Below are 72,089 nucleotides of genomic sequence, written 5' to 3'. Positions count from 1 at the left end.
AAAGAATTAAGCAAGGACCACATAGCAAGACAAAATGTTATGCTAGTGCCAAGCCAGGTTATGTCAAGGAGAGTAGCGGGAGACAGATCTATATATCTAAATGCTGCCAACATAGCGGTTATATTCTGTTTACCAATGCTAAGTTGGTCTTTCAACTTAACAGTAGCTAACTTACGTTCGATAACGTTAGCTAATTTAGCTGTGTAATGAAGACTCAGGTTGATTTGGATCCATATGCGGCTTTATTAGAACAGTAAACTCAGGTCGTACAGGCAATGGTCTGGGACAGGCAAACAGAGTTAGGCAGAGAGGCAGAGGCGTAAACAGGGACAGGCTAATGATCAGGGCGGGCAGCAAACAGACGTGGTACAAGGCAGGCTAGAGTAACTGGGCAGGTGGCTAACAAACTGGAACGGGGAATAGCTAGGTCGGTACACGGATAAACTAGAGAGGTAACTAATGATGCTTGGAAATGTCGCCGGGGCTAAACAAGACTTCGCAAGGAGGGAACAAACAGACGTGATTAAATAGAGTGAGGTAATAAGCAACAGCTGGGGTGAGTAATCAGTATTCGGGTGAATGCGATCTCCGGAGGCTCGAGGAGGAGGCGCCTTCACCCGTGTTCATGACAGAGCCCTCCTCCTGTGAACGGCTCCTGACGCGAAAATGCGACCCGCGCCGAGGTCTCCCCCGAGGTCGAGGGGCCGGTCTCTCCGGGTTGGTCCGATGGTACTCTGTAATGAGGTTAGGGTCGAGGATGTCGTTGGTGCTGACCCAGGACCTTTCTTCGGGCCGTACCCTCCCAGTCAACCAGGTACTGCATCTGACCTCGGTGGCGCCTGGAGTCGAGCAGCCTTCGCACCAGGAAGGCCTCCTCGCCGCCCACGATCAGGGGAGGGGGTCTGAGAGTGGCCTCCTCTTCGGCCCCCGGGTCGTCGGCCGGTTTCAGTAGGGAGACATGAAAAGAGGGAGAGATTCAGTAATTAGTGGGGAGCTTGAGACGGAAAGTAACAGGGTTAATCTTTCTAAGGATTTTAAAGGGGCCAACATACCTAGGGCCGAGCTTTCTGCAAGGCTGGCGGAGGCGGAGGTCTCGGGTGGAGAGCCAAACCCATTGGCCTGGGGCGTAGTCGGGTCCGGGATGGCGGTGACGGTCTGCTTGTGACTTAGTGCGGTCCACGGCCCGCTGTAAGTGGATGTGGGCCTGGTCCCATACTGCCTCGCTGCGCTGCAGCCAGTCGTTAATGGCGGGGACTTCCGAGGGTTCTCCGGACCAAGGGAAGAGAGGGGGCTGGTACCCCAGGATGCATTGGAAGGGGGTCAGTTTGGTGGATGGTTTGAGTAAGGAGTTCTGGGCGTACTCGGCCCATGGAAGGAATCTACTCCAGTCCGACTGGTTGTGGTGACAGTACATGCGCAAGAACCTGACAATTTCTTGGTTTAGTCTCTCCGTTTGTCCATTGGACTGGGGGTGGTAACCGAAGGTGAGGCAGAGGTTGATGTTCAGGAGACGACAGAAAGCCTTCCAGACCCTGGAGGTGAACTGGGTCCCCCGGTCCGAGACAATCTCTTCGGGCAGACCGTAGAAGCGGAACACGTACTGGAACAGGTGTTCGGCGGTTTCGAGGGCAGTGGGTAGCTTGGGTAGAGGTATCAAGTGGCAAGCCTTGGAGGACCGATCTACGACCGTGAGGATGGTGGTGTGCCCCTGGGAGTTGGGTAGGTCGGTTACGAAGTCCACGGCGATATGTGACCAAGGACGATGTGGAATGGGGAGAGGTTGGAGCAGGCCGGCCGGTGGTTGTTTAGGGGACTTCGCTAGGTTGCAGGCTGAGCACCTCTTGACGAAGTCAGCAGTATCCTCGGGTAGGGTCCCCCACCAGAACCGGTTACTCAGGAGACGGGTGGTAGCTGTGATTCGGGGTGGCGGAACTTGAGGAGTCATGCACCCAGCTGAGTACCCTCTCCCGGAGGCTGGGGAGTACGAAGGTCCGACCACGCAGGGCACTCAGGAGGAGGTGGGACTGAGACTTGAGCCTGGGAGATGTCTGACATGAGGTCCCACTGGGCGGGGGCTAGGAAGAGCGCTGGCGAGGCGATGGGTTCGGCTGTGAGGTTTTGGACTGTGGTCTCGTGTTGACGTGAGAGGGAGTCGGCCTTGGTGTTCTTGGAACCCGGGAGGTAGGAGATGTTGAAGTCAAAGCGGGTGAAGAACAGGGCCCATCGGGCCTGTCTGGGGTTGAGCCTCTTGGCGGAGCGGAGGTACTCAAGATTTCGGTGGTCCATCAAGACCTGGAATGGTTGCCTGGCCCCCTCCAGCCAGTGACGCCATTCCTCCAGGGCTGCTTTTATGGCCAGAAGCTCCCGGTTACCGACATCATAATTTTGCTCGGCGGGAGTGAGTTTGCGGGAATAGTAGGCACAGGGAAACAGCTTAGGTGGGTTTCCTTGGCTGGGAGAGGATGGCCCCAATTCCAGTGTTCGAGGCGTCCACCTCTACCACGAAGGGGAGGTCTGGATTGGGGTGGTGCAGGATGGGCGCAGTGGTGAAGCGTGCTTTGAGTTGGGCTAAGGCCTGGAGTGCTTCAGCCGGCCAGTGGAGTTTGTTTCCACCTTTCTTCAGCATGGCGGTAAGAGGGGAAGCAACTGTGCTGAAGTTACGGATGAACCGGCGGTAGAAATTCGCGAACCCCAGGAAGCGTTGGAGCTCCTTCACCGTGGCGGGCTGAGGCCATTCCAGGATGGCTCGTACCTTGCGGTCATCCATGGCCACTCCGTCTGGGCTGATGACATACCCCAGGAAGGCTTCCGACTTCAGGTGGAACTCACACTTCTCAGCCTTGGCGTACAACTGGTGCTGGATCAGGCATTTGAGGACGGTTCGGACATGTGTGATGTGTTCCTCAAGGGAGTCAGAGTAGATCAGAATGTCGTCGATGTAAACGATTAGATAACGGTTGAGCAGGTCTCTGAACACATCATTGACGAAGGACTGGAACACCGAGGGACTGTTAGACAAACCGAACGGCATCACCAGATATTCATAATGGCCGGAGGTGGTGGAAAAGGCGGTCTTCCACTCGTCTCCCTCCCGAATACGCACCAGGTTATAGGCGGAGCGCAGGTCCAGCTTGGTGTAAATCTTTGCGCTCCTTAATTGCTCCAGAGCAGCGGGCACAAGTGGCAGGGGGTATCTGAATTTTATGGTGACATCATTGAGGCCGCGGTAGTCGATGCACGGGCGAAGGGAGCCGTCCTTCTTGCCCACGAAGAAGAATCCGGCAGCTGCCGGGGACGTGGAGGGCCGGATGAACCCCTTGGCCAGCTCCTCCTCGATGTAAGACTTCATGGCTAAGGATTCGGGTTCTGACAGGGAAAGATTCGGCCTAGGGGTGGTGTGGCTCCGGCTTGAGTTCGATGGCACAATCGCTAGGTCGGTGGGGCGAAGTAGGGAGGCCTTGGCCTTGCTGAAGGCCTCGCTCAGGTCAGCGTACATGGGGGTATCTGAGCCGGAGTCGTCAGGAGCCTTCTGGACATTGGTGGTTCCCATGGTTAAGGGGTGGACTGTTTTCAGACACCTCGCCGAGCAGTCAGTGCCCCACTGTGTGATTTGACTGTGCCGCCAGGAGATTCGGTGGGTCGTGAAGACGGAGCCAGGGGAGGCTGAGGATTACCGGGTGGTGAGGGGAGGTGACGAGGTGCAGACCGGATGGTCTCGGTGTGCAGCACTCCTACCTGCAGGCGGATGTCGGTAGTGGTGTTGCACACTTTACCGGTACCCAGGGGCCGTCCGTCTAGGGCTGCCACTGCCAAGGGAGGTTCACACACAGTCAGGGAATACCATGTTTCTTACAAAAGTTCTCATCAATGAAATTACCAGCCGCACCAGAATCGATCATAGCGTGGACATTTAAGCTATATGATCGGTAGCAGAGTGAAATGGGAACTTTCAGGCTGGAACTGGTTAGGGTGGAAGAAAGGAACAAACTCACCCCTGGTTGTTGTCGCTCAGGCGGACGCCGTCGGGCAGTTGGAGCGGATATGCCCGGCCTGGCCACAGTAGAGGCAGAGGCGGTTGGAGAGGCGGCGTTCTTTCTCCTCCGGAGTGAGGTGGGCGCGGTCTAACTGCATGGGTTCCGGAGCCGCTTGGCGCTGGGGTGCCGGAGCGGGCTGCGGGAGCCACCTAGCTGGTCGTCGGGAGCGGATGAGGTTGTCGACACGGATAGCCAACGAGATGAACTGCTCCAAAGTGGTCCCCTCATCGCGACACGCCAGCTCAGACTGCAGATCCGCGCTCAGCCCCTGACGGAAGAGGAAGCCGCGCTGGTTGGAGTGCTGCCTGCACGGTGCGCATTATCTCCTCGATGGCTGAAGCGAGGCGCCCGAGCTGGAGCTGTTGCGCGGAGAGCTGGTTCGCCTGCGCCGAGAGTTCCTCCGACAGGCGGGTGATCACCGCTGGATCGAGGGGCAGCGAAGTCTTCTGTAATGAAGACTCAGGTTGATTTGGATCCATATGCGGCTTTATTAGAACAGTAAACTCAGGTCGTACAGGCAATGGTCTGGGACAGGCAAACAGAGTTAGGCAGAGAGGCAGAGGCGTAAACAGGGACAGGCTAATGATCAAGGCGGGCAGCAAACAGACGTGGTACAAGGCAGGCTAGAGTAACTGGGCAGGTGGCTAACAAACTGGAACGGGGAATAGCTAGGTCGGTACACGGATAAACTAGAGAGGTAACTAATGATGCTTGGAAATGTCGCCGGGGCTAAACAAGACTTCGCAAGGAGGGAACAAACAGACGTGATTAAATAGAGTGAGGTAATAAGCAACAGCTGGGGTGAGTAATCAGTATTCGGGTGAATGCGATCTCCGGAGGCTCGAGGAGGAGGCGCCTTCACCCGTGTTCGTGACAAGCTGTCTATAGCTAGCTTACAGAACGAAATAATTATAGTGTACTTTTGCTAACTTACCTTCATAGTCATGGATATAGCTGGATATAATAAAGCCCTTTTCACGTTTGTTTGATGAAGTCTTTGAATTTGAATGAATCAGGCGGTGTACATCATCATTTGTGTTGACACGAGGTAGATCCTGCAGGCAGCACGTATAGAACATCTTTAGGAATGACAGTTGACCGGAAATGCCCGAGCTGGCTTATCTAAACCAGGAAGTAACCGTGCATATAGCCCATTGAGGAAACAAAACTGCCGACTACACCAGATTGTGGGTGGAGCAGTCGAAAGGGCAACTTAAATAGGTGTTAGAATATAGCCAACAACACCACCTTGGGAATTCCACACAAGGAATTAAAATGGTAATTAATCTAGAAACATTTGAAGTCATAAGGACTCACAAATTCATCATACCCTGTGAAGATAATGCCTCCAACACACTACACAACTTTCAAAGTCATCAGATTATGGTACCGTTCATATTACACAAATGACAAATTACACGAGGAACTGGTGACAGGGGTGAACACATTACAAAACATTTCACTATTGACGAATCCCCGACGACTCTGTTGTGAAACGTAATTTGGAATCCAGGCAGAGTACACGCGAGAAGTGATACGAGATATGAAAACAAATACATGATCATATTTTATGCATCTCAGAATATGATGTGTATGTTTTTATTCACCTAAAGGCATCATATATTTTATTGGTTACAATATGAAAAAGTACCTCCTACTGAAAAATCTAACTATTTGCTTACCTGATTGTCCAAGAGAATTGGCAATTTCTCTTCAGCACTTCTCTTTCTCCACCCGGTTGTGCTACAGTTCAGAGGAAACATCAAATAGGCACTGGTGCTCCTGCCAATGATCCACTACTTTTTCCTCCATTTCTTCGGTCCAATGAGACTTTCTTGATACCGCAGCCATGCTAGTTCGTGTTCTGTTGCAGGTACATCAGGACTCCTACTGAAACTTCCTGTGGTTTTTTCTTGCTCTCTCATTGGCTGTAGGTCAACACTGCAGTTGTATTCAGTCAAAACACATATCACATTGTGTGATTTGGAATAGCAGACAGGTCCATATATTTAACATCATAGATATCTCACTGACATCGGCGATACGTCGGCGCTTCTCTCAAATCGCATCTTTGATAATTCATACATTGCTATCATCATTGATGGGAGTGAGCTCTGATTTGTCTATGATTTCGGGCTTTTGTCAGCGATCTCCGCAAAACTGTCTGCGAGTGAAACTTGGGCCTAAAATTTTGTAGTGTAAACTCGGTATAAGAGACAATGTCTTCCACAGTAAAGTATATTTTATTCCAAAGTTACCATTAGTTCTAACAGGAGTCACATCAATGGGCATTTTAAAATGCAAACAATTCCTTCTACATAACAACAATGTATGCCTTGAGACAAAAACCCATTAAAACCATTGGAAGGCAAGGGCTAACCACCAGGGAGGCAATTCACACTGGAGGAGGTGTAACAGCCCGGTTGAATCAAGGAAATTCACTCTCTCACTGATGCTGTCAGTTTATTGTCTTTAATACCTTCACAACGCCATCACAACACAATCACAACACCTTCACAACGCCAACACCGTAAGAGCTTGTACTCCTTTCTAACCAGGTGCTACAAAATATACACAAAAAACATACAACAAAATAAAAACAAACAGCGAATAGATGCCTAAATTCACTTAAAGGTGACATTAATACTAGAATTCAGATCCGTGAATCCGTGACCGCATGGTTCCATGTCTCAGTCTGTCAGTAATCTATCTGTCTGCGTGCTCTCTGTGCGCGAGCGACCTGTTCGTTTTTCCGGCAAGCAGCCTTTCAAAATAAAGGTCTCTATAGGTTAAATAACTAAGAGTGCACAGTAAACTTCCAAAATATAATAAACACTATATTAATCTAATATTAAGAAATATAGAATTACAGTAACATCAGAATAATATATTAATGCCCAAAACTCATTTAAATAGCTGAGGGTTATTTACAGGAGGCCCAAAAATGCTACTTATTGAGCCTATAAGAGCACCCACACTACAGAAACTTGACTAATAGTCTAGTCTACACAATTCACAGCGAACCATGATGGAGATCACCATACATTTACATACATCTTTACTGAAAGAAATCTTAGTTTGTGGTGTTTGCGAGAATTCTTTCAGAGATCAAGAATGAAGCCAAACATATTTTTTGAAATGTAAAAAATTTTACCAATTTTCGGTATTTGGTGTAATCTGATTAAAGTAATTAGTTTCTCTAATTACTTTAAGTAAAAAATTAGGGTGTGTTACATTCAGAAGTGATCATCCCTATTCCCTCCGAAGACTTTACCATCCGCTGTAAGGGCTTTGGATGGCTAAAAAGTGTGGGGCTAAATAATAGGGTTCATTCAGCTCTCACTTTTTAAATTTCTGTTTGAAGTGATCCTACAGCATGACTACCATGAAAGTGCCCTTTGGAGGGTGTTTAATCCTGTTTGGGACACAGGTGTAGTGTAATGAATTACATTTGAAATTCTTATAACTTAATTACATTTTTAATTAAGTTAATTTCTTTCAAGTATATTTGGCTTATATGTGGAATACATTTGCGTTTATGTGATAGTAATTAACAATGACAGTTATGGGCCATCGTAAAGGAGAAATGCAAGAGTATGACTTGCATGCAAAAAAAACTGAGGAATATTGTCATTTGAATTTGTTGACAGAAAACCTTTTTTTTTTTCCTCAGTAAAAAGTGTTTTAAACTCCACTTAAAGTAAATGAATTAGTACAGTGTATGTGATTACTCCATGGAAAAGGTAAAGTAATCTGATAAATATAAAATTAATTTTAGATATTTCGTAGAATTTATTTTTGAATTACTTAACCAATAAAAGTTAATTTTATCAAATACAAGGAAAAAAGATTTAAAAAAAATTATAACAAATCTATGAAATAGAAAAAAGAATTACAATTTTTAAAATGTAGTAAAGGCCCTTTCACAACATACACAAAATAAAACTGCAAATTATTCGTTGTTGAAAAGGCCAAATTCTAAGGCCATTCTTGGCAACTGACAAACAATAATTTACGTCAACATTTTTGAGAAGTGATTTGGCTGATTTTCCAAACAATGTAGGAACATGTCACTGTCCTGTATTTCAACTTGTTTGTGAAACAGGTGTCGGTTAGAATTTTTTTTAATCATTTTCAGAAAAAAATGCAGCTACTTACCAACTGTCAAAAGCCGATACAAGAGACAAAATTAATTGCAAAAAGGAAGCTTGCACACTGATAGGTAAAGATAGATATGTTTGTAAACATCCGATAATATAATGGAAAACCTTTACTTAATACACTTCCCTATAATTTGATCTTATTTTCTTGAAGGGAAGTGATTTGCCATTTTCTCCTTGTCACAGTGAATAAAAACCTTGAATCATAAATGTTTTTTGTTCATCCACACAGACAGTGGCTTGATATCCACTCTATGCATCCTTTGAGTGGTGGGCTCAGGCAGAGGATTTCAAGGTCTTAGAGAGACCCTTAGAGGCAGTCTGAGGAAGATAAACCTTTCACATAAAATGTAATGGTATACTTAAGACCTATTAGATACAATGTACAAGAAAACAAATGAAAAAAAAAAAAAGGATATTTCTTATACCTAAGAAGAACTAAATTAAAGCCCAAATGGAACGTGCTAAATCAGGCTTCCATCTGTTGCTTGGTTATATTCGCAAGTGCTGCAGTCATTGCACTAGGGTTCTAGAATGTGAGGTCTCAGGATTGGCAATACATTTTCAGGTTGTTAAACTTAATTTCTGAAGCTCTCAATGTTGAGGTTTATTACATGCTGAAAATTATTACTCTACATAATTTTTATGGAGTTAGAACATCGTGATCTACATATTTTCTGCCTTAAAACTGTGTAACATTCTGCTGAACATTTCATTTTCTGTTCCAAAGAAAGTCAAAAATGCTTGGAACACAGGAGGGGGAGTAAATGTAAAAAAAACATTAGGGTGAACAATTCCTAAGTCAGTCAACAAATGCACACCAATAGTCATCTTATGAAATGTTTCATAGCTTGTTTTACAGAAACTTCAGCGCACACACAGGTTTCTGATACAAACAAGTTATGAACCTTTCAAGTCTGTGCCAAATTACATTTGGCTTGTCCGGTCTCCTTCCTCATCTTACTCAAACTTAACTTCCTGGAAACTTCATTGTGCAATGTTGCATTCAGTAAAGCTTAAGTTACAATTAAAATTCATCACATATCAAGACAAGCTCATATTTCCAAACAGATCAAACTTTGTGTGTGCGTGTGCTGCAATCGTAGCCAAAAATTATAACTTAACCACCATCAATTATTAGTTATCCTTACCACATGTCCCCACATTTGTCCAGTATTTTTACAGAGTTAACATATAATAACAACACACTCTTCTGAGAAAGGACTGGATTAATAACTTCAGCTACAATTGCTTCTCGAAGATCATTGCTGATTTCTTTGAATACTCCAGACCAGTAAACTGCTAAAACTTTGGCTTTTATAGAGGTGGTTTTATAAAGTGTTTGTTGCATTTCACTGTGGTGTTAAAGCAACTAACATGACATCACCACATGACAGTGTAGGCCAACTTTTTCACTGACATCTTTACGGGACTTTCCAATGTGACACAATAATAGAGGAGAAAGTGTTTTTCTTCCATCAAGGAAAGATTGCACTCTAATTCAGAATGTTCAATCGAGAAATATTTTTTTCTGTCTGGTAAAAATTTTTGCCACTCTGTTATTGTGTGCTCATGAAAAATCAACGCAAATGTTGTGTATTCAAAAAGTTTGTCCCAAAGTTTCATTCTAAAAACATGTTTTAAAAAAAAAATCTGTGAATGACCAGTAAATATTGAGCCCATTAGTCTTTTCCTGAAATTGATTTTAGATTTAATATGACTTAAGTGGTATCAAATAAATGGACTTCTAAGTATATTTTTCCTACTCGAAAATCCTCCTAATTTTTCCCAGGCAAGGATTGTTAATAATTTATAATATGCACACACAGAGAAGTTTTCAATTGTGAAATATTAACTATCACTTTATTATCAATATGTTTTAAAAGTTAATGACATTTTATGGACTAACACATTCACATGTCAAAAATGTTTTTGAATGTTGGTGTTTTTATTTAATGGTGCCTCTATTTGTATCTGAGAAGTTTTGTTAGAGTCCACATTCCATGCCCTCATGTATTAAGAGATGAGACTGAGATTTGAGTTAACCATTACTAAAAAATAACACATGGATCACAGCCTGCTTGCTTTTATCTTACTGTCAACACCAGTCAAAGGGAAAACAAGGTTGTACAGTCTTTTCATTTTAATGAAAGACATCCTGAGTGTAAAGGGTTAATGGAAAGGAGGAGGCGAGAACCGGCTTGACGATATAAATAATATTTTAATTATAACCTGAACCAAAAAGACACACAGGTGCCGGACAGCTGCCCGTAAATCTCTCTCTCTGTCGCACTGCCATCTTTGGTCGGCCCTTATCCCTCTCAAGGGCTAATTAGCCTCCCTTTGAGGTTAAAAAAGTATCCTGTATTTTAGACATCTGTAACACATCTTCAAAAACCTGGTATCTACTTCCTCTTCTACAAACTGTAATTATATGTCTAGGCTCTCATTTGACTCTAACTTTATTGGACTAATGTGACTGATTTTAAAACCCATTGCATTGATTTATTAAGAAAATTGCGGAAGTTTCACTTTATAGTGCTGAGACTGAATTCTTGACCTCATTACAACAAGGAAGTGTCCATTGACATTCAACAATAAACTTCAGCATGAATAGGTGGAAATATTTGTTGACTTTAACATCTCACAAACACTGTTGCAACATTGTAACCAGGCACTTGTGAAACTATAATCATCATGAGTTTTCAAATTAGTTGTGAACGGTCACATGTTATGGCATTGGATGATCTCTATAGATTTCATCAAATATCATATAGAGTTGTACTAGAAGGTCCAGCAGTTAAAATCAATCTTTAATGACTGACAATCTGCTGTTTAAAGGCACTTTCTGATTTCTTCTTTAAACCCAGTGCAGTCAGTTCATTGTAGCAGCAGTGTCATATCGAAACTGAAGGCATGCCTGAGTAAATAATGCCAAAAATGTGAGAGAAGGAACTAAAGTTCCGCTCTGGTACCCAGTTGAAACCTGCTGTGTAGTGGGCCTAACTGGCTGAAGATGGAAATGTGAATGGCATGACACCCTCAGCAAATCACAACACAAGTCAGAGTTCAAACATCTACACAAAGGAAAATTGGCTTTATCTTATGAAGGCTGAATTAAACTAAATTCCCTGGTGCATGTTGGATTTACCAACCTTCGACACACAAATATTGCAAAATATTATATTTGTACTACATCAACATCAGTTTAATTAACAAAACATACACAATCATCATATTTTGTGCTGCCTTGGTCTACTCCTTCCTTTACTATTTGTTGTACTTTTGTATACTTTTTATCTCTTTATATATTTCTTATGTCTTTATAGGCTAAATACATCTTTCATTTACAACTTTTCTATTACTAGCTTCATTTAATGCAAGCCTGGTAAAGTAATATAATCTCAAAAATAATACTAATCATTTGTTTTACCTGTACAATTATAAAAAAAAAAAAGTGCTTGGCCTGAATTCATACAGATTGTGGGATTACCCAAAAACATTTAGTAATAAACAACCTCTACATGAGCTTGCGCATGGCATTGTGTGAGAGTGGAATGAATGAAAGAAGCCACACAGTCATATAGAAAAATGTAAAAGATGTATTGCCTCTGCAGGCTGGAAGCAATTAGCAACTCATTTAACAGTACATGAAATTTAGTACAGTAAAAAAGCAAAGTCCCATAGGGAGCACCATACATTTCTTCCATATAAATGAAATTCAGATAACTGAGGAAAACAACCCATACAAGCGTACATGTAAAAAAAAATAAAAAAAAGCCTAAAAGATGTGTGTATAATGCATGATTGTAGTACAATATGAACAATGATGTACAATGACATTTGCAAAGCCTGTTTGAAATTTAGACTTCGGAGTCTCAAATCAGCATTCCATGACATGTTCACTCTCAGAGAGGAATATGGAAGATATAAACTGCACATCAACATCCCCTGCCTGTTACCTGTTCTTAAAGGGATGAATAAAGATTTACAGAAGATAGTTCCTCAAGGGAAAATCCTGTCGATTTACAAAACTATAATGCTAAAAAAAAAAAAAAAAACTGCATTTTCACAGTGTGTGTTATTCCTCCCACTGCACCTAATATCCTCGAGTGGTAATCTAATCAGAGTTAATCGAGTAAAGTCTTAAGATACAAGAAATATGATCAGCAAAAACCACTCTGTAATGCCCAGGCATTGATAAAGTCCATGGCATTGATAAAGTCCAATATAGTCCATGTTGCGGTCACAGTGAAGAACCTTGAATTACACCATGGAAGTTTCTCCATGATACTTTCAAGCAAGTTGTCTTCACACAATCATAGGATCCGATGGTGAAGCTGAGGTGGTGTTCTATGGCAAAAAGAAAAATATCACAGTCAGGCTTTTTGGAAATGTGTCAGATAAGTAAAGCGAAATGTGTAATGTTTTGTCACAGGACCTTGTGCCCTGAAGCTGTGAATGTACGTGACGGAAGTGAGCTAATGGTGTTGTGATACAAACAATAGGGTTACTTTCACCATGAGGGCTAAGGTAGGAAGAAGTTTGGTCACTTTTGGACAGGGCTTCCCTTTAAACGAACAATGAATATTTCATCATCAATGCCAATTTATTTGAAGAGGTCATAAAAGTGTTACCATATGTGCCCATTTTTGTCAAATAAACAGTACAGATCCATGGCCAGATTCAAAAGTGTAACACACACACACACACACACACACACACACACACACACACACACACACACACACACACACACACACACACACACACACACACACACACACACACACACACACACACACACACACACACACACACACACACACACACACACACACACACACACACACACACACACACACACACACACAAAATTGTTTAAAAAAAAAATTCAAAACAATGAAACTTTATATGTTCAGAAGCTTGTTTACCGTGTTGTTTTGATGTCTCCTTCTGATCAGCAGGGTTAGAAGGGCACCAACAGCTAGAATTAGCACTACTATCGGTACAAGAACACCAGAGAAATGTGTGTCACGTTCTGGCACATTGGGGTTACCTTCCAGTTCAGAGCGTTCTGTTTTCTTATTATCAGACACTGGCAGAAGAGAAGAAAAATGGAAAAACATTGTCAATGACCAACCAACTATTACAATGTATATACTACCACACATGTAAAAAAAAAAAAAATATTTACATAAAATGTATACAGTATATTAGACTTGCCACAGTATCAATTTTCACACTGGTGCGGTGTTCACATTCAAACCGACTAACACTGGCATTACCGCTGATTCGACGCTAGGTGATACTATGGGGTAATTTACGTTAAGCAATAGCCCCATACATACAAATAGCCCTCTAAATACAAATAGCATTACAAATTAAATGACAAAGGAATTAAAAACATGGGGAAAAAAAAAAAAAAAAAAAAATGTATAACCACTTTTCATTTACCGTCACGCAAAAATCTGTGACAACTGCGGAAAATTACTAATATAAATTAAGATCTAAATGTAAACATACTGAATGACAGTGGAGAAGCTGGGGGTGGGCAGGGGTGACTCCACTCGCAATTGTGGCTTTAGTAATTTTTTGGCACAATTTAGTTCTTTAGAGGTGAAATCATCTCTGTACAAATGTACAAACTTAACATGTAGGCACACAAAGTTTGCCAAACCTCTCCATCCAGGGTGTCATTGTATCCCCCCCATCATCTGTTATTTATAATATAATAAATTGTTTCTTCAAGCACGTGTCTGTATCTAACAGCATTTCTTGTGTCATTCCGAATCCGATACATCTTACAATTACCCACAATGCACATTATAGTCTAGTCGCTACCTGCAATTAAAGTCTTCTGTCGGTGCAAATACTTTGTGGTCTGTGCAATTTGATCCGTTGGTAAAGAACATCTGGCTTTCGATGCGTTATATAGGTTAATTTATCATGGGTCACAAACTCTTCATTAGGCAAATATTCTTTATTTAAAGCCATTTCAGTCGTTAGGCTATTGTATTGATATTGGAATTTCCATTCATAATGTTTCTACTGATATAACATTTCACACCGGTGTTGTCCTTTGTACAGAGTAAAACCGGTAACACCTAGGCAACCCTAATAAATATATACAAAGACAAAGACCCTCATTTAGCCTTAACAGACTGTAGGGGCAAATGCTGTTAGCGAACACCTATGAAGGCCGGAACGGTACACAAGGGGGTGGGTGGCCAGCATCACGCCTGACCACCTTTGTCTCCCCAGTGGCGATGTTTTACACACCACACCAGGTACTCATTTTAGGCTGAGTCGACCTAGGGGAGGCCCGGGACCGGTTCAGTTAATCGTCACTGGTGTTGGCCATGAGCGGGAATCTAACTCAGATCGCCATGTTCGTAGCGCAGCGCGCTAACCGCTACACTACCGCTCCTCATTAGAATAGTTTAAAGTTCTAGAGAAATTTCTGCATTTGTTTCAGTCACAGCTCAGAGCCAGGCTACACCACTATTTCCATAATAACGCATTTTACAACGCATTCTACAACACATTTCAGTTTTCGTTCCACATTCTTGTGCCATTCAGCAGAGAAGCCTTCTATATCAGCAGGCAATGGGAGCACCTCAAATGACGAAGTATGACACTTCAGTGATCAGCTATTCTCTAAATGTTGGTGGTTATGAATTTCAGTTCTGCTGCAGTGGCATCTAATTAAACTTCCTTTGGTTGTCATGACTGTTCTGCTTTTAGCTGCCATTTCCCAATTCAGTGGCTCTCGTTAGCGTCATCAACAAACCCAATCACTGTCGACTACATCTAAAATCATTATTGCACTTTGTTTAGCAAAGGCCTGCAAAAAAAGGAAGCAGACTGAAATTGTACAACCATAGTAAGTTGGATGAATCACAAATTCACTACTGATCTGCTAGTTACATTTTGGTATTACTGTGTGAAGAGGATGGATGGAACAAAATAAAAAATTGTCAAATTAAAACAACTCACCTGTTAGATTAACACTAATCCAATCATTTTCCCAGATTCCATCACCAACACTGACTAAAGGATAACACGTGTACACCCCTGAATCTGTGACAGTCAAGTTGAGGAATAGCAGGGAGCAGTTTCTTTCCTCCTTATTCTGAAACAGCAAAGTCCTGTCCTTGTAGGACTGGTCTATGGAGTTGATTTCATCTTGGGGATAAATGTTCACTATTCTGTCATCCTTCTGCCACAACAGTTTGCTATGCTCATCAGAACAGGGGCAAGGTAAAAGTAAATCCTGTCCAACAAAGCCCATCACATTAGAGTCCATAGCTGTTTGTCCCACTGCAAGACCCCCTAAAATTGTAAATGAGGAGTAATTACATGCATATATAAAACAGTCCTCATCATAACAAATACTTTTTCATTTGCATAGCCTGGAGCATCATCACTGTATCAAAGTTCAAACACAGACAATACTTTATGTATTCATTTCAATAATTAAAGATTCTGTTATTGTAGGTTTAGACAGTTGCAGTATTTCTACACATTAGGAAAATTATATTATTTAGTTTTACAAATGGCACAATAATTTCAAAACAAATTAGCAAAAAGGTGCATGTAACATGAAATACATTATGTATTATTATATTGTGAAAGGATATTTGTATAGAACATTTGGTTTTAAAAACAAAGTGAACTGAGATTATTATTAGAAGAATAGCTCGGTCAGTCAAAACAAAGAATGCAACAATTACCCTAGTTAACCCAGTAAAAAAAATTATTAAGTAACATATAATATTGACACTTCTTTACAGCAAACTTCCTGTTTGTTGTCAAAGCATCTTACACTGCAATTATTACAGGGACAATCCCCTGTGGTCATATTTCATGGCTTGCTTTTTTGTAGGTCACAAAGAAGGAACATTCTGAACTAAAGCCCTAATCTTTAGCCACTGCCACACCAGATTAATTGAAAATTAACCCTTAGTCTAAATATAATGCATCTGCCTCTTAGTTATATATAGACCAGATCTCATGTGGTATATCAGAAACTCATGTCAATGTTTAAATACAATGAACTAATAAAAAGCTTGACAATAACATATCTGCATGTGACCAGACCATAGTTTTAAGGGTATCCTGCTGCATTTGGTTTCGTTTTTGAAAGTTGTTTGAAACTATCAAAAAGTCAAAAAAGAAAGTCTCAAGAAAGACTCACCTATGATCAGCAGAAGCGTCAACAATGCCAAGGTCATGTTAATTCTGTAAAAAGAGAAAGTAAGTTTTGAAGTATGTACAGCTGGAAACTCCAGATTTCACATGTTCTCAATTAAACTACAAACTAGGCTAAAGGTGCGTAGTTTTTATATGAGATAACATAAACATCTGCACTTTGTCCTTGGCAGGAAGAAAAGAGTTATCATTTGTTAACGCATTGGAACAACTTCCTAGCAGTTCAACGCACTTCAGATCACATGAGAAAAAGTGCCAAACAGCTTTTCCAAAATAGTCGTGTTATCTTGCCTCTGGAACAGCAAAAATGTGCTAAAATTGCATAAAATAAAATCTAAGCATATAAACGTAAGAAACAGCAACGAATGGATTCAAATGAACTGTAATATAGTGCGGTATAAACAAAAAGCACACGTTATTCTACTGACCTTTATGTTTCCGCTTTGCTGAAGAAACGTATGCAACTGGTTGCTGCAAGTGAATGCGCTGAAATTAATTGTCGCGTGTTATTTAAATGCTTTGACTGCCAGATAGACGTTCTCCTCCTACGCAACATCCCCCGCAGCGAAACCAAGTCCGGGCGTGTCTTGTCTTGAGTTTATTTTTACAGATATTTAATACAATATAACACAGCGTAACCAACAGTTTTGTATATAATGCATAAAGGAATCTGACTTGATTTAGATTTATTGCGTAGCGCTGTTTTTGTTTTTGGTGTGTGAAAGCACACCCCTTAATCAACAAAACGCAATTTAAACTGCATTGCTGCATTATTCCATACGATGGCGCTAGAAGGCTGTAACAGTGATTTTACCACAAATAAAGAGTGTTCTTAAACTTTACATTTAGTCATTTAACAAACGCTTTTCTCCAAAGAAGAATATTTGTTAGTTCAGGGAGAGTAATTTGCATCTCACATTGAATGAAATCCCTTCAGTATTATAAACAATGGATGTAAACAATGGATGTATGTTCCATTTCTTTGCAGTAAGGATTTAGAGGAGTCTTTATTTTCACCCTCTCCTTTCTTCTTCTCCTTCTCCTCTCCATTCACCCTCTCCTTTCTTCCCTTTATTTTCACCCTCTCCTTTATTTTCCCCCATAATTTGCAAATTAATTCATTAAAAATCCTATAATGTGATTTTCTGGATTTTGTTTTTCCTCATTTTGTCTCTCATAGTTGAAGTGTACCTATGATGAAAATTACAGGCCTCTCTCATCTTTTTAAGTGGGAGAACTTGCACAATTGGTGGCTGACTAAATACTTTTTTGCCCCACTGTAGGCCTATTCCTATGTTTTGTGCCTCCTTATTGGCTGTCCATCCAAAGCTTGTTGATTTTTTATACTCGTATTCCCAGCAAACATTCAAGACTTTCTTAACTGGATGACTATCCGAATTACCTTTAATATTAGTCCAATATCCATCCATCCATCCATCTTCAACCGCTTATCCGAAGTCGGGTCGCGGGGGCAGCTGCTCCAACAGGGGGCCCCAAACTTCCCTATCCCGAGCCACATTAACCAGCTCTGACTGGGGGACCCCGAGGCGTTCCCAGGCCAGTTTGGAGATGTAATCTCTCCACCTAATCCTGGGCCTTCCCCGAGGCCTCCTCCCAGCTGGACGTGCCTGAAACACCTCCCTAGGGAGGCGGCCAGGGGGCATCCTTACCAGATGCCCAAATCACCTCAACTGACTCCTTTCGATGCAAAGGAGCAGCGGCTCTACTCCGAGCTCCTCAAGGATGACTGAGCTCCTCACCCTATCTCTAAGGGAGAAGCCCGCCACCCTTCTGAGGAAGCCCATTTCGGCCGCTTGTAATCGCGACCTAGTTCTTTCGGTCATGACCCAGCCTTCATGACCATAGGTGAGGGTAGGAACAAAAATTGACCGGTAGATCGAGAGCTTTGCCTTTCGGCTCAGCTCTCTTTTCGTGACAACGGTGCGATAGAGCGAGTGCAATACCGCCCCTGCTGCCCCGATTCTCCGGCCAACCTCCCGCTCCATTGTCCCCTCACTCGTGAACAAGAACCCGAGGTACTTGAACTCCTTCACTTGGGGCAATACCTCCTTCCCTACCTGGAGTTCATCAGAATTAGTCCAATATCTCATCTTTAATTTGAGCTTTCTAATTTCTAGAGGCATTTCATCCATCTTGTACTGTTGTTACTGGAGATGATCTTATTGCTCCACAACATATACTCAGTGCTTGTGATTACAATGCCTCAACTTTTAAAAGCAGCATTTTTAGATGCAGAATGTACACCATACATCCATAATCAATAGCAGCTCTTATTAGTGCAATATATACTTTTAAGAGACTGACGGCATGCTCCCCATTCAATTCCAGCCAAACACCTCATTATATTTATTGCTTTTTTGCATTTGTCTATAATTTTCTGAATATGCACTTTAAAATTCAATTTTGAATCCATCCACATTCCCAGGAATCTAACTACTGATGTTTGCTCCAATTGTTGTCCATACATATTAATATTTATTGTTGGGTTACTTTTCCTTTTTGTAAAACAGATCACCTGAGTTTTTGCCACTGAAAAGCCTTTCACAGCAGTTTGAATACACCCCTCCACATGCCCAACATCGCATCCTCTCTTCCACAGTGCCCCGTCATCTGCATATATAGACCTCCGTATCCCTGAATCTATCTGTGAAAAAACATCATTGATCATTATGTTAACAGAATCAGACTGCTAACACTTCCTTGTAGTGTTCCGTTCTCTACTTGATATACCTGAGAAAAAGCAGACCCCGCTCTCAATTGTATTGATCTTTTAAACAAAAAATTCATAATCCAGTTATACATTCTACCTTTTACTTCCAATCTATCCAGTTTTATTAAAAGTCCCTCTTTCCACATCATATCGTAAGCTTTTTCAACATCAAAACATACTCCTACTAACACTTCCTTGTTTACTTGGGCCTTTCTAATTTCAACTTCCAGGCATGAAACCGAATCCATTTTGTTTCTCCCTTTTCTGAAATCACTTTGGAATGCAGAGAAAAGGTTTTTCTTTTCAAAAACATATATCAATCTGTTCAATCTACGCTCCATTAGTTTGCATAAATTCAACGTTAATGCTATGGGCCTGTAGTTAGTGGGCTGCGAATGATCCTTCCATGGCTTCGCTATTGGCACTATGATCCATGCTTCCAGTCATCTGGTAATTTCCCTGATTCCCACACCTAAAAAGATTCAAAATAATATTTAGAGATGTTTCTGAAAGATGTTTTACCATTTCATAACAGATGTCATCTCGAAGTTTGTTTTACCCCAGCAAGTGCTTTCTTCGGTTCAAACAGGGTAAGTCTAAATCTAATGTACATCCTGATGGTCCTTTTTCCTCCAGATTTTGAGGGTTCTTACTCAAGCTCAGATCCCTATAGCTCCTCATTTCTTCTGTTATATTTGAATAACTATGCACATTAACAAATGTTTCTGCTAACACCTCTGCTTTTTCACTGTCTTATATTATTGATCTATTGTTATATACTAAGACAGGAATGTTACTGTTTCTTTGTTTCCCTCCCATCTTTCTTATCATAGACCATACTTCATTAATTTAAATTTCTTCTCCAATATTATTACAAAATTCCCTCCAATATCTTTTCTTAGATGTCCGTATTACTCTTCTCACTATCGCCTGTTAGAATTAATAAAATCATTATAATTGAATAATCTTCTTATCTGACATGCACTGTTAACTGAGGGACCTTATATAGACAGGTGTGTGCCTTTCCAAATCATGTCCAATCAACTGAATTTACCACAGGTTGACTCCAATCAAGTTGTAGAAACATCTAAAGGATTAGTGGAAACAGGATGCACCTGAGCTCAATTTTGAGTGTCATGGCAAAGGCTGTGAATACTTATGTACATATACATAAAATATTTTTTATTTTTAATACTTTTGCTAATATTTCAAACAAACTTCTATCATGGGTTATTGTTTGTAGGATTTTGAGGAAATCAAAATAATGAATTTAATCTATTTTGGAATAAGGCTGTAACATAACAAAATGTGGAAAAAGTGAAGCGCTGTGAATACTTTCCGGGTGCACTGTATATTTAAGTAAATTTTTGCTAGAAATTCTCCTCTCCTCCTGAAGACATTGATTTAACCACTGGAGTCTTATGGATTACATATGCTGATTTATGTGATTTTGGCACGCACTCACTTGAATTCTATGAACCTACAGAGATTAGATTTTCTTCAAAATCTTAATAAGTGTTCTGAAGCTGAAAGAAAGACATACATATCTAGGATGGCATAAGGGTGAGTAAATGATGAGAGAATTTTATTTTTTTGGGTGAACTATTCCTTTAAGTGCAATGAAAAGTAGACAGCAAGCATATACTATATGACAGAACAAGTGATTGCTAAGAACTGATTGCTAAGAACTATTAGCTGTTAAAGTGCTTTAGTGACAGATGATAAGACAAAAAAAAAAATCACTCTTAATAGTACTTAATGATACTTAATTAAGATGAATACTTAATGGTAATTTATGCCTCAATAAGTAAATCTATATGAGTTGATGGAGTCTACAGCTTGTAGGAAGAAGCTTTTCTTCAGTCTGTTTGTCCGAGTTTTTATTGTTCTGTACCGCTTACCGATGGTAGAGGCTCAAACAGATAGTGTCCTGGATGGGTTGGCTCTTTACTAATACTGCTAGCCTTCTTATGAAGCATGCTGGTGTAGAACTCATCCAGGTTTGGGAGCTCTGATCAAATGACCCGCTGGGCTTTCTTCACTATGCGTTGCAGGTCCTGCCGGTCAGCAGCAGTGCAGCTGGCATGCAACACTGTTATGCAGTAGGAGAGAATAGGACTGCAGTAGAAGTTAATGAGTAGCTTTGATGGCACATGGGGCTTTTTTTTTACTTCTGTAGGAAGAACAGTCTTTGTTGAGCCTTCTTCACAATGTTGGATGATCAGTTGAAAGGATACATAGCCTCACTGATAGATTGTTATGCAACGATTGTACTGAAAACTTGTTTGGGGGGGATTTATTAAATGGTTATCAATGTCAATGTCACACATGTTGTCTTTAGCTAGAATATTGAAGTGTATTGTTTCCAGAAAAGCTGTTGTATTTACTTGGCATTGAATTATCAAAGAGTTCATTGCTTGTACTGCATCTGTTTCATATTAAAATAAATAAAATAAAAAATATTTTTCAGTGTGAAAAAGGGGATTATTAGAATCTGTCTTTGCAATTAGCTGAATCAAAAATAATTTATGTGCGAGAGAACAGATTTGTTTGTTTTTTTCATGTACCGGCTTCTAAGCCTCTTATTCTAAATTTTCTTTTTATATATGTTTCAATCCCTAGATATTTCAACTGTGACTTTTTCTGTATCGTATTCATATTGGAAAATCATGATATGTCTAGGTCCAAATGCTTTAGCTTATTAGGCCACAATCAAAACAGGCAATTTAATACAATATAACTGGGGGTCCCTGCTCCGTTTCTACAACCACCAAAGGGTGCTTGCTTGGTATGAAGACTCTAATGAAACCACATCACTGTAGGCTATTACTTTTCCTACTTCACAAATTTAGCGATTTAAACGAACTCTGGTAAGATTGATCTGTTAGTGCGGTTCATTTGAACAAGTGTGAACATCACCCGAACCATGGTGCGCACCAAACAAGCGGACCGAGACCGCCTGCCCTGAATATTGGTCTCGGTCCGCTTCCAAACAATCTGTGGTGCGGTTCGATTGATATATGAACGCAACGTGGACAAAGATGTCTAAACGGACCAAAAACAGTAAGTAATTTGCCTAATACTGACCTCAAGCATACCTGGTTCTTCTCATCATAGATAGGAGCTATGTTGCCCGTTATAGTTCGGTACAGGCGTAACCGCCGTCGGCCGTCCTTGCAGCATATCTTCGTTTTGTGTGCAACGGAGGAATTCCTGGCGCTGTTTTAACTCCTTTACACATTTTATTAGCTCTTCGTTTGTTCTCAGCTGGTAAAAATACCACCATATAAATATATAAATCCATCAAGCGCATTTCGCCCAGCAACCAGCATTGTTTTGGATGTTCGGCAAGTTCCGTGGCAAAATATAGCTACGGCATAAAAGCTGTCCAATGAGGTTGTGACTTTTTCCTGATGCCTTTTGTTCTGTATCTTTTGGTTCGATGTTAAAAATGCCAGTGTGAACGCTCAGCGAACCAGGACAAAATGTATCATTTTCTTTTTTGGTCCGGACCAAGAGAACCGAACTACAAGTGTGAACACCCTAAAGCACAAATATATTATCACATACACAACAATTCAAATTTTATTTAAACAGTCATGTTTAGACATGTTACGGTTTTTATTCTAAATAGCCTACTGTACACATTCTGCATTTATATTTATATATATAGGTAGGGGTGTTATCAGGGCCAGTGCTACCTATAGGCGAACTAGGCTGTTGCCTAGGGCCTCGGCCTTGGAGGCGGGGCCTCCAAAACATACACATGCTTATCCACCAATCAAGAGCAGCAAAATACTATGCTGTTTGTCCATTGGATATAACAATTGTCATTCACCTGTAGTTAAACCAATTAATATCACCGTTTACATGCGAGTCACTCCCAACCTCTGAATTTATGAATGAAGAGATTGTAGATGAATAAAATCCAACTTTTCTGCAAATTTATCTGATGGCGCCGATACGAACTCATCCTTCAGGGGCTGCTAAGCATAAGGCTAAGCAGGCACGCAAAGAAAGTGCAGCTCGTGTTTCAGGTATCATCTATTTTTGAGTGATTGTAATGTATTGTAAAAAATAAACTGATTCTAACGATCAGCGTCATTTTGAGATAGATCATTTGACGGTTATTTCCAGTTGAAAAGAGCGCGAGCACCGTTGATGGACTGAATTCGCTTCTGACACTTTGAATCCGAGCGTATGTAGCTACAATGCAGACTTTTGTTAGAAAAAAGAAATACGTTCTAAATGAACCGTCCAAAAGAGTCTGATTCGCGGAAATGAATCGGACTTCCAGTCACTGTTGGAGAGATAGAGGCGAATTCATGATTAACTGTTGAACTGAATCTTTCAAAGGAGTCGATTCTCCTCGATGGAATCGATTACAACCTGTGGAATAGAATCTTGATTCCTAACGCCTCTGAATAAAGGAATCGATTCTTTTAGAATCGATTTCAAGCCCTAGTCAGGAGCTGACTCGCAAAATACTACAGAAAAAGTAAAGTTTGTCAGTCAAAGAGCAAACGCACTATACTAAAGCATTGTTTATTATTTTTTAAAACAGTCTGTATATCTTCTAAAACGCAGATGTTTAGCCTACATTAACTGCTCTAGTCTATCATAATAGACTATAGACCATAATAGACTTCATTTTTTTCGTTTTCCAATCATAAATACTGTTGCAATATTTATTGAAAATAAGTATGCAATCTTAAGCATATGAATAAGCACGCAATTACAGTTGACGAAATTAACTTGTCTTTTCACTTCCACTAGCAGCTGATTTGTGTATCATAAGGTATTTCTCTACAATACATACCTAATATGACTATATTTAGTCTATCAAAAACAAAACTGTTCATTATCCCAAATAGTGGGTTAGTGTGTTACCATAAATAGATTACTGAACAAATTACTGCAAAAAACTTCCTGACTGCTAAAAAAAAAAAAAAAAAAGATGACTTTTCAGATGATTTTTTTTTTTTTTTTTTGTTTACCTTAATTAAAGTTACATTAATATGCACATTTAAGTAAAAATATAAAAATACTGATAACAGGTTTTGTATAAATAAAATGATTAGGAATCATATTTGTTTTCAAGTCTTTTTTATTAAATGATGTTTTATTAACAAAGTTCGGGAGGAGCACATTCAGATAATCAACGAGATAAGAGGTATATATACTGCAGACTTACCTCTGTTCATTGACAGTTTATCAGCATCCCTCCACCGCCCCCATCTCCTCACTTTGATTTTTTATAATCTCTTATTGGATGTAAACAACACAATCCAAAATACAATGCAATCCAATGTAATACTGTGTAAATCTGGCCAAAATTCAGAGCCTGGAGCCCTCCCCTGGACAGCATGCCAAATACGCATAATCTTTACTCTATTTAATTTGATGTAAGTGTGAACTCGTGAATTCTGAAAGGTGGAGGGGAGGAGGGCATGGCGGGGGGCCTCCAACATAAATTTTGCCTAGGGCCTCCAAATGTCTAGAACCGGCCCTGGGTGTTATATAAGTAACTCAAATTATATTTATGGATTTGCATTTATCTTCGCTCTGCTTTTCATTACTTCCAATGTTTTGATGTGTTGGTAGAATTCTGCGGTTTTCTCTTTGACCACTTATAATAGCCTATAGAACTCCACTCTGTTCCACACTCTCGCCAGACGTCTGGTCAGCTGACTTTCACTGGAGCAGCTGTGTGCAGTCACTCTCTGTCTATCGCACATTCTCATAAAGCACAACCAACATAGGCGATAGGGAGCAGAAAACCCCTGATCAGCTCAGGACATTATCTATCCATCTGGGCGTGCTGCGTTAGGAAACACGGCATGGCCATGGACCGTACGCCATTGCTGCTGATAATGCTGACGACTTTGTCGTTCGCCATCGAGGTAAGAATAGCGATTCTTTAACGGAGATGAGGCTTCATTCTCCTCCATAGTGTAAAGGACGGCCTGGCTGGCAGCGAGGATGGAAAAACCGCAAACCAAGATGCAGACAGACATTTTTAGCGCTGCCTGATTGTCAGTGGTGTATTCCCGCGAGGTCATAGTTCCCTGTAATGCAGTGTCTATAGCCCAAGGATTTCTCTTGTTCATCGGTCTTATGAAATCAATTAAAAAGAGTTGGGTGGTGGCTTCTAGTGGAGGCAGGATCTGGTTTACACTATGTGCTTAACGGGCGAACTGTAGCTTGTGGAAGTGATTACTACCATGTAGAAAATAATTAAATCATTCTGGTATTCTTGGACTTATGGAGAGAATATGGGGAGTGTCTGCACATGTTTGCTTCGAAGAAGTAAATATTTTAGCCATCACATTCGAAGAAGCGTTTCGTTGATACATTGTATCCTAATAAAGAATTGCACCCTGGAAATGCTGATATGATGATTTTAGGCTGCTGTGCCATGATACGCGTTAAGAGCACTTAATTGCGGGTGAGATGAATACGAGCTCATTATTTGCTTGACATGCACATTCGGATGGTGGAAACCTCATCAAAAATGTAAACATCAATGAGAGCTTTTTAACAGTGTCATGGTGGCAGTGTTTAACAACACAGTCCCTCGTCACATGCTGCAGGAAGGACGTTCTATTCGTTCGAAAGATGGAATAACTAACATTTGACCAGACTGCAATATTGCAGAGCTCCATGTTGGTGAATAAATGCTGTGGCAGCAATCCGACGGCGGCCTGGAGCATTCGAGCGTCAGATGAAAAACTTCATTCCTCCGAGGTGCCTTTTGCGCATCTAATATTCACAGTAGTGTTCTGTAAAGTAATTTGCTTTATGTCGGTCTGTCTGCTAAAATGAATTCATAAAATGGGACTGGTCCATGCTAAGGCGGTTTATTGAGGAATATTACTAAATATGTTAGTCGATAGAAGCAAGATGGCGTCAGTGAACTGCGGCGTTTCATTTTTTTTTTAAAATCCAAATGGCAGCGAAGTAACCCAGGCAAAAAAGGGTTACTAAATAAAAAAAATGTTTTTACATTTTTATTAACGTATTTTCAGTGATATATATATATATATATATATATATATATATATATATATATATATATATATATATATATATATTTAAACTTCACACAGTCATGATGGTATAACGGGGTCCTCTCCGTTTTATGTTATTTTTGTATTTTTAAGGTTGTAACTACATGTTGGTCACACCACCTGACCTTTATTCGGTGGGCAAGAATTATAATTCAGATATTAATATTATTTTTAAAGAAAATTGTTTCAGTGCTTTTTTTTAAAGAAGTTACAATATAAGATTAATCTAAAACTAACTGTCAACAATAATATTTTCAGGAATTTCAGTTTCTTACTTATGGAGAAGACTAATGTTTTATTTATTTATTAGCTTGACAATTACACCACTTACACAATTTTATCATGTAACCTCCAGAAAAAAATATCAAAATGACTGAAATTTAGAATAAAAAAAACACATTATAGTAGAGTTGTATTCAAAGCCTAATTATTTTGTGTTAATTGCATTTCTTTTTTTTTTTTAAACTTAATAGAATATGACACAAATGAGCATCATTTTATTGACTTGGATGCAGACTTCTAAATATAGGATAAGGTATAATATGGTACCCATGTGGTACAAGACACAAGGCCCTTTTTTCATTAAAGGTGTCACTTGTAAATTGAGAGCCAAAACAAGCTTTGAGAGTTTGTGTTGTCACCTCTTTACTACTCACCATAACCATGAACATGCTGTTTCCTCTGAAAGCCTCTTGGTTAGAATAGTTTTAATAGGTAAATCTGTTTTCAATCAACCTCCATCTGAAGAACAAGGCTTCTTTATTTTGATTGTGAAATGTCAGTAGAACATGTGTGTGTGTGTGTGTGTATATATATATATATATATATATATATATATATATATATATATATATTATTTATTTTTTTATTTTGGGGGCATCCGAATATGGTTTGAGTTCCAGGGCTAAGAAAGAACATTGCTATCACTGTTCTACAGTACAGAGAAATACTAAACCGTAATAGTGAGCCTTTAAAATATAAGTTTTACAAGCGCATGCATGAAGCGAGCTGCAGCAACACCAACAAAAGCGGTAATGATTCTGAATGTGTCGGAAAAACCAGCAAGGAGACTGTCTGAACATTGTGTTGATTTATATAGAGAGATGCACATTAAGTTAAACATGCTGTAAGCGAGGTACTGATTTAGCTTCCCCCACTCCCTACGAACACTTGGATAAGCCTAATAGCACATAATTGTCTAGGTTATCTAAAGTTAGAGCGAGCGGCCATGCGAAGTGGCTAATGTGGCTACTTGCATGTTTCATGCCATGTTTGAGTTTGATGAATGATAGGCGAACGTTTGCCTGCAGAGTTTGCATGTCATCTCCTTTTGGGTCATCCTGTACCCTTTCGAAATGATCCCACACTTTGGATTTCCTGCCTGACATAATTAATTACCGTATGGACTAGCCGTGTAAATTATCATGTCTGTACGTAACTGACTGTATGACTTCACCACTTCCTGTGGAGTTTTTTTTTTTTTCTGCGACCAACCGACCAATCTTGTCAAACTTGGTTGACCAAGACTCTTCTCATCGACTAATGTTTGGTTGACTGTTAGAGGCCGGCCCTGTGTATTTTAGACATCAGGCTACAGCAGCACTTCCACTGTTTGTTAAACAGGACAAAAAAGGGAAAAAACAACTATCCCATATTTCCTCACATTCAGTTGAAAGGACTGGGTGGGACTGGTGGTTGTAGGGGGCCTTTTGTGATAGTCAGGGAAGAGTCCAGACCAAGGAAACGAGAGAGCAGCCATTATTCTTTCTCTGCTATATGTGTTTCCCTACAGTCTTCTAGGTTCCTCTTTCATTTTCAAAAAACTCATATTTCTGTCTCTTCATCTATCTCACCTATTCTATCTCTTTAAAAACTGGCATTTCCACCCCACTTTAAGAGATTACCTTGTATTTAAGGCTTTTAATTCTGAACTGAATAGGGCTGTAATGTTTTATATTGTACCTTACATAACTGGCATTGTGGCTCCAAAGCAGATTACCACTTGTGTACAGGCAGAAAAGGACTAGAATCATTTGTTTGCAGATGCCAATTGCTTTGATATTTTTCTTCTAATGCAGTGATGACATTCAGACATTTTTAAATGAGACTTCTGAAGTCTATCTGTGTTCAAAAGTGCCAAGTCTTTTTGGGGCCACTGTCACTGATTTATCTTACATCCAAAATGCTTTTATTTTTTCAACCTGCATTTGCACAGATGTTCTCCTTCTCAGATACATGTACTATATATTGTTTTAGATGTTAGTGCATCATAAAATTAATATTCTCTCATCATTTACGTCGTCTCAAACTTTCTTTCTTCCGCAGAACACAATCAATTATATTTTAATGGAGATATGATGTCTGTTTGTCCATACATTGCAAGTGAATGGTGACCACATTTTCAAGCTCCAAAAAGGACATAAAGGCAGCCATAAGACTCCTTTTGGTTTTGGGTGAGAACAGACCAAAATATAGCTCCTTTTTCACTGTACATTTTGCCATTTCAGCCTCTAGGCACAATCATTATTTCAAGCAGATTGGATCGCTTTTGAAGACATGGACTAAACCACTGGAATCTTATGGATCACCTTTATTCTGCATTATGTCCTTTATATTGTAGCTTGAAAATGTTGGTCACAATTCACTTGCATTGTATGGACAAACAGGCATCATATCTCCATTTGAAATATATATTTTTTGTGTTCTGTGGAAGTTTGTGATGAAATAAAGGTGAGTAAATGATGGGAAAATTATAAGACCATTTCAATGACTATTCGTCGGTTTAAGGAATTTAAGTCTTTGTTCCTTGAACATTTCCTACTTGTCAAACTCATTGAAAACAACAGTGGGAGGTACTTCTCATGGGGATTTTAACACAATTAACATTACTGTGCTAACGTTAACGCGATTGTCATAAAATTTCCTTATTCAAATGTGGACCATGTTGTTCGATGGCTGGATGCGTCCTGAATGCCTGGAACTAATGGAATTTAAAGTGCCGAAAGAGTAACCACAAATGGACACATGAACGGCAGCTGTGAAGTGAGGCTGGATTAGTGCAATACTAATAACTGTAGTGCACATCTTTTCTCTAGTAGTTGTTCAAAATGTATGCCAACTAATAATAAGTTTGATAGTTAGAGCTCTAAAGTGACTATAGATTGCTCCCATTACAATGAATGAAGCTGCGCAAGTAACTTACTATTGCATTAGAAATTTAGCAGATGCTTTTATTCCAAAATGACTTACCAATTAGGAACACACAAAAAAAGAGATCATTACCTTGTCCGCAGGTCATGCATTGAACAGCTTCATTGGTTTTAATAAGAGTGATCTAATATTCCCAGTCTTTCCGCTGAGGAAATAATTATGAATATCTTAATTATGATACAATTTCATTGCCTCTCTCGCATAGACATCCAGTATCAACAACACGTCTGGATAAGTCACTTCAGGTAAACATTTGATGTTCTTTGAGAAAATGTTAACTAGAAAAAGAGCCTTATATAAAGGATCGGGTAATGATACCAGAAGTGCTCCCAGGCCAGTAGCTTTCTAATTCCCTTTGTAATGGTTTACATCCTTGAAATGGTCTAAAACTTGAAGTCTTCATTTGACTCAATTGTCTTTCTGATTTCAACATGTGCTGGCCCATTTAGTTACAATTTCCTCATTGTATTGTTATTCCTTCTCTGTCCTTGAGCCATATTGCAATGTTTTCTTTGTGTTCTGCTGAATCTTGTATTTTGAAGAATGTGTAAAGTGTGATGTCTGACATGAAGTCATCTAAAGATCATAGGTTTGCATGAAATTGGTTCCTCATGTTGCTCGCTGATTGTGCTGTTGGCAGGTGCCATCCGATGACTCATTGGGCTTGTTGGCGGACCCCCAGGTGGCCATGTTCTGTGGGAAGCTCAACATGCATATCAACGTCCAGAGTGGCAAGTGGGAGCCAGATCCAACTGGCACCAAGAGCTGCATCGGCACCAAAGAGGGCATCCTTCAGTACTGCCAAGAGGTAAGGATAGAGAAGAGAGATATAAAAGAACAAAGAATAGAATGGGTTCTGATGCTTTATCAGGGTTAGTTGTCAATTGGTCACACAGATTATAAAACATTATTGTAACATGATTACATTAGCAATTGCAAGTTAATCGCTCAATCAAACAGTGTAATTAATAACCAAGGTGCTTCTGAGTTATACATAAACATGAAAATAGAGTTCTATTTAGTCTATAGAGTTTTCAATGGCTGAGGATGATGCAGTTATTACAGTGTCGGTATAAGATTGCAAATGAGATGTGCACAATATATCTGAAATTATTGTTTATTGTACAGACTATTTATACAAAATGCACTCAAAGATATTTGAAAACAGAAAATGCTCTATCTATTGACTTTTGTTTTCTGCTTTAACGGAGAGCGAATCCCAATTTAGGGTATGGCTAGCGCGCACGGTTATCAGACAGTGGTGAAAAAATCAGCCCATTATTTGCTGATTAATCAGCTTGGCCAAAATATAGAAAATGCTAATTATCCATTAGGGCTGAAATGATTAGTCGATGTTATCGACAACGTCAAATTTTTATTGTTGTATAGTCGTTTGATCTCATTTATCGTAATATGAGATCACGTTAAACTTTAATGATGATGTGCGAGAACAGCACTGCAGCTCGTGCCTTACTGCGGAGAGAAAGAATTACACAGATCATAGTCTAGATGCACTCTAAACTTTCCAAACAGCTTCAGGTGATATAGATCGCAAGGTATGAGGGAAATATAATGTGCAAATACAAAATAAGTAAATGCAGAAGCACTCTCGTTGGCACTCTCATTGGCGGTACATCTTAAATGCAGTTATATTTAATGTGTTATAGCTTTATTAAAGTTCAAATAATACGAAAGCAGATCATGTAAATAACTACAAACTCCGAAACTGGCATTTCACTGTGCAGTCAGCGCCTAATCTATGAGTTGCGCGAATGTCCCGGTCTAAGGTGGAGAGATTGAAACTGCACCCTGCTGATCCACACTCTGTCACAGGGATGCTCATCCTTTGAGCATGCATGCTTAATGCAGCTAGATTATAAAGTGATGTCTCACGACTTATTGAGTCATAATATCAAAAGAAAGTTTTGAAACACTTACTCATTCTTTATTTTATATATATATATATATATATATATATGTTATCACATTTTAGAATAATAGTAAAGTCATCAAAAATATGGAATAACATAAATGGAACTATGGGAATTATGTTGTGACTAAAAATCCAAAATAAATAAAATCTGTTTTATATTTAGCATCTTCAAAGTCACCCTAGAATTTGCATGTACGCGTGACATTTTATCAACCATCTTCTTGAGGTATCACCCTGGGATGCTTTTTAAACAGTATTGAAGGAGTTCCCATCTATGTTGGGCACTTATTGGATACTTTTCTTTATTATTTGGTCCAATTCATCAATTTCAAAAATGTTTTTTGTAATGAAATTTTAGTTTTATAATGAAATAAATTAATATGGTGGCACAATTAGATTTTCGTCTACAAGGCTAATTTCAAACATTTTAGCATACACCTTCACATTTCAGTCAAACTTTTGACCAATAGCGTGTCAATATGCAGTTCTTATCGTGAAAAAAATTGGAAATACGCAGATTTATTAATACGAGAGAGCTTGATTTTTTTTTTGGGGGGTGGATTGAAGTGAACAGAAAGGTGAGAGAGGGCAGTCTTTGCCTGTTATACAATGCAACAAAATATGTTTTTGATTTGTTTTTGTTTTGGTTGTTTTCCAATATAAATATCTTAAACTCCTTTTAAAACAACATGCATTGTCTTTAGCAGCTATACTGCTGAATAATTTTTTATCTGAGAATATATAAAATATAATATTTATATATGCCAGATTATGTAAATATACAAAATACTCTGTATCTTGAATATAATTCTCTTAGGGGGCCTGGGTAGCTCGACGAGTATTGATGCTGACTATGACCCCTGGAGTCACGAGTTCGAATCCAGGGTGTGCCTATTGACTCAGACAGGTCTTCTAAGCAACCAAATTGGCCCAATTGCTGGGGAGGGTAGAGTCACATGGGGTAACCTCCTCGTGGTCACGATTAATGGTTTTCGCTCTCAATGGGGTGCATGGTAAATTGTGTGTTGCGGAGAGTAGCATGAGCCTCCAAATGCGGAGTCTCCGCAGTGTCATGCACGACGAGCAACGTGATAAGATGCGCAGAGTCAACCGAGACTTGCCTCCGCCACCCGAATTGAGGTGAGTAACCGCGCGACACCACAAGGTCCTGCTAAGTAGTGGGAATTGGGCATTACAAATTGGAAGTAAAAGGAGAAACAAAAGATACATTCTCTTAAAGCAAGTCTAAATATCTTATATATTGGTTCTCAAGTAAATGTATCTTGTTTTAAGGATTTTTTATTACAATTTTAAATGGGCAAACAAGACAAAACACTTGATAACAATATGATTATTTGCAGTAAAAAAAAATTACTGAATTAAACTTAATTTATTTTTTCCCTTTAATTCAGTGAATGTCATTTAGAGGTATTTTTACGTTGAATAATCTGTTAAGAGCTAATCATTCATTGTTGCAGAAATAACCAAATACTCGTTCTAATAATCATTAGATTAATCGATAATCAAAATAATTGTTAGTTGAAGCCCTATTATCCATTGACAAAGTAGTTTTTGTTGTTTTGTATATATTTTTACTGCTTTGAGGGAGATTGAACACCAATCTAGGGTTAAGGCTAGGGGTCACGATTATCAGTCGATGGCAAAAAAAAAATCAGCCCAGTTTTGGCTGATTTATCAGCCTGGCCGAAACGTAATCCATGAATACTCCGACTGACTTCTGACACCATTTAATAAATCTGGTGAATGCATGAAATGAGTGGAGCATCTAAAATCAAAACTGATCCAATTTCCTTTTTAAATATATGTACAATTCACCTGTGCACATTATTCGAAAGACAGTTTTTTTTTTTTTTTTGTCTTACTAGTCTTTTATCAAAATTTTATTAGAAAGTAACTTGCTCCGCCTCTAAAATGACTTTGATTTTTGGCTGATGCCACCAATCACTGTTTTTTGTTTTTCCCAATCCCTCCATTCTGGCCACCTGGCTTCATTCTGGTAGTAACACTTAATAACTTCCAGTCATTTTCCAATGGATAAAAATAATTCCTGTCCTTTTTTATTCTGTTTCACCCGAAAATACATGTAGTATGTCAGATTGGAGATAGTAAGTTGTATTGTTACTGACTGGTGACTTGATTTGACTTGATTTCATAGGTCTACCCAGACCTGCAGATTACTAACGTAGTGGAGGCCAACCAGCCTGTCAGCATCCAGAACTGGTGCAAAATGGGTCGCCCCCAATGCCACAGTCACACACACATTGTGGTTCCCTACCGCTGTCTGGGTATGTATGTATGTATGTACTGTACTGTCCAGTATACTGTATGATAATACAAGTATACAGACAGACTATCCTTCAGCATGACTCTTACATCAGAACACTCTGCCACTCTTTGGGTATTAACCTGGATTTCTAGGACATTAAAATAATGCTTCTAGTGTAGCTGTTGTGTGTGTGTGTGTGTTTTTTTTTTTCTTCATCCTTTTCCATCAGATAATAGGAGATTCATCAGGAAACAATATAGGCATCACGATTTGCTCTTGGTGTTTTGCCCTGCAAGTTACAGATGCATTTGAGCACCTGGTGAATGCATGAATATGCATGACATATGTTTGTGTGTCTGTGTTAGTTGGGGAGTTTGTGAGCGATGCCCTGCTCGTCCCAGATAAGTGTAAGTTCCTGCACCAGGAGCGAATGGACATGTGTGAGAGTCATCTGCATTGGCACACAGTGGCCAAAGAGGTCAGAGGTCACACCAAATAAAATTTACACACTCACAAACTTGTATACCTATACAGTACATAATATGTCACTAACAGCATCTCTTCATCTGTAAATTGTCCACTAAGGGAACTTAAAATACAGTATTTGATTTGTTCATGATGAGAAAAAAAATGAAAGGTATTGGAATGCTGGATTGGTTCGAATGCTGCATAGAAACAACACACCAATACATCTGATACACACTAATACAACACATGCAAACCCCACTTCCATGGTTAAAATGATTTGTAATGTAGCCCGATTATGCATAAATAGTATGTATAATTAATATCTATATGCCCAATGAGTGTTCTAGTTATATCTCTATGATGAATTTGCATCTTTTACCTCATTCTCTTATTCCCTGTGGATGCCCCTCTGCAGTCCTGCAGTGACCACTCCATGAATCTCCACGAGTATGGAATGCTGCTGCCTTGTGGCATCGACCGTTTCCGTGGTGTAGAGTTTGTCTGCTGCCCTGTGGAGGAGCAGAAAGAGTTGGACAGCAAGGAGCAGGAGGAGGCCAATTCAGATGTGTGGTGGGGTGGTGCAGAGGCCGAATATACTGACAGCAGGTAAACAAACAAACGTGTACAATAGATATTTTTCTTAGGAGATGTGAACCAAATGAACCAGCTCTGAGGTGGTTCACAATTTAACTTTGATTTAAAGCAACAAATATATACAAATCAGAAAATAAGTTCTGTTTCCATGGTAACAGCGACTCTGGGGATCTCTATTCTGTATTAATGGGTAGTGTAGTTATTCATTAGGAATGTTTTTTTAAAAATATAGTTGAAATCGCACTGACTTGTGGCTTCTTTCTCTGAATGGAGAAAATGGATGGGATATCAGACATTTCTCAGTGACCTTCATTTCTGTACATTTATGTAATGAAATCTTGATTAATTATCTTAATAATTTTTGGATCACAGCATGCTGAGAGAACAGGTTACAACCAAACCTGAGCCTGCCGTGACCGAGGACGATGAGGATATGAATAATGAGGAAGAGGAGGTCTGGGACAATGATGAGGATGGTGATGGTGAAGATGATGAAGATGATGAGGATGATGATGAAGACACCACTGAAGAACAGGATGCCAGTGAGCAGACCTTCAATGTAGCCATGACAACCACCACCACTACCACCACAGAGTCTATAGAGGAGGTTGTGCGAGGTGAGATTTGAGAGAACATATATGCATACAAAGTGGTGTAGCATCATTTTACAAGGTGATCTCATTTGTATTTGTACATGTGTACGCTTTTACATTTTTGTAAATTTGGATAGACACTCATAAATTCAATATCTTAAAGGGCCACTCAGTAATTTTCCCTTGTTAAAAAAGTTTTACTCCTATAAAAATGTATTGTAATTCTAAAAAATATGTATAAAATCATGAGCACTCACATGAGATGAGGACTGTAGTCATGTCAGTAATCTCATAAAAGGTGTTTTATATTCTACATGGAAAGGGTCCTCCTCATGGGGGTTGCTATGTTAGAGTCACATGACCAGCTGAATTCCAAGTAACCACCCTGTTGTTGCATACTTTCACTCTTAGATTAAATTAATCATGGCTGATAGTGAATTTCTACAATGGTATCGGTAACTGAAAACTATTGATTTTGAAATGACGCTGCATCCACACCACTAGATGTTCCTGTAAATCCTAGACGACACTAACAATAACGTTATACCGAGTGCACCTTTAAATATGTAATAACATTTAAAACTTAAATGTACAACTTTAGAGACAGTATCTTTAAAAATCCTCTGAGCATTCTGTAAATGTAGAGAAAAGGCCACTTTAATGGTAAATTTATTTTAAAATAAAAATAGCTAAATGCATCAACGGTGTCAAATATTTTCTAATTAATTATAAATACAATAAAGTTAACCTATATATTAGATGAATTCGATATTCTGTCAAGAGCTTCAAAGGATTCGTAAAACATTTGTTGTCTCTAACGTTGGATGTGTAAGTTCTCCATATGTTGATATTGTACTTATCTGTGTCTTGCCAAATAGACAAAATGTTATTTGAACAAGATGTGTTTGAACAGTTTGTCAGTTCCTTAGAATTCATGGTTCGCTTTTACATGTAACAATTAACATGTTTCGTATGAGAATGTAAATAAATCCACTGAGTGTCTGTCCCTCGTCAGTGGTGTGCTGGGCCCCTGCTCGGACGGGGCCATGCCGTGCTATGCTGCCCCGCTGGTATTTTGTGGCTGAGATGGGCCGATGCGCCCCCTTCATCTTCGGGGGCTGCGGGGGCAACCGTAATAACTTTGAATCAGAGGAGTACTGCATGGCTGTCTGCAGCAGCAGTGTGTGTAAGTCCAGACGTCTCCTGAGAAGAAGTTCATCTGTCCACTAAGCAGCACATCCCTTTCTCGCTTTCTTTGCTTCAGTTATGCCAAACTCACAAGCTTGCCTCACAGATGGTTGGATACTTTAGCCTGCATGGATTACAGGTCCCTGCGAGGTGACTGCATAAACAGAGCGTCAAGTTCTTTTAGTTTAACCTCCTAGAACATTTTCTGAAAATTCTGAAGCCTTTCCTTACCCTTCTATTCTATAAATGCTTTCTGGAGGAATTCACAAAGAATTTATTCATTTGCACACACTGTCTACAGTCAGTATGTTATAATCAAGCTACAGCATTTTTTGTGTAGTCTTTCAACAGTCTTAATCTGCTTGTCCAAGTATACAAAACATAATGCGTATTTGAATATTTTAAGGGACGACGATGTTGAGGAAGTGTTAACAACACGTTGCGTATCAGCTCTGTATTTCGGAGCAAGCACACAATGCCGAGGCCAATTGTGGTCTGTTTATTTTGTTCATGCTGGACTAAGTCGTGCTACGGTCGCATTTGCTAGGTCTGTTAGTCCGACTTCGCAAGATTTCGACTGGTACTATTTAAGTCTGACATTTTAAAAGACAAATTATTATTTTAATCTGACTGATTTTGAACTTTTAAAGGGGTCATGGCAAGAGGAATCAAATTTTCCAAATAAGAGGTAATGTTTCTATAAAAACACACTAAGTTTCAGAACTCGAAATGTCCTCAATGCAAAAAGCAATTGATGAAACCAAGCTGCCAAAACAATGTCCTCCATATTGTGATGTCAGACTGTTGTAGGCATTTGTATCTCTCTGACCTCCTCCACAACAACATCTCAACATCTCCCACTTTACCTTATCACTTCATTAGCCCTATCCAGTAGGTAAAAAACTTTACTAATATTATAGTGAACATCAAGGAACACATGGAAATTGTAAAAAAAAAAAAAAAAAAAGGCATATTATGACCCCTTAAAAGCACATACACTAATTTATTGTTTTTGCACCCAATTTGCTAAAGGATTTATGTAAACCAAGGAATGGTGCTAACATGCCCAAATTTTTGATTACAATTTTCATGCCTCAACTTCCAATCTTGCAGGTTGGTTTTGCTTGTTTGTGGAGGATGCGGCAGACTGTATTGCATCACTCCGCCACTGTGATGCAGGCACCGACTCTGGCTCTTTAAAATGCTGAAAGCACACTCGACTACACCATGCATCTTGATCTATGCCCGATTATAACAGTCTTTGTCATCTTTGTTTGTAATTTTATAAATTGCTGCTTCTACGATCAGTACAAAATGTATGCAAACAACTCCTAAACAAACTCTCTTGCTTTCCAAGGGTGGTAGTAGCACAATATTAATTCAGCCAAGCAAACTTAATTGAGTTTTGTGAATAAGCACCTAATTTGCATAGAAAAGACTATCAATTACTTAATTTAAAGGCGTAGTTCACCCAGAAATGAAAAATCTCTCATCATTTACTCACCCTCATGCCATCTCTGTGTAAGAATTTCTTTTTTCTGCAGAACACAAAAGAAGATTTCTAGAAAAATATCTCTCTCTGTAGGTCAGTATAATGTAAGTGAATGGTGATCAGACATTTTGTAGCTCCAAAAATCACATAAAGGAAACATAAAAGTAATCCATATGACTCTAGTTTTTAAATCCATATAATCAGAAGCAAATAATAGGTGTATGTTACAACCCCAATTCCAATAAAGTTGGGACAGTATGAAAAATTATAATAAAAACAAAAAGGAGTGATTTGTAAATTATATTCACCCTTTGCTATATTGAAAGTACTACAACTGCACATTACATGATGTTAGGAACCCTGAAAATGTACATTCATTTATTATCAGATGATTGCAACACGCTCCAAAAAAGTTGGGACGGACGACTGTTTACCACTGTGAAACATCAGTGTCCAAATAATTAAGTGTTATTAGAAGAAATGGTGAAGACACAAGTTTGTTAACTTTAGAAAGTGGAATTTTCCCCCAATCATCCATTATGTAGGTCTTTAGCTGCACAATTGTACAGGGTCTTCATTGCCGGATGGTGTGCTAAATAACGCGCCACACGTTCTCAATTGGATACAGGTTAGGACTGCAGGCAGGGCAGTCTAGCACCCACACTCACTGCTTACACAGCCATACACTTGAAATCTGGCAGTTTGAAGTTGTCCTGCTGGGCAATGCAGGGACGTCCCTGGAAAAGACTATGATGGATGGAAGTATATGTACAAATTTGTACATATCTGTCTGTGTTCATGTTGTTCTCACAGATGTGCGAGTTGCCCATGCCATGTGCACTGACACAACCCTGACCCATACAGACACTGGCTTTTGGATTTGACGCCAATAAAAGCTTGGATGGGCCTTTTCCTCTTTGGCCCAGATAGCACAACAGCTTTGTTTTTAAAAAAAATGAAATGACTTGAAATGACTTTTCAGACCAAATCACTCCTTTTTGTTTATATTAGCATTTTTCTTAATGTCCCAACTTTTTCTGAATTTGGGTTGTAGAAACAGAACAATGTTTAAGCCCTTTTTTACTCTAAATCTCCACTTTAACTTTCCCTTTCAGATGTGAAAGTGAAACTAAACAGGCACCACATGTGACTTTCAAATGCAAAATTTAAATATTGATCTGTTTCTTACCCACACCTATTACATTGTTTCCGAAGATATGGATTTAAACACTTTTTGTGTTTACTTCTTTTTGATTACTTCTATGTTTCCTTTGTGATTTGTGGAGTTAAAAAGTTCTGATCACCATTCACTTGCATTGTATGGACCCACAGAGCTGAGATATTATTTCTTTGTGTTCTGCTGAAAAAAGAAAGTCATACACATCTGGGATGGCATGAGGGTGAGTAAATGAGAGAACTTTCATTTTTTGGAGAACTATCTCTTTAAATACTCAAGGTACTGTGCTATTTCTGTGCATTTAATGTCTGGTTAAATTAGATTGCAGGTGGTTGTTAAATTGTGCCACAACTGTTTAGTGAATTTGCTCCTCAGATTAGGCAGATATATTGAGTAGATAAAAGACATCAGTGTGAATATGTGTGTTTTGATGTGTGTATTTGTCTGTTTTGACCTTCCTGAGAGCATCTGTATGTGCTGGAGTGCATTCTTTACCTGCTGAACACTGCAGGATTGTATGTACCTCCCCCCACTCTCTCCCTCTCTCTTTGTTTCATCTCTGTATGTGGGTTTGTGAGCTAAGCTGTAGTTAGTCTCTGGTAAGACCGGTCTGTGGCAGTAGTTTAGTGGGCGGTTTCTGCTTGGTTAAGCACAATGCTGGAATCTATGGAAAAGTGACAGCAGAGCAGCCCTCATCCTGAGAGGGCATATTCCCCACAGCCTGCCTGGCTGTTCCCGCATGCTTGCTGTCAGAATCTGTCACACCAGTTGCCACTGAATACACACTAAGAAATCCATCTTTCACACACCCACACACATACAGTGGCACCAAAGGGCATTTGGACACTTAAGCCACACTTCAAAATGCTTGAATGTCATTGCATTAGATAACAAAATGTCAAACCAAGTGCCATTTATTTTAAAGAAAGATAGCATAAGCACACTTTTCAAGCAAAACATTTCACAAAAATGTTTGTTTAGGTTTGAAATTTAATTATACAATAATATATTTTCTGCTCAAAATTAAGACAAACTGTATTTGAACACTTTATAGTTATCTGACATTGTGGAGCATGTCCATTGTTAAAGTCCATGTGAAATAAAAATGTACCCTATTTACTTTCTTACTGCTCATTCCAGCAATTGGTCATTATTGTGCACTTGAGGAGAACTGACTTCACTGAAGTTGATTCTGAAATATGGTTGAGCATCATTTGAGTTTGCAGATGCCACTCATTGGATATTTTGTTATTGTATGCGATGAAATTCATACATCTTTAAGTGCCTTAAGTGGGGCCACTATAATACACAGAAGAAACATACTAGCAATGTTCCTAGACCTTTTTAAGCATGAAAATCTTTAAACTCTCTGTATGCATCTAAAACACACAGTGGAGAAACCTTTGGCAAAAGCAATATCACACAGATGTTTCTGTCTTTACTAACCAAGTTTAACCTGCACCTGAACTAACCGTTCTTTTCTTGAAGGAGCCTTCTCTTTACCTCAAGGAAGATTCTCTGGCTCACATTTATCTGTTTTTGACTATCAGTTACTATGACTTTTCTTTCTCCCCAGTGCCCACCATGGCCCCGAGCCCTGCTGATGCTGTGGATCGTTACCTGGAAGCTCCAGGAGATGTGAATGAGCACACCCGCTTCCAGAAGGCCAAGGAGAGCCTGGAGGCCAAACACCGAGAGAAAATGTCAGAGGTAGGAACCTGTATGGATTGGTACAGTACAACACCGAGGTCCCTTAGACAAACATACTGTGGTGGTATTATGGCTAGGAAATATAGCTAAAAATATACATCTTTATACATCTCAGTATTCACATATTTGCTATGAAATTGATTTTTTTTAAATTTTTTATTTACATTTTTTCAATCAGAGGAACTGTTATTTTGACCAAACGCCCATTGTAGACAATTACATTAAAAATGTTTAATGCAATAAGTAAACTACGGTACAAACTTAGAAATCATTTATGCATGTTTTTCACAAAATGAACAGGAAGAATATATATCATTTTCACTATACATAGTAAAACACAGCAAAATCTACCTACAGATATTTTTTTAAAGCATTTAAAGGAATAGTTCACCCAAAAATACAAATTCGGTCATATTTACTCACCTTGATGTTGCTCCAAACACGTATGACTTTCTGTCATTCTTCCTTGGAAAACAAAATAAAAATGTCCAAAAGTCTTAACAGGGTTTATTCACTATAATGTACATAAATAGTGAATCCGGTCTTTCTAGCTCGAAAAAATAAATAAAATAAAAAACACCAGAAAACCACAGTAAAAGTAAATGATTTGAGTCTACTCTATACTACACTCACCTAAAGGATTATTAGGAACACCTGTTCAATTTCTCATTAATGCAATTATCTAATCAACCAATCACATGGCAGTTGCTTCAATGCATTTAGGGGTGTGGTCCTGGTCAAGACAATCTCCTGAACTCCAAACTGAATGTCAGAATGTGAAAAAAATTTGATTTAAGCAATTTTGAGCGTGGCATGGTTGTTGGTGCCAGACGGGCCGGTCTGAGTATTTCACAATCTGCTCAGTTACTGGGATTTTCACGCACAACCATTTCTAGGGTTTACAAAGAATGGTGTGAAAAGGGAAAAACATCCAGTATGCGGCAGTCCTGTGGGCGAAAATGCCTTGCTTATGCTAGAGGTCAGAGGAGAATGGGCCGACTGATTCAAGCTGATAGAAGAGCAACTTTGCCTGAAATAACCACTCGTTACAACCGAGGTATGTAGCAAAGCATTTGTGAAGCCACAACACGCACAACCTTGAGGCGGACGGGCTACAACAGCAGAAGACCCCATCAGGTACCACTCATCTCCACTACAAATAGGAAAAAGAGGCTAAAATTTGCAAGAGCTCACCAAAATTGGACAGTTGAAGACTTTAAAAATGTTGCCTGGTCTGATGAGTCTCGATTTCTGTTGAGACATTCAGATGGTAGAGTCAGAATTTGGCGTAAACAGAATGAGAACATGGATCCATCATGCCTTGTTACCACTGTGCAGGCTGGTGGTAGTGGTGTAATGGTGTGGGGGATGTTTTCTTGGCACACTTTAGGCCCCTTAGTGCCAATTGGGCATCGTTTAAATGCCACGGCCTACCTGAGTCAAGTCAAGTCAAGTGGTTTTTATTGTCGTTTCAACCATATACAGTTAGTACAGTACACAGCAAAACGAGACAACGTTCCTCCAGGACCATGGTGCTACATAAAAACAACAAAGGACCAACATAGGACCACATGAGACTACACAACGGAATAAAATGCCTATATAAACTACCTATATATACCTATATAAAGTGCACGTGCAAACATGTGCAAAAAGTACAGGACAGTACAACAAATTTCTGACAATGAACAGGACAATAGACAGTGCAGCGCCGACCAGTACTCAGTAGTGCAAAAAGATGACAGTTTCTAAAAATGTAAACATAACATACTATGAGATAATGTTCTATGCACATAGCAGTTATTGAGGTAGCAGACAGTTATAAAGTGACAGTTATTAAAGTGCAACTCAGGACACGTGTGTGTCAAACCAGTCTCTGAGTATTGAGAAGTCTGATGGCTTGGGGGAAGAAGCTGTTACACAGTCTGGCCGTGAGGGTCCGAATGCTTTAGTACCTCTTGCCAGACGGGAGGAGGGTAAAGAGTTTGTGTGAGGGGTGTGTGGGGTCGTCCACAATGCTGGTTGCTTTGCGGATACAGTGTTTTTTGTAAATGTCTTTGATGGAGGGAAGCGAGACCCCAATGATCTTCAATGAGCAATGAGCATTGTTTCTGACCATGTCCATCCCTTTATGGCCACCATGTACCCATCCTCTGATGGCTACTTCCAGCAGGATAATGCACCATGTCACAAAGCTCGAATCATTTCAAATTGGTTTCTTGAACATGACAATGAGTTCACTGTACTAAAATGGCCCCCACAGTCACCAGATCTCAACCCAATAGAGCATCTTTGGGATGTGGTGGAACGGGAGCTTCGTGCCCTGGATGTGCATCCCACAAATCTCTATCAACTGCAAGATGCTATCCTATCAATATGGGCCAACATTTCTAAAGAATGCTTTCAGCACCTTGTTGAATCAATGCCACGTAGAATTAAGGCAGTTCTGAAGGTGAAAGGGGGTCAAACACAGTATTAGTATGGTGTTCCTAATAATCCTTTAGGTGAGTGTATATTCCAAGTCTTCTGAAGCAATGTGTTCACTGTACGATGAACAGAACGAATCAATTGAATCACTTGAATCAAATCATAATAAATCACTTCAAATCAAGAATTTCAGTTACTTTGATGACATCAAACCTCACTGGTTCTCAGCACGTCTTGTGACCAAACGTGTGAAGTGATCTTGGTTTTACCATGGGACAAATCCAAAAAAACATTGTAATACCATGGTACTTTTTTGATTTTGTTGGTAAGTGTAAGTGTTTATAAGAGGTCGACCAATAGTGGATTTTGCTGATACTGATTACTAAGGTGGTGGAAAAGGCTGATAACTGATTCATCAACCAATTCTACAAAATTGATCTATAGATTGTTACAACATTTTTGTCGTAATTATTTGTCTTTCCTTACTATGACGGACACAGACATGGACGTTACAAAAGTGTATAAAATCCCAGATGCAGTTTATTATTCAACTAGAAACCCAATAATAATTTTTCTTTTTTAATTTGGAGTATAACATTGGACTTTTAACTATAAATAAGCCCGAAACACTGCTTTTTTTTTTTTCTTTCTTTATAGCCTATACATTCATAGATTTTGTGTAAATATATTTCACCAGATGAGGTTTAATGAGGAATAAGGTTCATTATTCACAAGATATGAAGTTGGAGACACGATGTATGTGCTGAAGAGGACGTTTCCATATAGTTCCATTTTTCTTTGAATGCCCTCACTTCAATTTTAAACACTTGATTATCTATTCAAAATGGCAAAATATGCATTAAAGTAAGGAAGATGAACTATTTAGGTACAGCATATCCCCAGGTGTCATTGATTGTTTTTATTTCATATCAACTTTTGTTATTTTGCAGATCCAAACTGTTTTACTGTAGAATCCTCCAGCACAGGCCATAGAGGAACATGGAGGAATATATATTACTCGTATACACAGTTGCAATTTAAATTATTCAACCCCCCTGACCAGCAATAAATTCTAGTGATGTGAATTAAAACACATCAATTAAAACAGGCAAAGTAAGTTTTTAATACACATTTGTGTGATTTTGAGAACAACTAGTTCCGTTTACCCAAATTAAAAACATTTTTTATTACTAACTCTCTCCACAAAAATATTCAACCCCCAGTCAATTATTTGTGGGGCATCTTTTATCCTTAATAACAGCAAATAAATATTTCAGGTAAGTGTTCTCAGGCTTCGGACACCTATTCGAATATTTACACATTTCTCATGAGCAAAAGCTTCCTGCTCATTGACATTCTTTGGTGTCTGTGCTGCCACTGCTTCCTTGAAATCCCAACAAAGGTTTGCAATGGGATTTTAATAGTGGACTGAAAGGGCCATTTAAGGACATTCCACAAACTATCGCTGAACAAGATTTTGGACAACTTGGATGTATCCTTGGTGTTGTCTTGCTGGAAAGTCCAGTGATCACCAAGCTTCAATTTACACACTGAAGGCATCACATTTTTCATGCCAAAATGGCCTTATATTTGAAAGAATCCATGGTGTCAGTCACATAGTCAGGATAGCTGTTTCCTGCAGCCGCAAATCACCCCCATAACAGGACTGACCCACCTTTAAGCTTGACTGTGGGGATGGTGACGTTCTTGTCATCACCTTGTCATCTTACTCCAGATGAACTGCTGCCCCATGGGTCCAAAACTCTTTTTCAGTTTAGTGTCATACGTCTATATAACCTTCTTCCAGGACTCCACAGGTCTTTCCTAATTACTTCTTGAATATTCAGTCAACTGGAGTCAACATTTCCCCAAGGTGAAGTTGTGCTTTCTTCCACATCTCAAGAAGGTTGCTGTTGTGCCATATTTAAAAAATGTATGAACTGTGTTGCCAACTTTGTCTATTGGAAATGTAAGTGCCTTGGAAATATACTTTTAGCCATGACCTTTCTTGTGTAATGAAATAATCTCCTCCTATTAGCTTTTGAGACATTGCAGATTGATGACTTAATTTTGTTTTAAAACAATTACTTGTGCAGCCTTACATGTTTAAGAAACCGCTACATGCAATAGGGGTTGAATAATTATGACATGGATGTATTTTTAAAAAATCCTGCTATTTAGAAATATTAGGATATATATTCACTCTATGACTTTGAATGTGTCACTCAACTGATATAGTTCTAGGTCATCAGAAAAGCTTATGTTTGTAAATCCTTACTGTCTTGGGGGGGTTGAATAATTTCGATTGCAACTTTAAATGTATGTATATCATCATCGTCATAGATATTTGCAGATAGCTGATAGTTCCAGAAAGCAACTATTGGTTGTGATCTGTCTGTCTACTTCTAGTTTTCAGAGAATTCAGTTGGTGATTTTGTTGCTCTCTGGTTCCATTTCTTAACTTGTTTCTCTGTAGGTGATGAGAGAATGGGAGGAGGCAGAGAGACAAGCTAAGAATCTTCCTCGTGCTGATAAGAAGACCATCATTCAGGTAACCTCTCAGCACTTGTTATAAATATCAATGTGATATGTGGGCTGCACTGATTCATAAGCAGTGAAGTTAACATTACAATGTACACATGAGTAGTAAAGTCAAATGCATATATTGTTAAAAAATCTAGCATTTTCTGACATGGTTACATTAAAACACTTAGTGGGTTTGAAGTTCAATATAAAATATATATATATATACAGTAAAATATACAGTTCCCATTAACTTGAAGGGAGATTTTCATGGGGACTGAAAGGATCACTGTACTTAATTTTTTAGGATTAATAAAATGCTGCTGGCTTTGTTTACACATGTTTCTATAGCGCTTCCAGGAGAGGGTGGAATCATTGGAGAAGGAGGCGGCTGGTGAGAGACAGCAGCTGGTGGAGACTCACATGGCTCGAGTGGAAGCTCTGCTTAATGACCGTCGCCGCCAGGCCCTGGAAAGCTACCTGAGCGCCCTGCAGTCTGACCAGCCACGAGTATGCACACACTTATGCACACACACACAGGACCTCCCTGTTGAAAATATCAGCATAGCTAACCACCAGCATATGTTGTGTTTTGGATGCTGGATGTCTTACAACAATGGACTCTGTCTAGCTGCTTGTGAACACAAGAATGTATGTCCCAGTGTCATGTATTGAGACCTCTACTCTGTCTCGCACAGCCTCGGCAGGTCCTTAATCTGTTGAAGAAATACATTCGTGCTGAACAGAAAGACAGACAACACACTCTCAAACACTTTGAGCATGTGCGCGAGGTGGATCCCAAGAAGGCATCCCAGATTCGACCATTTGTAAGTTTATGGCATGTCTTATATATCTATAGTGTAAGCTCTTTAAAGAGCCAAGCCAAAATGTGTTAACGACTTCAGTCTGAATCTCTGTGCTCAAAGGTGATGACCCACCTGCGTGTGATTGAAGAACGTATGAACCAATCCTTGGGCTACCTCTACAAGGTTCCACATGTGGCTACTGAAATCCAGGACCAAGTGGGTGAGTCCAAAATGGTTTATGTTGGTTAGGTTATTATTATTTTTTAATCCCTCAGAGTTAGTATGCTTTGTTCGGGATTATTGGAAGCTTATGGTTTTCTGTAACAGATGATCAAATAAACCTATATCTACCTTGCAACCACCTAGCAATGATCTAGCAACCACATAGCAACCACTCATAACCACCCTTGAAACACCCAGAACACTTTAGCAACCTCTTAACAATGCCATAGAAGCTATCCAGAGCATCCTAGCAACAACCTAACAACCAATTAGAAAACCTTATTAATTGCCTAGCAATGCCCTAGTAACCACTCAGAACACATAATTTATGGCATGGGGTTTCAAACTGGTGTGCAACATTTCAGAGAACAAAAAAAAGTGTAAAACAAATACTTTTAATTTTAATAATATCTTGTGCCTTTGGTAAAATCGCAATATAAAAGTTATTTAATGCATTTTATTTAGTCTTTTATAATATCATGCTTACTGTTTTTTTTTTCTCACACTGTATAAATGGGTATTTATACATTAAAATATACAGTATAAATACCTTTTATACTTTAAGTAGGGAGTCCTTAGAATCCTTGGAATCAAAAAGTTTGAAATCCCCTGATTTGGGGGATAGTGAAGTCTCTCATCCTCTGTTTCTCCAGCAATGCTGATGCAGCGTGACCAGGCAGAGGTCACTCAACAGCTGTCCTCTCTCCAGAGTAAGATGAGGGTGAGCTATGGGAATGACGCCCTTATGCCGGACCTGCCTGACAGCACCACTCCCCTGGACACCCTTCCTCCAGAGGAGGACAGTCTGGGCTTCATCCACCCTGAAAGTTTCAACCAGGCTAACACTGACAAACATGGTAAACATTAGCACGTCTGTGCCGTCAACCCCTAACCCAACTGAAATATTTCAAGACCTTTAAAAGGGCCCACCTTTTTGATCACCGCAAACACATACTGAATAGCCAATAATATGTAAGGGATAATTTACAGTTAAATAAATCCTGGCAGTGAGATCAGGACCCCGACGTGAAGAGTTTATTTGGCGATAACTACAACCGACTGACTGGATATTATCCCACTTATTACGCTACTATCCAAATAAATTAATTTACATAAAATATTGATTTGCGTTGAAATTATGTAATTATATGAGAAGAAATAAATTGCTCAACAGCTGAAATCCACCGTTGAGTTCTGTTGGTGTTTATTTTGTAATTAATGACCGTCTGACTACTTATACATCTTAATACAAGACTACTTTCCAAATAAATGCACATGTAGTTGAGTTTAAATTATTTTATTAGCTTACTTGTAGAGATCGCACAGTGATACGAGAAGCAGGAAAGATTGCTCACAATACCCTGATGAGACTTGTGTCTCTGTAGAAGAAACATGGGCATTTTCCAATCAGTGGGTGTTTTCAAACCAGGATGGGCATTTTTCAACCACTTTACATGATTTGATTACTACTATACACTGAGACTTCCTACTTTCATTGGATTGTTCAGAAACGTCCATCAGGGTTTGGAAATGCCCACTGATTACTACATTGAGATTCCCTTCTTTCATTGGATAGTTGAATTATGTCCATCCTGATTTGAAATGCCCACAGATTGGGAAACACTCATTATTGTTCCATAGAGACCTATACTTCTGGCTAATACGTGGATGTGCGGTTGTTACTCAGAAATGTCACGCCGCTAGATGGACCATTGGCCAATCGGGAGTCTAGTTTTCCAGAGAGCCATGTAATAATTTGCGATACTGATTGTATTTTATTCCACTCATGACATTGCTACATACTAAATAAATGGACATGATATACTGACTTGAGTCAACATAAGTTTTTATCAGAAACAAGCATTCCAGTGCCGTGAGTGAGCCGTGTATTAAATAATTGCAAATAATAAATACAACTTGAACTGAATTTGGTGCTGACTGAATAGTTTTTCTTTTTATCTTCAGTTGAACCTGTAGATGCCCGTCCAATTCCAGATAGGGGTCTGCCCACAAGGCCTGGTAAGTTTGTATTTATGATTTTCAACCATGACATGCTTAATGCCATATAACTAATGAACATGTGTGTGTTTTTAAGAAATTCCAAAGGTTCGGCTGGACATTGAGGAAAGGCATAATGCAGGTTATGATGTCCGTGACAAGAGACTGGTAAAAACTGTTTTTTAGTTGTAAACTTTCAATGCAGATTTTACATACAGTTAAAATATCTCTCTGACAGTGACATACTTTCATATATATCTATTCAACACTATTGTACATATTTCACGATGTAAAGAATTAATTGATGTGTTTGTGTTCCATCAGATGTTCCTTGCAGAAGACATGGGCTCCAATAAGGGAGCTATCATTGGGCTAATGGTGGGTGGAGTTGTCATCGCTACTGTCATTGTAATCACACTTGTTATGCTAAGGAAGAAGCAGTATACTTCAATCCACCATGGAGTCATTGAGGTGAGAAGTTATTGTCAAAAATGTGGGAACCCTGAATGGAAAAGTCAATAGAGTTTGGAATCATAGCTTAGGTCTGCATAAGCTTTTAATGACATGTTTTTATATCTCAGGTGGACGCTGCAGTGACCCCAGAGGAACGCCATCTCACTAAGATGCAGCAGAACGGCTACGAGAACCCCACCTACAAGTTCTTTGAGCAAATGCATAACTAAAGAACAACTGCAGAACCCTGCACTCCCCCACCCCACCACCATCAGCCCACTGCATCAGGACAGAGAGCACAGACTGATGCCTCATATACACTATATAGTCAGCTCTGTCACTGTGAAGATGGCTTCCATCACATGACCATTCCATCCAACTGATCGAGAAAAGAGATTCATTATTGTTGCCAATTCAGCCATCTGTCAGTCAGATGGTCCATCTGTGTGCTCCAGTGCCCTTGCACCTGTCCATCACAGTACTGTGCGGTGAATGAAGTGTCCTCTGCTCTGTTCTCTTGGCCTATACTTTCCTTCTAACCTAGCCAGAGTCCTTGTCTTCTCGCCTCCATCCATTTTTTCCCCTCCTCTTTTGGCTCTATTTTTGTTGCCCTTGTGAAACTTCTATAAAGATGACCCAAAAATGTATATTCCATCACCAATTACTCCCCCTTATGTTCTAGTAATTTTGTATGACTTTGCCATCACAAAAGGAAAGGTTAAGCAGCATCACCATTTACTACCTTTGCATGGAAAAAATAATGCAATGAAAGTGAATGGTGACTGAGGTTGTCCTTAACTGTATCCCTATTGTGTTCCTTGGAAGAAAGTCATACAGGTTTGGAACAACATGAGTAAATGATTTTAAGCACTTATATTTCCTATACTTTTTGAGTTAATATTCATTTAAAATTTACATTTCAGGATTGTGTCATTCCACTTTTTCTTTGGGGATAAAAAAAAATAAAAATAAAGCTTTTAAAAACTGTAAAAAGCATAACATTTAAAGATATAAGAAAGGAATGTTTTTATTTTGTTTGTAATATGTATTGAAATAAGGCAGAAACTAGCTGTATCTATATAGTGCATGGCAATTATAACAGAGAGAAGGTTCTCTATCCAGACACAGACTTCAACCTCTCTCTCATGTAGAGATTTAGCTGGATTGTACATTTTAGTGTCTTGTGATCACATTTTAAATAAGTGAAAAAACTGCTTGGCTTCATCATCACAGAGACATGATTTAAAAGAAGTGTGTACTTTTTCTTTTGGACCATGCCACACACACTTGAATGATTGCATGGGTCTGGAAAAGATGTAATGTATTCTGGAGTGTAATATTAGTCCATGTTTTGTTAACGCCCTACGCACTCTGCATTTATTTAAAGGGTCTGCACCCCTTTGTCTTATAAAAGTTTTATTCCATGTCGGGATTTGGTATGGGACTGGGATTAGGGAAGGGAGATGTGTAGTGGTGGGATTTTGCTTAGAAATATCCACCATTTAGGAGTGAGTAATTTTTGTCCCACTTTCCCCTTTGTCTTCCCTAGTGTCTGTGATATTCACGAACACATTTTGGGACAGAAAACACCTCACCGTTTCCCCTTTTTTATTGTTTCACTTAAGTATCTCAGCACCTTACAAGCCAGAGCAGATGACCCATAGGAAGGATGAAAAATAATAATGCAAATCTGCCATGCAATCTTTCGAAAATATCTCCTAATGATTTACTTTGAAAGTGGCATGAATTAAGTAATTAGAAAAGATGATTTAAGGAAAATGTGTCAACTGTTGTATACTTCATTTTATGTGATAGCCATCAAATGATTCAAACATTGCTCATGACTTTCCTGTATAGAATTACCTTTGCTCTAAAATCTGGTGTTGTGCTGATTTGTGGATACTCTTAAGGATGTGTCTGTGGTCAGTAGGGAACAGAGAAAGCTGTTTCTGTGAACTTTTCCTTAAGTGTCTGTTCAAAGCATTGGCTTAGAAGGGGGAAAGCTTTCTACACTGTAACCCATAAATAAAGTTTTGAATGTACATACAAACACAAAGTGATGTTTGGTGCACAAGAAAAAAAAAATGGATTGTGTTTGATTTTGCTATATGAGAATATTCTGGTAAGACTCAAGAGTTTCAAAAACAACGGTCTTTTTATTTCCCTCTGATGGACAGTAAAAAGTACCTCACCTTAAGGGAATTGGACACTCAAAAATAAAAAAGAAAAGATCCTTTACAAATGGAAAATATCAAAATACACTGCCCACATGGTTATCAAAAACATAGAGTATATACAATGGAAATATAGCCAATGCTACCCTGCACTCAGAGAACAAGCATACAAACGGAAAGCTCATACGTGATCATCTATACTTTATCTCTCTCTCTCACACAAACACACACACACTCACTCTAAGCTTTTTTTTTTTTTTTAAGGACACGCAAGCATACACACATACACACTCATAAAGCGCACACATCTGCGTACAAACCCGCTGTCTCCCACCCTGCCCAAAGTCAAATCTTTAACCCAGTTTCCTCCCATCTTGACCTTGTCTCCTGACTGATTGGGAGTAACAAGCCACGACCGCTCAACTGTCTTTCTCTAAAGCTGCTGCAGCCAAAGTGACGGTGGTGACCGGCTGCCCAGCGGCGGTGGAAAGCGTGACTGTGTTGAGGGGCTGGCCGAGCCCGTGCAGCTGAACCCGGGCGAGTTTCTTCTGTTCGCACTCTGTTACCAGGTTGTTGAGCTCTGCAGCGCTGTATCCAATTAAAGTCCTCAGGTCGCACACAAATTTGTAGACAAAGCGTTTGCCCTGTACTTTGCTGATCATGTCTCCATCATAGTAGTACCTATGGAGAGGGGACAAGCTTGATAAATATGTTTATATCTCTGGGTGATGGTTTGGGTGACTAAAATTTTTATTTTTTTTAAATCTCAACATAAAAAATAACATGAATAATATATATATATAAATAAATAATATTGACCGAAGAGATATATTACTAAACTATACTTTATATGCTACGCATACAGGGGATCAGCAAAAAAATATGCAAAACATTACTTTCTGTAATGCATTATACAATTACATTAGCCCTACATTAAGACTTGATCTTATTTAAAATCTTTATTTAGGATCTTAAAATAAAAAATATATTCCAGGTTTATGAAAACATAAGACATTGGTGAGGATGTAGTAACGTAATAAAGGTTTGATAGAAAGTTCTCCTTGGAAAGATTGCACTGATAACACAGCCAACACAGCAGTTTTGTTGGATGCCCCCTAAGCTGGAGAGAGAAAATCATGTAGTCGCACCTGAGAGCTCTGCTTAGCTTCTCGTAGTTCATGGTGGGCTTGTTCTTGCGTTGGCCCCATTTCTGAGCTACCAGCTCAGGCTGATTGAGTTTAAACTCGCCCTCCTCTCCCACCCAGGAAATGCAGTCCCGAGAGTCTTTATCTGTCAGCAGCTCCAGGAGAAATTGCCACAGTTGGATCTGACCGTTATTACCTGAAGGGCGCAAAAAAAAAAAATAATCAACTCAAAAACAAACTGTTTATCACAATAGAAGGTGTCTAATCACATTATTTCAAATAAATAAGGCATATGTGTTTATGTACTTTGTGCACCAAATACTTTGTACACTAAATGAACAAATGTTCATTTGTTGCATTTCCAAGCAGGTGTGAGTGTACCTGTGCGGTTCCCTGGGGAGCTGCGCTCCTCTCCTGAGATACGGGGGGCTCTTGGCGTTTTGTTGTGCTTCAGCACTTTAATGGTTGTGGGCGTGGCCTGCTGCACTGGAGCAGGAATAATCTGCATAGCTGGAGATAATCACGGAACGGTGTTACCCAACAGACCAACACATTCTCTTTTCATCAAAAAGTATAAATGTAGTCTGGAGACACAAAACTTCCCCCTAAGCAAGCCTATTGTGACGAGGAGGGGGGCATGGCCAGGCCATGTGGATGCACGCCCGGTGTTGAATTGTCCTATTCAGCCAGGAGAGGAATAAAGACAAGACGGAGGCGCCAGTTCGGGAGAGAGAAAAACTTGCTCGCCAGTCCCCAGACACACCGTCGCCGGGTCCTCAGCCACTCCTCCACCCCCTGGTGGACGACAGCAGCGAGTCCTCCGACCCCTGGTGGATGGTAACGGCTCCTCCGCTTCCTGGCAGACAGCAGTGGTTCCTCCGGCTCCCAGCGATGATGTCCCCTTGCAGATAGCATCGGCTCCATGACAATGCATCCCTCCTCCTTCCCTTCTTTATCTCCCTCCCGGCTGATTAGGACAATTCAGTGCAGGGTGTACATCCTCCCGGCCTGGCTATGCCCTCTTCCTAGTTACACTTACTTACTTATTAAAAAAGTGATATTGTTGATGAAACTGAGCAGAAGACAGAAGCAGTGGGGGGAAGAAAAAAAAAAGAGAATATTTAATATATATGAATACTCACGCTGATCAATGGTGACTGTAGCTTCCTGGCCCTGATCCTGACTCGCAAGTACATCTGCAAACAGAATTCAAGTAATATTATATACAGGCTTATTATACACAAGACATATTGTGACAAAGAATGTTTCAATTGGTGAATGTTTTCTCCCTAAAACTTACACTTGCGTAAAAGCTCCAAGTGGCTCCATAGGATCTCTCCGCTGGGCACTCTCTGGAGGAACTCCTCCTGGGTGAAACCACAGAGTTGGCGGCCAGGAATGTGAATGCCTCCCACCTCCATTTCCTCAATGCCAAACTCCTTCATCACCCAAACTGCCCAGTGGATTACCTGATCTGCTGTCCACTGCACCGGATCTGATAAAGAGACACACAGCAAGGCACTACTAATTAGTATTTTTACTAATTTCTAAAGGTGTAAAAATACATTTATCTGACATTTAAAATTCTGTTTATATTTACATTACAACATAATAATAATCAGAATTTAAAATATTATAATATCAAATGTATTATATTCATTTCTTACGCACAAATACTCAAAATGCAAAAATTCATGACCACTTTTATATCCAAGTTTTATGAATTGTACAATGTCATTTTCATTTTTTATTTCATGTAAAGAATAATTTAGTAAGGAGTCACATTTGAATCTATGGCTAAAACAATAATGAAGACTGTCAACAACATATTTCATTATCCATTAGACAGGACTTTGCACTGTGTACAGAGTGCCTTCTACAAATGATGTTATTTTGCAATAGTAAAAAAAATTTGCAAAATATCATAAATTTTCAAATGAAAAATGGTGAAAGCTATAGAGCGAGCAGCAGCAAAAAAAAAAAAAAAATGTGTTTGTAGAACATATGTTATATAGACAAGCATTGGGCAAGATGTGGGTTATTTTAATAATTGACTAAAGAAACAAATAATTGACAGATTAATTGATAAAAAGTTTATAGAATGTGTTGCTTGGTAGAGTAACTAGATGTTCCAATCAAAGAAATACACACCGTAGGGAATGTTTAGTCGAACCTGCTCCTTGCGATACCCTTCCAATGCAGCGGCCCACCGGGTCACCTGCTCTGATGTCTCATCTGGAATGGCAGCTTGCTCCACTGCAATCACATGTCCATCCTCCACAAGATGGGCTTCCTCCCCTGCAGCTGCATCTGGATCAATCACCACCTCCACAGTCTCCACTGGTTTCACTATCTCTAGAATATTCAATTTCTCTTCACCTAAAACACATCACATAAGCAAAAGTAAGTTAAGACTATTTTCTGTTTTAATTATAGCTATAAATCTTTTCAGTTTTCTGAAGGGCCTGTTGACAAGATGAGATGTTCCAAAGAGCAATATGAGATGATTGTAAACTGTTACCCTGTTTTGTGACAATCTGCACACTGAGCTGTACTGTGCCATCTGTCTTCACTCCTTGATCGAACAAGCTGTGGTCAGGATGCAACTACATGAAGAACAAGATGCAGATTTCAACCAACTAATGTTCACTAAGAAAAAAAATGAAAGTGTGTTGCGCTCACTAACACAAAAACACATACAAGGATGTCCTGCAGACAGATGTCATATCCATCCAGTGAGACCTGTAGACGAGGCTCCAATAACTTCTTCAGGTTACCAATTGGCTCACTGATGTCAATGTCTTGCGTAATCAATTCAGCTGCTGTGATGGTTTGTTCCTCAATTCTGAAGACCACAGACATGAGTTAGGTCACATGAAACCGCTTTCATTGAGTCCACAGAAACAAATTACACACTGTCCAATGAGAGAGGATGTCAGAGAGAGAAAAGCAGAAGGAAAAACAGAAGCACTTACGCCTCCTCTAGACAATCCTGTTTCTCCTGACCATCAATCTCAATCTCAATCATCTCCTCGGTCTCACTTTTTGACATCCCGTCAACTCCTTATCCAACTAAAACAAAGAGAATGCATTTTAAAACAGAGCTGTACTGTTCTTTGTGATTAATTTAATCACAAACCAGATTAAATTAAGCACTCTGAAAAGAAGGCCAAAACAAAACTGTTACAAATAATTTTTAGATTTCCAACAAATGCCATGAATGTAAATTTATGTTAAATATCTAAAGTGGTCCGAAAGGCACTAAATAGCCAGATTAATACATTAAGCACAGTAGTTCTCTCGACTTCATGCTAGTGCCAAGGGTGCAATGAAAACTATAGTGGGCAGACTAACAAGACTCTGAAGTCCAAATAACTCACGCAACACCGTGGCTTTACTTGAGAACAGGCCCATCGTGACAACTTCCCCATATTGCTACTGTTACTACACACAAGATGAACTTATTTAATAAATATACCACCCTTTAGGTTAAACAATGTATTGTTTTATTTGGCAACTTGCATTAAATCTAATACTTCAATAATATTGTTACCACCAACGACTAGGTGGGAAGACGACACGCGAATCGATAGAAACGCAGTTGCCATATTGGAGTGCTTTCGTAAATATAACCACAAAAATTGACATAAAATATGAGTTTTTAAAACTTTCGAAACTTTTCGGGGGTAGCTACACAGCAAGACTTTTGATTCGGGAAAGTTAAAACGGAAATGGAAGAAACGGAAACAAAACAAGAGAAGGGCAGATGTAAAAGCAGCCGGAAATCCTGGCCGTAGTCACGGCGGCTGACAGACTTCCGAAAACAGCCACGCGACTCAAGAAACGGACGGAAACAACGCTGCGTTTTAATATAAAGTAATCTCAACGAAAGGTGCAGTCGTTTTAATCGTCGAATATGGTTAAGTTAACGTATAACTGGCCTCTTTGTTACCTTCTTAGCTTATGCTGACGAGAGAGAGCGAAGGGGCACGCCTGGTTGAAGTGATCATCTGCTCACGCGAACAGCTCGCGCTGACTTTGAAGAAAACTCGCGCGTTCATTCGTCGTGAACACATTCTTAACGTTTAGAACAACTTTCGATGTAAAATAGATAGTACTCTAAGTCACTCCACAAAGTACACAAACGTATTCACCTACTGTTTATCGGGCATGAGAAGGTTGGGTTATAGTCAGTGGTGTTAGCACTCTGGTTAGCTCAGTTTCCCAAAGGGTGCTAACAGTTAGCTTAGCCCAGCTCGCGCTTCTTACAGCGAAAGCGGGAGAACTGACGCGCGTCTAACCTCACTTATATGTAACATAATCGTTTCTGTCGGCGTATATCTCGGATAAATGATAATTCGGCCCACATACCTCTTTATCCCGATCAGTAAATGTTGTGTTGGAGTTTTTGAGGATAAAGCTGGGTGTCAGTGGCTATGGTTTAGTGTGTGTTGCTAAGAAGTTGAGTGTATGTTCATGCTGTTTTTTGGTCAACATTGCAATGGGGGCGGGGATGAGCAGGAGGCCTCGCTGCCCACTGACAGCAAACCCTATCAACAATTCAGATTTGGACCATAATATAATCAGTTGATCTGTGTATTTATTAGTTATTTATGCCAAATAATCGCAATCCGCACATAAAATAAGTTATCTTGAGGTGGCAAGTCCCAAAGTTCCCACAGTGTCGTATAAATCAACATACAAGTGTGAAAATGAACAGGAGAATGGCCTTGTCCTAATACCCCCAATTGCGGTTTTGGTCTTGCCTACTTACCCACTTGTCTTACGTATTTCCGTGTTTGGCCACTAGTATCCAAGTAGACGTGAATACTGCGAGTGTGTGGATGAATTTTGATTGCACGTTGGGACACTTAAAGATGTTGGTGCAGGTTGCGACAGCTGTTTCTGTCTTTTCACTCAGCTGAAAACTGATCATTTTTGGTAGCAGTGACTGTTATAGCCTTCTTGAAATAATAAATAACTGAAACCCACCTTCCATTTTTTTTTATACACTGCTGGTTGTTGGAAGTGTGTTGTGCTGTAGAAAATATGTAAGTAAAAATAAAATTCTTTATTGTGTGAAAATAATAGTAGAAGTTAATTATTTTTAGGCCTACTCGTATTGATTTTCAATACTTTTACACACGTCTAACTGTATAATTGTGTCCCCCATAACTGCTGTAAAATATGAAATATAAGCAATTTGATTCTACTTTGTTTCTCAATACACTGCATAAAACTTAATAAAAAAATCTTTCTTTTATAAACCTGTGTGATCCATTAATAGCTACTCATACAAATAATTAAATTATATCCTTTGTCTTGTCTTTTATATAAGACAACCAAAGACTGCTTTACACAACTTATCAGTATGTGGTTTCATACAACAAATAAAAAGCATTAAAACGTATATTTTAAATGCATAAAGATGAGAAGGAACCTGTGGTATTAGTTGATACATTTTTCATTTTAAAATAACATTTACTAGACCGCATATTGTATACCACACTGGCTGATAAATGACCAAAATCACCAGCAGTATTAGGCAAGAACAAACAAAATAAGGTGATTAGCTACTGGGTGAGAAGGATAACAAAGATGTATATAAATATACACAAATAATATTGATGAATATTGACTCCTGAGCTTGATGAACACGGGATACACCTGAAAGGCCGCTCCAAAGAGGTATTCTCGTGGGATTTAGTGTGGTTTAAGTGCACTGAGCTTTAGCGTGTTTTTATGGTTTTAGACATGGGACAGTCTTGAACACTTCCTGTCGCGTGCACGCGCACTCAAAACCGAAAGTGTGGGTATTGGGACAGGGACAGTATTTTTGGATCTCAGACATTGTAGTCCTGGGATTCTTCTATTGAAATGTTTTTTAGCATCATAGTAAGAGATATTTTTAAAGAAATGCCTCACCCTATTGTCAAAATATTGGATGTGGCTATTAAACGTAGTTTTGAATCTAATGAATAAATAAACAATATGGACATCATAGTTTATTGTGTTCTTTTATTTAACATTGAAAGTTAATGCTACATTCACGTCATCTGTGTAAAAAAAATATATATGTGTATGGCAGCAATCTATATCACGTGACCAAGTCTATTTAAAATGACCACTAGATTTTGCATTGAATCAATGAATTTTACATTGACTTTACACACACCAATACCAGAGCTGCAATGGGTTATGTAGGTTTTTAAATATATACTGATAGTATTAAGTGATATTTTAAAGAAATATTTTCTTATTGATATAGACTTCATCTAATTTCTGGAGCTTGCACTGAACCCAGTCTTTCCCACTTGGAACCACTGGCAAATACACTATTGTGAAACATGTAAAAACAACATAAACAATTGTTTGTCCATAGAACAACTTTGCTATCTAACATCCACAGTTTTTGAAGAGAGGGACTGTTGGTTTGTTTTGAGTAACAGCAAATCAAATAAATGGTAAAATAAGTATCTGTGTCTAGTAGATGTTAAAGGAAAAGTTCACCCAAAAATTTAAATTCTCTCATAATTTACTCGCCCTCATGCCATCCTAGCTGTAAATGAATTTATTTCTTATAAACAAAGATTTTTAAATAATATTTCTGCTCCATAGGTCCTTACAATGCAAGTGAATCAGTACCAACATTTTGAAGCTCCAATAAAAGAAATCAATATGACTCCAGCGATTAAATCTATATATTCAGAAGCGAAATTATAAGTGTGGGTGTGAAATTTATTAATATTTAAGTGCTTTGTTAAATCTCCACTTTTACATTCTTCTTTTGTTTTTAGTGATGTACATTCTTTGTGCACATTGCCACCTACTGGGCAGGGAGAAAAATATATATTAAAAAAGGACTTAAAGGGCACCTATTATGGCATTTAAAATGTTCCTAATATTGTTTTGGGAGTCCCCAACAACAGTTTTACATGCATGCAATGACAAAAAACACTTTTGTTGTCTTATAATATGCATTTATGTTTACCTGATTTGCTCACCGACTCCCAAATGATTCGTTCAACGACTCATTTTTCCAAACCCCTCCTTTGCGTGACGCTAATCTGCGGTGATTGGTCAGATGACCCAGTCAGTTGTGATTGGTATACTCTGTGCAGAGATTGTCGGAAATGGAACGGCCATCACCGCTTTGTAGTAAAAAAATCAAAATCAGAGAAGGAATTTGAGTTGATTTATGTTAGCGATCATAGCCCAAAGTTCGGTGGTAAACACCCAATCAGTTATTGTTTGCGTTAGCCCAACGCATAAACATATTGATAAAGCACTGCATTACTACAAGTTATTGCTCTATTCTTTATGACAACTCCAATAACATCGACAAACATTTCACATATTTCATAAAAATTGACATTGGAGACCTTGAAGCTGCGCTGAGCGTAACGTACACAACACACACAAATACTTATTAAGCATGCTAAAAAACACATAAAAGCAACAATTATTAATAATACTTACAGGTTGTGATTCGGAGGAGGAAGCTGATCCAAATAAACTTGGTACTGAACCTTCCTTCAGTATCAACCGGCTCGCGAATCCACACTTGAAAGCATTCATGTTTGTAAAGCAATCGTCATTAAAATGACGCGAACACAGCACAAGGTTCGGGCTATACTTGTGTGGTATAGTTGTAAATATAAACTCTAGCCACTGATTCTTCACATGCTCGTCCCTGGGCAGTGAAAAAAGGTCGCTTTTGATATGCACTTCAGAACACAGCGTCTTGTTGTCGACATGATATTTTCAAGTTTTCCCTGGTGTCTGCGCGCAATGAGTGGGCGCGGCCAATTTGGTAATTTTTCGTCTTGACGTCACAACGAAAAGGAAAATGACTCATTGGAAAAACGATTCATTACATTGACTTAGAGTCGACTCCTACTTTTGAGAGACAATAACTTTTTTTACGGTGAACTTTCATATATAAAACTTTGCAGGATGTTTTTGTTCACTTAAATCTATGTTACACACTACATGAAAGGTAATTTTCAAAATTCCATAATAGGTGCCCTTTAAATATTGATCTGTTTCTCACCCACACCAATCATATCACTTCTGAATACATGGATTAAACCACTTCAGTGTTATGGATTACTTTTATGCTGTCTTTATGTGTTATTTTGAGCTTCAAAATGTTGGTACCCATTCACTTGCATTGTGAAGATCTACAGGGCTGAAATGGCTTGAGGGTTAGAAAATGATGAGATAATTTTTGGGTGAACTATCCCTTTAATAACAAGCAAATGACATCCTCACCATTAGACAACTAGTGACAACTCTTGGTAAAGAAATATGTGCTGAAACAAAGTAAGGTGAACTCAAATAAAATTCTGCATGATTAATACACTTCACTGACACATCCTGAGACAAGTCAAGCTTGTTACTTCTCAAATCAATTGGACCACCATATCTGTGGTGGTCTACATTTCTACATTTAAATTCTTAATGATTTTAAAACAATATCAGTACAGATAATATGTTACTGTATAAGATGAAAATTATGATGAAAATTCCAAGCTGTTCAAAACAGATGAAGCATCAAAAATATTACTTATTTTGCCTAAAATTAATGTATACTTCAATATTGAAATTTATAAATAAGCTTTTTACAACAGTACAAGTGAAACATCTGCAATTAGACTTGGGTATGTTGTGGATTGTTTAGATCCGAATCAAACATTGCCACCAGGGGGGGCGTGTCTCTCTGCTCAATGATAGAGGAGCACTTGATCGTTCAACTCAGCTCATCAGTTTTAATAATAAATAAGAACTGCAGCTCCATTAAAATTCATTTCTGAGACACGTTTCCTCCAGTGTTTGAAACATGTAAGCAGAAAAGAGGATACAGCAAGGCACTGTCGAAATACAAACTCTGGTCATCACAGATATGTGTTCACCCTCTTCAAAGCACAAAGGATTGCGTGTGTTTGTAGTGCCTGGGCTGAGAAGAGAGAGTTGAATAATATAAATTAAGACTTCTGCTGATCTACTATAAAAACTGATATGACTATTACCATTGTAGTAAAACTTCCTTGAATTATTGTCTAGTGAGCTATGGAAGGAAAAATGTAAAAACTCAAAGACTTAAATCCAAATATTTTTCGTTCTATTCGTATTCAATTAGGAATTCAAAATCTGAAAAACAAACAATAACTTGTTTCTTTATTTGTTTACAAAACCAATATTGAGGAAGAAGACAATGCAGGTTGACCAATCAAAAGAAAGGGGCGTTTCAGGTCCACCCATATGTGCGAATCAAATATGCAAGCCATATATTAGTGAAATCAAATAATCAAAACACATAGTGTCCCGTGTCTATTTTTCCAATGTCCTATTTTTAACTTGAGCATTAAATCGAAATTACGAAAAACAAGTAATTATTTGTTTTTTAATATTGGTTTTGAAAACGAATGATGAAATAAGTCGTTTTTTGTTTTTCCCATTTTTATTCCTAATTGAATATTAAATGAACAAATGATACATGGATTGACTTACATCTGTTGGAGGGTTATAGTTGGTCTTAGTTCTGCTAAAGTGTGAAAAGAAATATGTCTTGTTACTGAAGGTCTGTTAAATGTTAGAGGGTATAAATAGGTTCATACAAGTGTACTGCAAAAGATACGAACCTTTGTTTTGTCTCTCCCTTATTCTCTGTTGGTTAATGCAAGAATTGTGTAAGAAAATAACGACAAGACAAATTTCAATGTAATAAGTTTCCCAACAGCACATGCAGTTTCTGTTGGGTTTGACTAAAGTGGTACTCACTGCGACGACAGCACCCTCGTCTGCAACACAGACAGATGGCCAGACAGCACGAGAGAAAGAGCAAGAAGGCGCCCACTCCTACTGCTATAACTAATGTCAGGTTCAGCTCAACTGAAATAATTCATAGGAACCAGGTAATGAGTGAGTGATGCTCAGACGTCAAAGGTGTCATAAACAGCACATCCAAATCTTTTACTTCAAAAGATCAATGGATTTTTATTATTATTATTTAACATTTCTTATGAAATGATCCCATTAAAATGACCAACTTGTGCTTAACTTACATTCTGTTATCTTCATATGTTGGCCTGCACAGCTTTTTGGTGCCCCCACCCCATTGGAGGCCTCGCATCGATACTGTCCCTCATCAGATTTGGACACACTCTTGAATTTCTGCTCAAAAGCAAAAGAAGGAAGGAAAATGGAAGTGGACGTAAAGACAAACATGCCATGTAATTAATGTAATTTAAAGTAAAGCCAAATTATAAGCAACAATTTTTCATGTTAACCATCAAGCGACAAGGTTATAGGAAGTTCAGTCTTTTTTGTCTATTTTACATGTTTGTCCTAGTGATAGAAGAGCTTATACTAGTATTAGAACCAACCAGAGTCCCTGTTTTGGGGTCCAGGCTGTAGTTTATTTCAGGGAGATGGGCAGTATTAAGCAACTTGTTGTCTTTGTACCAGCTGTAGGTGGAAGCGGGAACACTCAGTTTGTCTTTGCAGTGCAGCTCCACAGAAAAGCCTCTCATGACCGTCTCTGGGACCTCACATGATGGAGTATGTGGCGGCACTGTCCATGTAAGAAAGTTGCATTACATGATAGTTACTGCTCACTGATATAGAAGCATCCTTAAATCATGCTGAAAATGAAAATTCTGTCATTTACTCACCCTCGTGTCATTCCAAAGCAGTATCTTTAGTGAAATGAAGATATGTTAGGAACTGACAAATCACTATTCACTTTCATAGCATCTTTTTTTTTTCATAGAATGAAAGCCCAACATCTTTTATTGTGATCCCCGAAAGAAAGACGCCATACAGGTTTGGAACAACATGAGGGTCAGTAAATGGGGGGCAGGGGGTATTTACATTTTTGGGTGAACTATTCCTTTAAGGGATTATTTTTTAATAAAGAAACGACAACATCAGTCTAGCTGCACATGCAAGAAAGGAAAGAGCCACAAATGAGTTTTTCATGAGATTTTCATTCCCACCATGCACATTGAGGGTGACAGTGGCCTCCCCCAACTTGATTTTGTCCTGACGGGCTGTGACTTCACAGAGGTAAACTCCTGAGTCTTTCTGTGTAACACCACGAAGGGTCACTGTTGCCCCATCGATGGACGCACGGCCCCTAAATGAACCTGGCAATGGTGAGAGTTAGTCGGATTGTTATGAAAGGAAGGTACTGCAAAACACAAAGCATTACGAAACAACTGCCTGTTACCAATCCTTACTATAGGTATTACTAGAAATGAAGGGTGTAATATCAACACCACTAGTGGCACCAAACAAAATTGCAAACATAATGACAGTTTTCATCCACAATTCAAACCAAAAGGTAGTTCTGCCCCAAAATCATGCCATTGGTTAAGCCAATGTTGTTATGTCTGACCCAGTCGGGTATACACGAGAGAACAGATAGCTATCTGGTGCCTCTGGTGGAATAGAAAATACTCACCTCGCCTAACATTTAGCAGACTATTACCCAAAGTAATAAACAAATGTGTGGTACGAGTTTAACAGGGTGAATCTCACTGGTGCAATTAAGAAATGATGGGTACGACTTTATAAGAGTATCTGTGTTATAATAAAACAGCAACCTACCTGTGAATTCGCCATCAAAATAAACATATGAAACATCGTTGCCTCTCTTCTTCCATTCAACACGAGGGTTGGTTTCTTTTTCTGTCCTGAACTCACAAGACAGTACAGCATCTTTTGCAAAGAAAATATAAATCAATCAATCAGTATGATCTAAAAGCTCTTATATAACTTGACACTTCCAGCTGATTATCTGAAGACTAATGAACTTACTTGTGTTTTCATGCACCTCTACTTTTGGTCTGCTTGTTGTCACAGTAACAGGAGCTGAGATAGGAACTGAAGGTGAAGCAGAGGAGAGATACAGACAAACGCATGACTGCTGTTACAAATATACAGAGCATGCATAGACAGAGATAGGTGAAGAATAGTTGTTCTTTAAATTAGACTGGTTAGTCATTCATCATATAATTAATGTGGATGAGATTTAGTTTTGCATTATGCCTCATTATAAGACTTTTTTTTTTTTACCAGAATATAAAAAAAGGGAATGGAGTACAGGGACGCCCTTACGTTTCTCTTCAAATTGCAAAACATCACAACACACTCCCTCCTAAACACACATACACATGTCCCTCTCTGGCCGTGCCAGGAACGGGGATGTGTAGGAATTTACGTAATGGATGGATGTTCTGACACAGTCTGGCTGTGGATAGTGGGGGGTAGCGGCCCAGAGCATGCAGGCTTGATAACCTCTTAGCACTCAGAAAAACATGCACTTCTAGAGAAAATGAGGGAATTGGTTTTTTTTTTTTGGTTTGTTATCAGTTTCAGTCTTTGTAATCCCATGAAAGTGTGTACAGTGAAAAAACATTTAGTTTCAAATGAGACAAAAGAAAGAGAGGCTGCAGAGGGTCGTTTTACCCAGAGAGACAAAGACTCACTATGCTACTGTAACTCAAAACCCCTACAGTTGGAAGAGGTCTTGAGTTAAAATCACAACCCACCCCACAAGGTATTAACAATCCATTCTAGCACTGTATTGGCTAGGAAAAAAACAATATTGTGTAAGGCAATGTTTTATAAGTTTATACTTTATATTGTTTTAATTTTTGCATGGTTATAAAGTGTATTAGAAATTTCCACTGGAATGTTTTGTACAACAGATCATAGGATTTATAGACTGGGTGGGATTGAGCATTTCCATGGTATGCCAGTGAAACCATAATCTACAAGATAATTGCCAATACACAAACTTTAGTCAAGGGGCATCAACAACATGAAAGGGTGCCTGACACATCAGAGTGAGGTTTAGATCTGGACAACATCTTAACAGACATTTTATCACCCTCAGGATCTCATGTTCAAATGCTGCTTAAGATGTTTGTGTAAACACGTTTTTTTGCAGGTCCCCCACCCACCCATCTCTTTGAAGAAACAGGCACATGCATCACATTTACGCAGTGTTAGCAGCCAAATCGATTCACAAGGCTAATAATAATAATAATAATGGTCAAGGATAAATAAATAAATATATATATATATATATATATATATATATATACATATATATATATATATATATATATATATATATATATATATATATATATATATATATATATATATATATATACATACATATATATATATATATATACATACATATATATATATATATATATATATATATATATATATATATATATATATATATATATATATATATATACATAAATATTTGAATGAAATTAAACATTAAATTAAATTATTACACCTAGTTTCGGTAACACTTTATAAAGTTGTTCAAACATTAGGCAAGGCTATTTAGCCTATCCAATAACTCTATACATACTTTTCATTAGCCTACTGAACATATTAATTATTAATGAAAGTTACTCTGAAGTTGTTGTTTTGTTTTTTCAATTCACTCTTCAGAGTTTTCCATTTCGGTCAGAAATTACATTTCTATCTTTTGAAACTAATGTATCAGAATGATACTCACTGTAAAGGAGCATCAGAAGAACGTGGAAGGTTAATATCTGTATTCTGGTCATCCTCAGATTGTCCGGCTTGTCCAGGAGCGCATTGATACTGAAGTGCTTTTCGCGCTTCGGAAGATTTTTAGGATGTTTTGCGCGCTCTCGTCAGAACACCGCGCGTGCACGACAGATGCTTTGAGACATTTGTTATGTCGCTCCTCAAACGGGCGAGTCTTGTTATTTTCTCAGCTCTTCACTTTCAGAACTCTTTCGTTCATTTAATTTCTTTCTTTTTCTTTGACAGTGGAGCCTAATACCAAGTTGAGTTTTATTGCAGTAACATTTAACCTAAATGTGTGATTATGGACACTTTCAAGTCAAAAACAGGACGTTAGGTGGCTAAAGGAAACCCCCCTTAAGTGAAATTGTGATTTTTTTTTCCTTTTTTCTTTTCTTTTCTTTCTTTTTCTTTCATAAAGAAAAAAAATCATCATAATTTGAGCGAAAAGAACGGAAGGAGGTTTTTAATAAAACGTTAAAAAAAAAAAGAAGAAAAATAAGAGGGATTAGTGAGTGTTAGTGTCGAAATTAAATAGTTATAGGGTAAATTTGTAAACTTATGCAAAATATTTTGAGACAGCAAGATATTTTTTTGAGAATTTAAATATAAATATAAAAATGTCTTGCTGTCTCAAAATATTATATATATATATATATATATATATATATATATATATATATATATATATATATATATATATATATAAACATATTTGAGGGGAAAAAAATATATTTTTATTTTGAGAAGGCCTGTTCAGAATAACCACTTCAGAAAAGGGTGCACCATTTCCTGTTAATGTTTAATCACATTGGGCATTTCATAATCAGTAATCACACATTTTGTGAATTAAGAATAAATGATAAGTAATACAATTAAATTAATTAGGAGTTTTAAACAATCCAGTTTGGGGAATGGTAAATCAACTTTGCTTTGGCATTAATGTAACCAATTATTTACTCAAAATTAAGCATATTTTAGTTTAAACCGTTTGTTAAATATTTCTTTTCCCGATATTTATTTATTTATTTATGTATTTTTTGTGAATGAGTGAGTGGGTTTGTAATCATATAGTGTGGCTTTAAGTTTTCCAGGTTCCCCCTAAAGGAAAAGTTTGACATATTATAGCTAAAGTTTATGCAAGCCTCACCTGTCAAAATTCTGAGTTGGAAATATAATGCACACACCAGTGGATGCAATTAAGATAACATGAAAGAGCTTTTTTGTTTCATCTCATGGTTTTTGTTTCATATAACAGGGAGGCATTGTTCGTGATGATTGTAACACCTCACACTGCTTGTAAGGCTTTTGGATATATGAAATGTTGACAGCTGCTTTAGCCACATGTATTCCTTTCCTCAGTTTGACACTATGATACACCCAGTGCATGTGAAACACCTGTCCGTGGTGTTTGGTGTGGACAGTTGTTGTGCTGTTATCAAATCCACACGAGCACGTGATGAATGCATGAGCTCACACACGCACGCACGCACAAACACACACACACACACATAAACTAATTTGGCTGAATCACCACTCCATATCATTGTCTACATCTACCAATATAACATTATTTTATATAGACTAGCACATTAAAAGTCACATGGGGTGTTTTTAGTATTATAGTATACTAAAAACATATAATACTATGAAAAACGGTTTAATCATATAGTATTAAACCGTTTTTAATAGGCTACTATATGCATGAATGATTTTATTTTTCTCTAGGAGCGGTACTAAAAATCCAACATTGTAATATGTTATAGCTGGGTAAATAGTGCTGTAGGATACATTTAGCCAAGTGTTAAACTTAAGAAGGTAATTTTTAACTGCTTTTCCCTGGTTAATAACAGTGAAATAGGCTAAGTTTTTGCATGTTGGTTTTAAACACCTACTAGGTCAACACCCTCTTAAAGAGATAGTTCACCCAAAAATGAAAATTCTCTTATCATTTACTCACCCTCATGCCTTTCTTTCTGCAGAACACAAATTAAGATTTTTAGAAGAATATTTCAGCTCTGTAGTTCCATACAATACAAGTGAATGTGGCCAAAATTTTGACACTCCAAAAATCAGTCAGCATAAAAGTAATCCATATGACTCCAGTGGTGAAATCCATATCTTCAGAAGTGATATGATAGGTGTGGGTGAGACACAAATCAATATTTAATTCCATTTTTGCTTTTTGTGAGTATTTTTCATGAAACATGTTTCAAGTCACATTATCAATTACATTATTTTATGGCTGAAATAATGTTTTTTTTTTTTTTTTTTGTTCATCAGTAATATTCACATGAAACATGGGGCAAGTTGTCACAAAATGTCAATGTGTGTTCAAAGAACTGTATTTTTTTCAGCAATATCAGTGAAAATGTTTGTAAACTTTTGTAGCCATTCACGTGGTTGTATATAAATAGACTGGTGTAAAAAGTGTGACTTATATAATAGTGTATAATGTGTATAACTCAAGTTGAAGTGATTTTGTTCTCTGAACCTTCAGTTACAATAACGAATAAGATGTTATTTAGATAAAACTAATAAATGCAGATGCACTTGTTGGCAAATCTATTAATCTTACACATGTGACTAGACAAAAGTCATAAAAATCTTTTATAGGAAGCATTAGAACTGATCTCTCATCAATGTCAGGGAAAGGCAAAATCCACACTGGTGAGAAAAACTTTAATATTTCTGATGGTTTTGTCTGTTGGTTTTAAACCAAGTTCATTAGGATAATTCATGGCACATTCCAAACTAAAACTCCAATATTATCTTTATTTTTTATTTTTGTAATAGCTTATGGGTAAACAAAAGAAACATAACACTGTCATGTATTAAGGCAAGGGTCAACAATTTGTTTATTTTCAGATCGATATTTGTTTTACTCAATTAATATTGCTCAAAAGCAATTAAATAGCATACAAATCAGCGTCAGCATGTTTTTCTTGGCAATTACATTGTAAATGTCCATAGCATTTGTTATAAAGACTGTCAATAAAGAAGCTTTCAAAAGTGTTACAACTAGCCCCTGTCTCCCCTATAATAATAACTTCACTGTCATCACTGATACCGACTTATTGGAGAGTAGAATGCTTTTACAAAGTCTTAATCTAATCACTGTTTCCCCCTGAAAACAGGCCTAAAAACTTTGAATTCTTAACCTTACTTTATACTTCTTTTTCATTAAATGCAACACCTTGAAGATAAAAACAGTTCTGTTATTCTTGTACAATGACTATAAAGAATTTGATTGATTTGTTTCCATGATTCATGTTTAAATTAAATCGTCATCTCTATTTCAGAAAGCAATTCTTTGGACATCTTTGGCAAAATGAGAATAGTATATAAGTATAGGTATAATACAAAGCATGTTTATCAATGTTTATGAACAGGTCATGGCTATAATCTTTTCACACTAGTTAACATTCAAATATGGGTACAATAAATATTATCTGGGTTAATTTAATCTTTAATATTTTCTCCCATTTTCTATTTGACACAGGCAGCTTTCTCCGGGCCATTGTGCTTAGCTTTATTTGCTCATTTGAAGTGTTAGACTGATAGTGTGGACTGTCAACACAGTTGCAGACAGAGATTTTTTATGTATTCTTGAAAACCTAAATGCATACTAATTCCTCAAACCCTAAACATAATGTGTATTTTAATCATGAATCTTTAACAAAATCACTTTTTCAAATGACAATTTTCAACAACATCGGTTGTTTTATTATTGGCGAAAGCTTACAATTTTCTCACTTCTGAAAGCACAATTTCTGGTCTGCTCCTGTCCTGAGGAATTGTTCACCATAAATGTTGCCATCATTCACTCTCTTGTTCAAACCTGTATGACTTTCTTTCTTCTGTGGAACACTAAAAGGGAGATGTTTGGCACAATGTTTGGGAAAATAAATGCAGTGAAAGTGAATGTGACTGAGGATGTCACTCTGCCTAACCCTAACTCCTTTCGTGCTTCACAGAAGAAAGACAGCCATACGAGTTTGGAACTACATGAGGATGAGTAAATCATGACAGATTTTTCATTTTGGGGGAACTATCCCTTCAATTGATAGACTGATTACCATTACGTCCTCTGCAGTTTCTGCCAAACCGCCATTGCAGAATGGAAACTCGCTGCTTGGTGATCAGCTTTCTGATCATGTGGATCAGAAAGCTGGCAGAAGCAGAACAAGGCCCTCTGATGCAGGATGAACCTGTTTCAGTCTGATTCAGTGCTCCTGGAACCAGAGGCAACAGAGGAGTCTGTGGTTTGGAGGAAAATGCACTGGAGGCAGAGTATTATGATGGAGGAGAGCCCAAAGATAAAACTAGAGTTTGAGTCAAAAATGTCTGAGGCCAATGAACCAAAACACACTTGTGGAGGAGGCTGAAAGTGCAGTGGAGGCGGCATCTGAGGAGGAAATAAATTAGCTGATGGAAGAGCCTACACTGGAGGCAGACTATTTAGTGGTTGAGGAGCTGGTAGTTGCACTTGAACCTGGGAGGGAAGGGTGAATAACAGTACAGAATGGTAATCCTCAGATGATATTAGCCCAAATACTAATAGCAACAGCTCTGATACAAGTCTTCTAAGTCTAATTTCAGCCAATTCGAAAATAGTACATATATTATGAATGCCACTGCAATGTAATAACTTGAGGATTAATGTATACATGTTTACATGTGCCTTTACCAAGCTTAAAGTGCAACAACTAACTACTGTATGGAATGATTGTATTGTGGTGATGTGTCCACAAGGAGGCGGCCTTGTAATGGAGTTGTCTTAAAGTGCAAATGTTATGAGTTCTTCAGAGGACCAGAGAGTGCCAGTGGTGCTGAGGTCGACGATTTAATGTCATTTTCAAATGTCATGTGGGTACATAACCTCTTTTGAAAGCTTAGTGTTTATTTAGATTACGGTTATGGCAGCCAGCTGATATTTGGGCCAAATGAAACCTTCATCTGTCAGGCTTTAATGTATATGGTTACATTTAATGCATACCAAGACTTTGGCTAGAAAGATCTGGATACCTTTCCTTTAAACATATATATAGCTAGCTCTTATAAAATGTATATAATTATCAGTTTCCCCATAAAACTGTATAAATGTGTATAATTATTATTATTTATAAAAACTATATTTCTCATTAGTTCTATTGCAAAGCTTCCTGCCAAATTGGCCACCTAGCCTCTGTGACAACAAGCAGCAACAACCATTGGCAAGTGATGAGGTTAATGGACCGGAATGGTGGCACACTCACACGTGGATTGGAGGACAGAGATACCTTAATGTATGCCAATTTGTTTTCAGGGTTTCATATTTACATGGTTTAAGTGCTCCTCTTCTACTCTAGTAAGTCACTTTACTGTATTTAAAGACGAGGCATTTCATATGGTTAGACGGAGTGCCATGGAGGAATGCAGACTGGTTGCCTGGAGAGCCCAGTAATACTGCTGGGATAGAGAATTGTGTAGTCTTGCTCACTAGTCAAACTTATAATCCTAAAACAGGAAAGTTAACCTACACTTTACAAAGTGGTAACCTGCAAATTGTTACCATAACCTAATGTATTCAGGTTGAATTAGTGATCTAGTGTTGAGTGGTGGTGGCGTAGTGGGCTAAAGCACTGAACTGCTAAGCAGAAGGTTATTGGTTTGATCCCCACAGCCACCACCATTGTGTTCTTGAGCAAGGCATTTAATTACAGGTTGCTCCATGGGGATTGTCCCTGTAATAAGTGCACTGTGAGTTTTTTTTTGGATAAAAGTGTCTGCCAAATGCATAAATGTAAATGTTAAAGCTATATTTTGACGGAAAATACGTTAATTTAAATGTTACTACATCAAGCATATTTTTTAGCTTAAAATAATTTTTCAGTGTATGACAGCTAAA

General features: G+C 38.6%; 3 protein-coding genes across 8 annotated transcripts; 1 reads left to right on the top strand and 2 right to left on the bottom strand.

Annotated features, from left to right (window-relative positions):
• The first annotated feature begins 24,804 nt into the window (after positions 1-24,804).
• On the top strand, positions 24,805-51,343 carry LOC127658768 (amyloid-beta A4 protein-like). Of its 2 annotated transcripts, XM_052148262.1 has the most exons (17): positions 24,805-25,042; positions 30,060-30,227; positions 33,529-33,658; positions 34,005-34,117; positions 34,523-34,713; positions 35,074-35,318; positions 36,310-36,480; positions 40,728-40,861; positions 45,765-45,839; positions 46,163-46,321; positions 46,510-46,638; positions 46,738-46,837; positions 47,493-47,696; positions 48,805-48,858; positions 48,935-49,005; positions 49,162-49,308; positions 49,419-51,343. In XM_052148262.1, the coding sequence occupies exons 1-17, from the start codon at positions 24,980-24,982 to the stop codon at positions 49,518-49,520; spliced, it is 2,256 nt and encodes a 751-aa protein (XP_052004222.1). In that variant the 5' UTR covers positions 24,805-24,979; the 3' UTR covers positions 49,521-51,343. The 2 variants fall into 2 exon arrangements, with proteins under 2 accessions (XP_052004222.1, XP_052004223.1); XM_052148263.1 differs by lacking the exon at positions 36,310-36,480.
• A 97-nt stretch (positions 51,344-51,440) lies between these two features.
• Positions 51,441-57,782, bottom strand: LOC127658771 (GA-binding protein alpha chain-like). Of its 4 annotated transcripts, none has more exons than XM_052148270.1 (10): positions 56,981-57,782; positions 55,585-55,681; positions 55,310-55,454; positions 55,131-55,215; positions 54,761-54,988; positions 53,910-54,104; positions 53,752-53,805; positions 52,991-53,119; positions 52,613-52,805; positions 51,441-52,145 (listed from the first exon to the last, which is right to left on the bottom strand). In XM_052148270.1, the coding sequence occupies exons 2-10, from the start codon at positions 55,659-55,661 to the stop codon at positions 51,884-51,886; spliced, it is 1,368 nt and encodes a 455-aa protein (XP_052004230.1). In that variant the 5' UTR covers positions 55,662-55,681; positions 56,981-57,782; the 3' UTR covers positions 51,441-51,883. The 4 variants fall into 4 exon arrangements, with proteins under 4 accessions (XP_052004230.1, XP_052004233.1, XP_052004232.1 ...); XM_052148273.1 differs by lacking the exon at positions 56,981-57,782 and adding an exon at positions 56,764-56,948; XM_052148272.1 differs by lacking the exon at positions 56,981-57,782 and adding an exon at positions 56,562-56,616.
• An 845-nt stretch (positions 57,783-58,627) lies between these two features.
• Positions 58,628-66,532, bottom strand: LOC127658776 (junctional adhesion molecule 2A-like). Of its 2 annotated transcripts, none has more exons than XM_052148277.1 (10): positions 66,165-66,532; positions 64,433-64,498; positions 64,223-64,333; positions 63,610-63,759; positions 62,998-63,185; positions 62,677-62,785; positions 62,393-62,503; positions 62,254-62,278; positions 62,123-62,156; positions 58,628-61,568 (listed from the first exon to the last, which is right to left on the bottom strand). In XM_052148277.1, the coding sequence occupies exons 1-10, from the start codon at positions 66,214-66,216 to the stop codon at positions 61,530-61,532; spliced, it is 885 nt and encodes a 294-aa protein (XP_052004237.1). In that variant the 5' UTR covers positions 66,217-66,532; the 3' UTR covers positions 58,628-61,529. The 2 variants fall into 2 exon arrangements, with proteins under 2 accessions (XP_052004237.1, XP_052004238.1); XM_052148278.1 differs by having other exon boundaries at positions 62,123-62,153.
• Between the last annotated feature and the right edge of the window lie 5,557 nt (positions 66,533-72,089).

Source organism: Xyrauchen texanus, chromosome 18, assembly GCF_025860055.1.
Source record: "Xyrauchen texanus isolate HMW12.3.18 chromosome 18, RBS_HiC_50CHRs, whole genome shotgun sequence".
NCBI classification, from domain to species: Eukaryota; Metazoa; Chordata; class Actinopteri; order Cypriniformes; family Catostomidae; genus Xyrauchen; species Xyrauchen texanus.
This window is presented reverse-complemented; position numbering and strand designations above follow the sequence as displayed.

What these genes read in the sequence shown, in the direction of transcription:
- LOC127658776 (XM_052148277.1), bottom strand. Translation starts at nt 66,216, where the DNA reads ATGACCAGAATACAGATATTAACCTTCCACGTTCTTCTGATGCTCCTT. An exon ending in TGTCACCCTCAATGTGCATG is followed by an intron (nt 63,186 to 63,609) that starts GTGGGAATGAAA and finishes TTACATGGACAG; the next exon opens with TGCCGCCACATACTCCATCA. An exon ending in ACGAGGGTGCTGTCGTCGCA is followed by an intron (nt 62,279 to 62,392) that starts GTGAGTACCACT and finishes ATTAACCAACAG; the next exon opens with AGAATAAGGGAGAGACAAAA.
- LOC127658771 (XM_052148270.1), bottom strand. Translation starts at nt 55,661, where the DNA reads ATGTCAAAAAGTGAGACCGAGGAGATGATTGAGATTGAGATTGATGGT. An exon ending in TCTGTCTGCAGGACATCCTT is followed by an intron (nt 55,216 to 55,309) that starts GTATGTGTTTTT and finishes TTCTTCATGTAG; the next exon opens with TTGCATCCTGACCACAGCTT. An exon ending in GCAGATTGTCACAAAACAGG is followed by an intron (nt 54,989 to 55,130) that starts GTAACAGTTTAC and finishes GATGTGTTTTAG; the next exon opens with GTGAAGAGAAATTGAATATT.
- LOC127658768 (XM_052148262.1), top strand. Translation starts at nt 24,980, where the DNA reads ATGGCCATGGACCGTACGCCATTGCTGCTGATAATGCTGACGACTTTG. An exon ending in CATCCCAGATTCGACCATTT is followed by an intron (nt 46,639 to 46,737) that starts GTAAGTTTATGG and finishes CTGTGCTCAAAG; the next exon opens with GTGATGACCCACCTGCGTGT. An exon ending in TGAAATCCAGGACCAAGTGG is followed by an intron (nt 46,838 to 47,492) that starts GTGAGTCCAAAA and finishes CTGTTTCTCCAG; the next exon opens with CAATGCTGATGCAGCGTGAC.